General features: G+C 45.3%; 1 protein-coding gene across 3 annotated transcripts; it reads left to right on the top strand.

The window, feature by feature from the left end:
• The first annotated feature begins 25,591 nt into the window (after positions 1–25,591).
• RNF19B (ring finger protein 19B) lies at positions 25,592–49,592 on the top strand. Of its 3 annotated transcripts, none has more exons than XM_068539438.1 (9): positions 25,592–26,380; positions 38,341–38,546; positions 40,118–40,259; positions 41,626–41,788; positions 42,239–42,353; positions 43,335–43,475; positions 44,420–44,627; positions 47,404–47,535; positions 48,522–48,743. In XM_068539438.1, exons 1-9 carry the CDS (start codon positions 25,749–25,751, stop codon positions 48,541–48,543), a joined length of 1,761 nt encoding a protein of 586 aa, XP_068395539.1. In that variant the 5' UTR covers positions 25,592–25,748; the 3' UTR covers positions 48,544–48,743. The 3 variants fall into 3 exon arrangements, with proteins under 3 accessions (XP_068395539.1, XP_068395537.1, XP_068395538.1); XM_068539436.1 differs by having other exon boundaries at positions 25,593–26,380; positions 40,115–40,259; positions 48,572–49,592; XM_068539437.1 differs by having other exon boundaries at positions 25,594–26,380; positions 48,572–49,589.
• Positions 49,593–62,728: the final 13,136 nt, after the last annotated feature.

Genomic DNA, 62,728 nt, shown 5'->3' with positions numbered 1-62,728 from the left:
GATCACTCTGTATGCGCCCCATTCTAATTACCTCATACAAGTCAACTGATTTAATTCTCCAAGGACCCTATTTTAAAGATCAAAAAACTGAGGCATAAAAGTTAAGTACCTTGCTTTACTTGGTAAGTGGTGAAGCCTGGATTTGCACCCTGGCTGGCACACTTCAGGGCCCGTGCTTTTAGTTTCTGTGCTATATGGGTTCTCACTATCATCATAGTAATAATAACAATGCTATGCTAACGAGTGTTTGTTGAGTGCATATTCAGTGCCAGGCTCTGCTCTGTGCACTTTGGACTCTTACCTCGGGTTTAATCAAGTTCTAATCAGGTTGGCAAGGAGGACACTGTCCAGCTGGAAGGCCATCCCCAGAGCCCATAGTCCAGGCCTTGCTGTGACTGAGCCACTCGGAGGACCTGGCCACCTCCCCAAATTGCTGACAGCGACCTTTGGCAGAGGCATCCAGAGCCTCGTGCTGCAGTTGGCTGAGAGCCCAGCCAGAAGGGCTGAGCCAGTGTGGGGTGGGCAGCTGCAGGGCCTGGGCCCCAGGGGCCTCCAGGAGCCCTGGCTTAAAGCCAGGACACTGTGCAAGGCTGCTACAGCCCATAACTGGGGACCAGGCATCAGGACCACTGGGTTTGGGCCCAGCTTGGCCACTGATGTGTTATGGGATCTTGGGCAAATCCCTACCCCTCCATGGGCCTCAGTTTCCTGGAGGGTGAATGAATAAGATTGCCCCTGTCCTTGACCTTCCTTCCTTATATGGCCTGTGATGGGCAGGGCACTGGGAGTACCACAAAGTCGTCTCTCCTGCCAGGAAAGCCAGGCCCCAGGTTATTTAGGATCTCTCCTTGGTGCCAGGCCCTGTGCTGTGTACCTAGGCCACAGAGCAGGGCTGAGCTGATCCCTGCCTCCAAGTAGTTCCCAGTCAGTTGTGGGGTTGGGGCACAGACAGGAAAACCAATCACAGCCCACTGTGGTAGGTACTGCACTGCATAGAGAGAAGGGTACCCAAGGAGGGGTCTGTGGGGCTCCAAGGAGGAAGCAACTGACTCTGCCTGCAATGACCTGGAAGGCCTCCAAACAGGAAGTCCACGGAGCTGGACTGTGTCTTGCATCTTCCAGGTGGAGAAGCGGGGGAGGTGCGTTCCTGTTGAGGGCACAACCTATGCAAAGACCTGGAGGCAGAAAAGCCTGGGTCTGTTGAGGAAAGGGTGAGAGCCATGTGGCAGGCAGTGGAGAGGGCAGTGTGTATGTGTTCGAGCAATGGGGCTGAACGGGCAGGTGGGAGGCAGCAAGGGGCTGCACTGAGCACCAAATTGCCAAGGCACAGCTGAAGCCTCCTCGGCCAGAAAGAGCAGGGCCCACACACAGGCTTCGTGGGCAGCTGGGAGGGCCAGGAGCCTCTGGAGTCCCAGGTGGCCCATACCACCTCCTCCCTTCCCGAGGCCAAAGGCCATCCTGCCTTGCTGTTCAGGGCACTCCATCCCCTCCAACCTGAGATAAAGCCCTTCACAGAGCTGCCCATTCATCCCAAACACCTCACCCTTGTGCGCTTCATCCTCTAGCTTCTGGGTTTCTCCAGTAGTCCAGTGAGGTAGCGGAGGCTCAAAGAAGCCGCCAGGTGATGCAGAAACAGTTACTGAGCACCTGTGGGTCAGTCACCATGCTGACCTCTGGAGAGCAGGCCAGACAGGATGCCTGCAAGGAGCCTACAGTCTGGCTGGGAGGACAAATGCTAAACAGGTGAGCATGCCAATAATTAATGATTTACCGTTGTTTGGATTGTTTAGAAAAATATACATAGCTGGAGAACTTTATAATAGGGAGCTGACCTCTCTGGGAGACAGAGAAGGCATTCCTGAGGAAGTGATGTTGCAGTCCGAGCCTGAGGATGCAGAGTTGCTGGCTTACTCAGTGAAGCATCAGGGGGAAGAATGTTACCAAGTCCCAGATGACTTGTCCCAGGTCATCTGGCCACAAGGGGGATCTGATTCCAGGCCCACTGCCTCACAGTCCCCTCCCGTCAGTATTTTTCTCACATTATTCAAATGTCAACAGCAAAGAATTTCCATATCTTTGATCTTGCTGGATCCTCCCTGAGGTAGGGCCCACCTGCCCATTTAGGGGCAAACTGAAACCTAGGCAGTCCAAATGACTCACCCACTTCCACACAGCGAGTCAGAGCTAGGACAAGAACCCACATGTCTGGGCTCTGAGATACCCAGTGAGATCATGGAGGAAAATCGCCGCTGTCTTTCCCAGCATTGCCTTGGACCAGACCATCCCTGGGATGACAGACACCCAAGGGACTTTCCTGGGAAACAACTTCCTTGAGGGACATGAGAGCTGCCCAAGAGGGTGCCCAGGAACCCGCTACTGGTAGCCCAGAGCTCAGAGCAAACACTCGGACCATGGTTCTTTCTGCCCTTGATGTTGCAAGCAGACTGCTTTTGAATGAAATGGAGCGTAAGCAAGGGCTGGACAGACCTCTAGGGGATGTGGGCACCACCCTCAGAAAGACCTGTGAACCGTAGATAGCTCTAAGCCCTTGAGCACTGGGCCCTCAAGCCCTGAAGTGGGATGGGTATCTTTGGACCCCAAGGGGGTCTCATTCCCATTCAGGGAACTCTGGGTCCCAGTGCGAAGACCTGTAGGCCATTACAGAGAACATCTTTTGGGGGTTCTAATGAGGGGTCTTTGGATACTGTGGACCCTGGGGAGGGGGTTCAAACAATAACAGATCACTTGTCAGAAACATGGGAACAGTTGAGGGTTTGAATATATTTGCTGTGTATCTATGGAGTTGCTTCAGTCCCTTTCATTCCCAGAGCACTCATTCGTTGATTATCTTCTGTGTTCCACATTGGCCCTAAGAGCTTCATCTTATGGAGCAAAAGAGATTGAAGATGGAGAAATAAAGAGAGCTGACCAAATCCCCACAGAGAGGGACACATCGAGAATCAGACCTGACCCTCTCCTGTGGCCCCCATCTGCCCTTGCACCCTCTGCCCATCCTCCGCCCACCCTCCCCCAACCCAGCTGGCCTTGCCTTTCCAGCCTCTGCTGAGCTGCAGGCCTTAGAAGCCAAAGAACCAATCCCCACTCCCCACCTGAGTTCTCCTTTCTGAAAAAGCCTTGTCTGGGGAGGTAGGATGAACCGGAGACCTTAATCCTGGCTCTGCCTCCTTCCCTGCATTGCGGTGAGTTTAAGGGAAATCATGGATCTGAAAGTGCTTCGTAAACTGAAAAACGTTGAACCAACACAAAGAAGGGGAAAGCACCACTCTGCTCCGTACAGAGATGGGTGGTTTGGAGTCGTGCCTTTGAGGGGCTCACGGTCTGGCTAGACAGACACACAGACCCACAACCTCAATATGGCATGACCAGTGTGCCGGCCAAGAGATGTGCCGGGCACTGTGAGGGCACGGACAACTCCTAAGGAAGAAGGGGAAGGCCCTGAGCGGAGGACACCTTGGAGATGGGCCCTGAGGGATGTGTGAGAGTTTACCAAGTAGACAAAAGACATGTATTTCAAAGGCAGGAACAGCTGGTGCAAAGGCAGGGGGGCCTGGAGAGGGAACGGTGTCCAGCTAGAGCAGGAGAGTCCAGTCAGCGATGGGGCAAACGAGCCTTGGCAAGGCAGGCCAGGGCGGGGCAAAGAAGAGCGCCGAAGTGCTTACCAAGAAGATTTGGAGTCCTTTTCAGTAAATAATGGGACTTCTAAAGCAGGCAAGTGGTACTTATGCAAGAAACAGTTACTCGGTTTTTTTTTACAAATTTCAAAATAGAGGCTCAGAGTGAGCAAGCAAATTGCCCAAAGCCTCTGTGTTTGTCAGGAAAACAGAACTAATAGGAGATACGTATATCTCCATACTTATATGTATGTATGCACTTGTATTTATATTTTATATATATTTATATTATACCTACAAAAGATTTATTATACATATATGTATAATAAATATACATATATATATATATATATATACACACATATATATAAAAGAGACTTTTTTATAGATTGGCTTATGCGATTATGGAGGCCAGCGAGCCCCAGGATCTGCAGGGCGAGTCGGCAAACTGGAGGCCCAGGAGAGTGGATGGTTTAGTTCCAGTCCAAGTCTGAAGCTATCTGGACACCCTGTGAGCAGTCAATTTGACGCATAGAATTATCACAGCCTCACAGCTAAATAGTGGTAGAGCTGGGGTTCCATCCCAGGACTATCTGACTCGAGAACCCGTTGCTGCGGCAGCCTCTGGGCAGAGATCCAGGGCTCTCCTTCCCCAGCCTGGTCTCCAGCCCCATGCCAGCTGGAAAGAAGCAGCCAGTCACCAGCCAGGTTAGGCCGTGGGCCAGTCAGATAACCCAGCAGGACTTGGGGAAGGAAGGACTAAACAACAGCCTCTCTGTCTCAGGCAAGGCTTTACAAAGGGTTTTACACCCTCTTGGGAGGCAAGGTGAGGACAAGGGGGTTGGGGCTTCAGAGAAACTGCCCAGCAGGAGCAGGACCTGCTCCGCCCTAGTCAGGCATCTGAGCAGCTACGCCTCTGTCTCCCATCTCCCCCTGCTCCCTGGCCTGGAGAGCCATTGTTTTCAAGATTGCTAGAACTGGAAAAACCCCCAAACTTCCCTTCTTCAAATCAATTCCACACCATTATGCAGATGGCAAAACAGAGGTCCAAAGGGCTTTCCCACTCAGCGAATCCAGTTCTTGTCAACCCATGTTTCTAGGTCTCACTGTGTTCCATTGTGTAGGGGCTTAAATGGTAAAGGGATTGGATAGGCAAGTCCAGGAGTGTGCTTAAGTGACCCTTTCCCCCACCAGCCTGGAGCCCCTAAGGAATAAAAATGGACCCACCTCTGGGCCTCCAGTGTGAGTACAGGGCCTAGCGTAGAGAAGGTGTGGGGCTATTCAGTAGTGTCCCCACATGTTCCACAAGGTCCTGAGGTACCTGTGAGAGACACAGAGAACAGAATCTACATGGGGCTACTATAAAGGTGGGTGGTAAGAGACAAGGAGTTGAGGATAATACATCCCAGGTTCCAGGCTTCAGCTTCTGGGTACATGGGGGTATCCTTCTCTAATTTTAAGGACAGTTGGAAGAAGTGCAGATCTAGAGGGAAGATGACAAGAACAGTTGGGACCTTGAACTCATGAGTAAAGGTCTGGAGAAGGAAAAGTAAGAGGCTTGTTTGGGGAAGGCTGTTGGTGTGTCTTGGAGAGCAGGAAGAATTAGGTATGAGTGGTAGACGGTTTTGACTGGAGGATGAGGTTAGTCCTTGATTCCCTCGGGGCAGTGGAGGGCCACTGAAGGTCTGTAAGCAGATCCTCGGAGAGATGATTCCAAAGGGCACTTCCAGCAAGCACCATGGGACTAGCACCCTCAGATTCCTCAGAGAGTAGGGGGAGATGAAGCCGGGCTGTGCCCACATCAGTGTCCACTTTCTTCCCCGTTCACCTCATTTGAGCTCAGCAACCCTGAGAGTGGGGAGGGGTAAATGCCCATTGGGCAGATGAGAAACTAAGACGTAGAGAGGTGAAGTGTGTGCCCAGGGTCACAGCTGGGAAGAGAATCACTTGGAGCCCATCCCCCTCCTACTTTACAGAGAAAGAACGAGAGGCCCAGAGGGGAATATCCCTATTTTGCCCATGAGGAAGTAGAAACACAGGAAGGTTGGGTCTTCTCCAAGCTGTTCAGTAAATAGTGGTCAAGCCCTCCAACTGTCCTAGGTATTTTTTCATCTCTCCACAGAACTGGGCCTTTCTACAGTCCCCAAGCCCAGAGTTTACAAAATATTTGCCTTGGCCACTGTATCTTCGGTTCTAGATAATGCCACTGCGGAGCCAGGTGCAAACTTACCCTCCGTACTGAGATCCAGGGAGGGGAAACAACCTCCCACGTCACCCAGAAAATCAGGATCTGACTCCAACTATTTCTCTTGGACTGGCAGAATAGAGGCTCAACTGGTGGTGGGACCAGCCTCTGGGTGACCATGGGAAACCTCTCTGTGGAGAGGAAGGTTCTGAGGCCCAGAGATGGCAAGGGGCTGGCCTGAGGCCCCACGAGCTAAGACCTGTTGCTGCCCTATCACACCACTTGGCGAACACCAGGTACTTTCTGGCAGTGATGGAGGATGGGCTGGGCCCCAGTGCCTGCCCCACATCCCACCATGAAAGCACACCAGGAGCGAGGGGCTTTCCACCCAGATCTCTGAGAGAAGTTGCCCCATCACCCTGTCTCACCACAACCATTTCCTTCTCTAAAAACTCCCTTCGCCACAGGCTCTGAGGCCAGCCAGGCTGTCAACATGGAGGACCTAGACTAGCTTCTCTAGCTGTAGCCACACCAGGCTCAGGAATGTCCCAGGAGGCCTCTTGCCTCTGCTACTGCCACAGCTGAGGGTGTGTGCAGGGTTGGCCTCAGAGTAACACGCTCCCATTGTTGCAAAGCCATCACACATCACACACAACAGCTCACTTAATCCTCACAGCCAGCCCGTGGGGGTGGGAACACTTATTATCAATGGCCCTTTTACAGGTAAGGAAACTGAAAGCAGGAAAGAGCTCCGAGTAACGACTTTTCCCTCTGACTGAGCAATCTCCTCTTCCTAAGGGTCTGCTCAGTAGTGTCGAGTATCACGTTCTGAGTTCTGTTTAGCTTTCGGAGGTTATTTTGGAAGTTGCCTGGGAAAGAGTTAAGCTTCGCAATGCGCCAAAGAGGAAGGGTCCCCCGGGGTTGGGGAAACTGGAGCGGGAAAGGAGACCTGACTTAGGGAAGGTCACACGGCAAGCGAACTGACTAACTGGCTGGGGTCAAACTTGGCGGCGGGAAGCACCTGACAGGCTTGCACCCTGACACCAGGGCTGCTGCCTCCCATCCCTAAGGCCTCAGCTTCTCAGCTCTCTAGGCGGGGAGCCCTTCCAGAGCTCATGCCTCCGGTGGCGCCGCAGACTATGGGAGCTGCGTCTGCGGAAACCGGTTTATCTGCGTGGGTGCAGAGATTCTGGCCCCAACCCCCTTTGGCGCGGGCAGTTCCTTCAGCCCCCTCTAGCTTCCCGGACCCCTCCAGCCCTGCCCCAGCCCCGCCCCAGCCCCGCCCCCTGTACCCCAAGCACCAGAGGACTTGAAAGGCTCCGCCCCCAGAGATGCGCCAGGTGTAAGGGGCGGAGCCTCTCGTCCCAGCGGGGCCAGGCGGGAGCCATGCACCTCTGCCGGAGGAGTCCCACCTTGGGAGGTGAAAGGTTCGCTCCCCATAGGAGAAAGAGGGTCTGGCTGGTGGGCGACGCCTGCTGCTACTGACTCATTTATACACTCATCCATTCATGCATTCAACCTCCCTGATGTTCATTCGTGCACTCCATCAGCAAATTCTTATCCCAGAACCTTCTAATTCTCTCACTAGACTCCTCCGGACAGCCACACTGGGTCACGCCTTTTGCTGGACTCTGGGGACACAGAAATGAACAAGGTGGACATGGTCTCTGCTCTGGAGGAGTTTAAGAGTGTAAGGAGGGACTTCCCTGATGGTGCAGTGGTTAAGAATCCACCTGCCAATGCAGGGGTCATGGGTTTGATCCCTGGTACGGGAAGATCCCACATGCCTCAGAGCAACTGGGCCCCTGCGCCACAACTACTGAGGCCCGCCTGCCTAGAGCCCGTGCTCCGCAACAAGAGAAGCCACCGCAATGAGAAGTCCGCGCACCGCAACGAAGAGTAGGCGCCGCTGACCACAACTAGAGAAAGCCCTCACACAGCATGAAGACCCAAGACAGCCAAAAATAAATAAATTAATTTAAAAAAAAAAAGAGTATAAGGGGCACAGCAGCGTGCATCTGATGCTATAACAGAAGGATGGGCGCAGGACAGCAACAAGACGGGGAGGGAGCCTCAAGTGTGAGAGCAGCCAGGCAAGGCTACAAAGGGGAGTGGCATCTGACCTGGATCAGGAAGGGAGCAACAGATGGCCAGGTGAAGTTAATAATAGTAACAACCCAAATATAAGCTCTTTGCAGGCTCTTACTGTCTGCTTTATTTCCATTACTTTTCATCTTTACTACAATCCTGGGAAGTAGATATTATCACCTTCATTTTACACATGAGGAAACTGAGGCTTCAAGAGTTTACATAAATTGTCCAAAGTGATACAACCAATAAATTTTTAAAAAGCCAGAATCTGAACCAGGTCTATCTCCAAGTTTAGACCTAGATTTAAGTTTAAAAATACCAAATGTTAACTATAAAGGCCTGGAGGCTATACCCAAAATATTAGCAATGGTAGTCTCTGGGAGATGAGTTTACATTGTTATGCATTTGAATTATGTATGAGACGAGATATCTGTATATGTTAGAATTCAAAATTTCCCTATGGCAGATTAGTTTTGTTTTCTCCTATTCTTTTTCTTCCCCCAGAAACAGAAATTGCTTGACTGTGGGGGTTTTTTTCTTCCTTGACTACAAAAATATAGTATCATTTTTTGAAAATCAGTCCTTTTAAAAATAACCATTTTCAGTGATTAGTTTCCCTCTGTGTTTTCCTAACTTACTGCATCAAGCATGAATTACCTTTGTAATTCGAAAGTAAATGCTATTTTTAAGAAATGAATTGCACACGTCAAGGACTCAATGACCTGAACCACCAGAGCTCAGGCAGTTCCTGAAAGAAAGGCTTGGGGGTATTGGTTGACCTCAGACAAGAGTGAGTCATCTCAGTGAAGTAGTTGCCAAACACTGGGCAGACAAGTAGAAACGCGGGCCCCAGATTGGAGAAGGAGACCTCCCCTGCGCCTCAGGGCTGGTCAGACCTCATCTGAGACTCAGGCAAGCTGGAGAGCTGCCCTGCAGCTGGGGAGAGACCTAAGCACAGTTGAGGGACCTTGGAGAAGAGGCACCTGGGGAGAGGTCTTCACAATACACACACAATTGGCGTGCAGGTATGAGCAGGGCGACCAGGGGGCTTAACTTGTCTGGAGAAATAGCAAGCAAGGAGAGGCTGGAAGACCACCTCATTAAAGGGTAGCTGTGTGGGTGATAGATCGCATTAGGAGACCTCCCTAATATGTACAATGTTAGTCAGATATGAAGGGAGAGAGATACATCCCCAACTCAACATCTCAGAGGGAGTATGCTGGAACTATCAATAGTAAACAATAGTGATAACAATAAAGAGAATTGTTTGTTGAGTGCCTATTGTGTGCCAGGCTCTTTATGCCTAGCACATTATATGTAATATATATTGTAATACATGTAATTATATACAATATATAATATAAATTATGTCAATTATTATATATGGTGTGTTTTATAATATAATTATATAATATAAAATATAATGTTTATAATATAACTATATATATATACAGAGAGAGAGAGAGAGTTAGGCATAAAGAGCCTGGTGATATATATATCAGTGACTTTCAAATTTGAGCTACACTAGAATCCTCTGGAAGGCCTCTTGCCACACAGATTGCTGGGTCCCACCCCAAGAGTTTCTGATTCAGTATGTCAAGGGTGGGGCTAATTCACAGGTGATTAAACGCGGCTGGTCTGGGAACCACACTTTGAGAACCACAGTATACATTATCTTATTTATTTGTCACAACCGCCTTACAATAGAGGTTCTGTTATCAGCCCCATTTTACAGATCAAAAAACAAACAAAACAAGACACATCCGATGTTCCTCACGGAGGTAAAATTACTGTTTATAGCTAGTAAGTGGCAGAGCCTAGATTTGAATCCAGGTTTTTCTGACTCCAAATTTCAGACTTAACCAAAACAATCAGTTCTTTTTTTCAGTTAACTAAGAAATAGAAATCAAGATTCTAGTGTTTGAAATTAACATAACATTGTAAATCAACTATACTTCAATAACATTTTTTTAAAAAGATTTTCTTATTTGGTAACAAACCTGTAAATTTTTCCTTCAAGTTATTAAAGAAATAAAAATTTTGATCCTGGAAGAGGCTGGGCAGGAGTTACCAGTATTCCAGAGATGGAGAAAAAGCAAATCCTTGCGGGGGAGGTGGGAGTGATGATTCAGTCCCTCCCTCCATGTGGGAGGGGCTTTGGATTATACCTTGCCCAGCATTTCTCAGTTCTTACAGCTTCTGGATCTCACGTTGGGGGCTCTCTGCTGGGGCAGTCGTTCTTCCCTTTCTTAGGATGCAACTGACCAAACACGTATTGAGCATCTTGTTCGATAGAGCAGGGTAGGCTGAATAATGGCCACCCAATGATACCAGGTCCTAATCCCCAGAACCTGTGAATGTTACCTTATATGGCAAAAGGGATTTCGCAGATGTGTTTACATCAAGAAACTTAAAATGGGGAGATCATCCTGGGTTATCAGGTGGGCCCAGTATAGTCACAAGGGTCCTTATAAGAGAGAGAGAGAGTGGAAGATGCTTCGCTGCTAGCTTTGAAGATGGAGGAAGGGCCACAAGCCAAGGGATGCAGCTTTAGAAGCTGAAAAAGCAAGGAAACAGATTCTTTCCTAAAGCCTCCAGAAGAAATGCAAGCCCTGTCAACACCTTGATTTTAATCCCTACAAGACCCATTTTAGCCCCGCAAGACCCATTTTGGACTTCTGACCTCCAACTATAAGATAATAAAATCGTCTAGTTTTAAGCCACTAAATTTATTGTAATTTGTTACAGAAGCTATAGGAAACTGGTATGAATATGTGCCAAAAATAGAAAACTGCCTCTAGTTGTTCCATAAATGTGTGAGCCAATAAATACGCACACATCCACATTCTCACTCACACTGCTTCTGCCTTGTGCATGCAGGGGAGCAGGTGCATACAGTGGCCTCAGTGGCATCCAGCCTCAAAGAGTGAGAGTACCTGGAGCCACCTAGACCCACACAGACCACTTCTGGGCTTACTTCCACAAGTAAGCAAAGGTGATTCATTTCCTCAATAAACATTTACTGAGTACCTGCTCTGGGCCCAGCTTGGTGCCAGATATGGATATGAAAGATGAGCCAAACGGATCCTCATGGGGCTTCTGGTCAGGGGGTGGGGCACAGAAATTCACTGCTCTTTCACATTCATAATTATAGTGTGAGTGTCTCAGAAGGGGGTTCAGTTCTAAAGTCAGCACCCAGGAGGAAAGGGTGTATCATTCAAAATTACATTTGAAAGCTCTTAAATTACCTATAATGCACAATAATTCTTTTGCATGCCTGGGTCTGAGAACTCGGCTGAAGGGAATAACTAAAGGAAAGGCTGTCTTGAGATATCTGTACATTGAAGCTGCTCTGCCTTTAAGAAAAAGACCCCATCTCTAGGGATGAATTGGGGTTGGGCAGAGAATTTGGGAGTGCTCCTGGCACCTGCAGGGTGATTCCAGTCTGCTTTTATATTACGCATGTATCATCTTAGTGCACGTTAAAAGATTAGTTGTTGTTTTTTTTTTAATACTTTATTTATTTATTTATTTATTTATGGCTGTGTTGGGTCTCTTAGTTTTCGTGTGAGGGCTTTCTCTAGTTGCGGCAAGCGGGGGCCACTCTTCATCGCGGTGCGCGGGCCTTTCACTATCGCGGCCCCTCCCGTTGCGGGGCACAGGCTCCAGACGCGCAGGCTCAGTAGTTGTGGCTCACGGGCCCAGTTGCTCTGCGGCATGTGGGATCTTCCCAGACCAGGGCTCGAACCCGTGTCCCCTGCATTAGCAGGCAGATTCTCAACCACTGCGCCACCAGGGAAGCCCGATTAGTTTGTTTTTATGAGGATAATACAAATTCTGGAGCTGCATCTTTGGAGGTCAGTGGTTGGAGGATAAGTTCGTATTATTTAAATATGCCTCGGATATGAATCCACAGGGCAAACTGTGGGCAGTATTATTATGGAAAAGAGCTGAACCCATGAGAAGCTATGGTTGGAAGAACACGGGGTCCCACAGAGGTTTTCCCAGAGGAAGTGACATTGAACTGACACCTGCAGGACAGGGGGACAGGTGAACATTAACCAGGAAAGACGGCTGACCGGGAGAATATTCCAGGCATGCAAACTACCTCAGTAAGTGGCTAGAGTTGAGACCTCCTCTGTAGACCCAAGAGAGTGACACCCACAGTCCCCTTGCTGCCCAAAGATACCCTGGGACTCTCTGCCCTAACCCTGAGACCTTTAAGAGATCCTTGTCTGTGAACCCTAGGCACAATTCTACTTCCTGGAAAATGCTGGGGATTTCTTAAGATTTGGGATTTCTTGTTCATGCCTGGGGCACTTTTTGTTTTCTGGAACAGTGTGGTGAGGCTTTGCAGGGAGTGGTCCTAGAATCTGTTCTGACATCAACTTGCTGTGTGACCTTGGACAAGTCAGGTCTCTCTGGGCCTTGATCTGTCCATCTGTAAAGTGGGTTGAGCCCTTCCAGCCCTGACACAGTCCCTCTGGGACTGTGGAGAAATAGCGCCCTACAGTGGTTTGAAACCCCAGACTGTGGCACCAGCTCTGAGTGGGAGTCCTGACTCCACAGTTTACTGGGACCTGGGGCAAGTCATTTCACCTCTCTGAGGCTCCATTTCCTCATCTGTTTTACAGATGATGCCTTTGTTCCCGTCCCTCTGGATTGTACGAGGATTAAATGAGATCAGGGACATAAAGCATTTGTTGCTGTTGCAGCTGTGGTCATTTTTTGTTATGGCTGTGAAATGGAACGAGTTAACTCTGCTGATTTCTGCAGAATGCACCACCCTCAGGGTTTACCACCAGTGCAATCTCGGCAAACAGCGTCAGAAGTTCCTCTGATGGGTGTTCAGGGAAACACCCAGAACTGGGTAGCTGCATTTGGCAGGAACTGAGGAAACTCCCCACAGGGAGTTATGACGGGTGGGCGGTGGCTGTACTAACTTGTGAGTACGAAGATGATTCCCAGACTGAGCTGCAGGAGTAGGCCTGGGATGGAGTCTGGGTAGCCTGAAATTGTTCAGGGTGGGAAGGGAAATGTCCTTTGCCCTCAGCTGGTAACCAGGGTCAGGACAGGCTGGAACAGGATGGACAGGAGGAGGACTGAGTCTTCCCTCACCTATGACCAGCCCCTGAGCCTCTGGCCCTGCCCCACTTTGATTCTGACCACCTGGTGTCTATTCATATTGCAGCTTACACAGTCTGACTGCTCTTGATACAAGGGATAGGAAACTGAGTCCCAGGAAGGGGTAGGGACTTGCCCAAGATCACAGCAAATCAGAACCAGAATTGAAGTCTCCAGGTCTCAGATCCAAGAATCTCTGACAGCATCCAAGAATCTCTAAGGCTATGTGACCTTAGTCAGGTCACTCCACCTCTCTGAGTTGGTTCCCTCATCTGTAAAATGGGGCTCATCATATCTACCTCTCAGGTCTAGATAAGGAGCAAATGAAAAAATGACTCAGATCCAAGACTTGGTCAAGTGAGGGAGTAGCTGGTTGTTGCCTGGCCACTGCAGCAGCCCCAGATGTTTTCTATCTCCAGACTTCCCTGGGAATCAGGCCACCCAGTGACAACTGGGCTCAGACCTCAGAGAGAAAAGTCTCTGGCTTATGGGGCAGTAGGGAGGAAGGCTTCTCCTTCTGAAGCACTGACCCAGGCGAGGCAGAGTCAGTTCCCTTCCAGGTCCTAGAGGTCCTCCCAGGCAGCCCAAACTTGTCTATCTTTCTAGCTTAGGGACAGATTTACATGAGTCCTTCTCTCTAGGCAGAGCTGAGCTGTGGGCTGTCAGCACACACAGCAGCAAGTGCTGGAGGAGAAAAGCCTGCCGGGGCCTTTTCATCACCACTGAGAGGCACCTTAAGAGAGTAATCTGGAGACACACCTGGGCCCAAACCCTGGCTCTGCCACTCATTGGCTATGTGACCTTAGGTCACTCCACCTCTCTGAGTTGGTTGCCTCATCTGTAAAGTGGGATTCATCATTTCTACCTCTCAGGTCTGGATAAGGAGCAAATGAAAAAATGAATGTAAAGTACCAGGCCTAGAAGTGGGCACTCAGTATCAGCACTGGATCAGTTAGCTTTCTCAATTGCAAACAAGTCCACTCTAGGTCATCTTGCAGAAAAGGGCCAGAGAATCAGGCTGAGAGGCTATACAGCGAAAAACAACAAGCCCAGAATGCAAGTACACGGCACGGATAGGGCAGCATGTACCAGGGATGCTCTGCAGGCTCACTTCCCCGACACCACTGCTTAACGTTGCATCCTCCTCCTCCTCCTCCACCCCATCAGCACTCCCTGACCTCCTTACTCTGCTTAGCCCTTATCACCTTCTGACATAACTTACTTATTATGTTTACAAGTTGTCTGCTTTCCCTTGTAAGCATCATGAGAGCGCGGATCTTTGCCCTGTTCACTGAACAAAGTATGGCACATCGTAGGTGCTCAAAAATATTCATTGAATGAATGTACATAATGTCCCTGAGGTCACACAGCTGGGAAGCAGCATGGCTGTGATTAGAATTCAATTTTATTTGGTTCCAAAGCTATAGCATCTTCTTCCTAGGCCTGTTAACGAGGCTCAAATGAGTTCACATGTGTTAGCCACTTAGCACAGTGCCTGGTACAAAGGTTATTGTACCATAAATGTGGGCTGCCATCATCATCATCACTCTTACTATTATTATTATTGAAGGGTCCCCCCTTCTCTCCTCATGGGCTCATTTTTCTAAATTCCATAATACTTCCGTCAGCTATCTGGGGTGTGACTTCAAGCCTGGGCAGACACACTGACATGAACCTCAGGAAGGAAAAATACAGGTGTCTCCAGACAGCCCAGGTCGCAGGGAGCCCTGCCTGCCACCCCCACCCCAGGACCCAATCCTCTATGTGGCCTATATTGTAACTGACCTGAAATTATTCTCTCACAATGGCAAACAACACAGACTTCCTGTGTTTTGAGAAAGGGGAAGTCCAGCCAGCAATTTACCTTGAGTCATTTGTTTCACGAAGGAAGTCCCTGCAGTAGGCAGAAGGTAGCAGAAGAGAGAAAGGAGGATTCTAGGAGTGCTACCACTTCTCGGCTCCATGCTGAGCAAATCTCCTCTCTGGTCTTAATCTTCTCATTTTGGAAAATGGGACAACGATCTTTATCTCACCTGCCCCTCTGCATTGTACTAGTATCAATGACTGTGTGAGGAGCTGGGAATACGTAAGCACTGTGCAGCCGGGAGGCCTTGGAATGGCCCCTAAGTCCATAAGTTAAAAATACACAGATCTGGGCTTCCCTGGTGGCGCAGTGGTTGAGAATCTGCCTGCCAATGCAGGGGACACAGGTTCGAGCCCTGGTCTGGGAAGATCCCACATGCCGCGGAGCAACTAGGCCCGTGAGCCACAACTACTGAGCCTGCGCGTCTGGAGCCTGTGCCCTGCAACAAGAGAGGCCGCGATAGTGAAAGGCCCGCGCACCGCGATGAAGAGTGGCCCCCGCTTGCCGCAACTAGAGAAAGGCCTCGCATGACACGAAGACCCAGCACAGCCAAAAATAAATAAATAAATAAATAAATAATCCTTCCCTCTACTAAAAAAAAATACACAGATCTGGATTCAAATCCTGCCTCCATCACTTTCTAGCTGTGTGTTCCTAGGCACGTAATGGACCCTCTCTGAGTCTTGGTTTCTTTTTCTATAAAATGGGCCCTTGGTTTCTTCAGCTGTGAAATAATAGCTTATCTCCTAAACTGGTTTTGAGGGTTAACCGAGAAATGCACATCAAGGCCAGGAAGGACCGAGGCTCAGAGCAAGCCTTCAGGAATGGTGGCTCTTGTTTTTAATCCTCGATGACCTCTCACTTCCTCACCTCTCCCCTGTGTGCTGCCTTGTCCAGTCCCTGCTGTGCTCAGGACAAAGCCCCTTCTGAGACTGCTTCTCATAGACCTTCTCCCACATCTATGAGGCCACAAATAACTGTTAAAATAGTTTTACTGATTACAAAAGTAATAAATCCATGCTAGAAAAAAATTTTTAAGCAAATAAGTAAAAAGAAGAAAATAGAGATTACACATAACTTCACCATCCAGAGATAATCACTATTGATTGGGTGACTTTCCTCCCTGATTTCTTTCTAATGAATGTGTAACAGGATGTCCCTGTTGTTTTGGCAGAGGTAACAAATGCCATGAACCATGGACCACCCAGGCAGAGCATGCCGAAGGATGGAGAAACCAGTTCTACCAGCATTACCCCATCACCCACCTCCGGTCATCACGGAGTGTGTGTGTGTCTGTGAGAGAAACAGAGACAGAGGTGAAGAGAGAGGAGAGGCTGGTTGGGAGGGATTTCTTATGGAGAGGACTGTTGGTTATTGTTTGGTCCCCACTGCAAAACCCCCTCCACCCCAGAGAGGTGGACTTGAAGGGAACCACTTGGCAAGTTTGAGATGTACCTGGGGTCCACAGACCAAAGAGAAAGGCAAGTCTAAGGCAATGGCACACTCTCCTATCACCCACACTTCACCCAGCACAGAGCTTATCACGCTGAATTGGAAATGTCTGCTGAGTTGTCTGCCTCGCCAGCTTGACCTAGAAATGGCTTTCAGACAGTCTGGGCCTTGTATCCCCTACCCCTGCAGAAGGCCTAGCACTTAGTTGATGCTTGATAAATGTTCTGGTGAATTGAGTGAAGACTGAAGAAGCTGTGGAATCGAAGGCAGAAAGATCAAGGATTTTAGAACCACACAGATCTAGGTTCAAATCCCGCCTCTGCCGCTTTGTCGCTGTGTTCCCCTTGAGGAGGTCACGTCATATATCTTACCTCATTTTTTTCACTTGAAAAATGAGGATAATTGAGTTTCTGTTCTGCAGAGTTTTGAATGATCAAGCGGTGGCACATAGTAGGTGTTCCAGCAATGATGAATGAATGAAGACACAGTAGTCTTGGAAACGCTGCACACTGGCTGGGCCTCCCTGTTTGAACTGATACAGTTCTGGAATTTCTGGATCCTGGTTTCTTTCCCCTGCTCCTTTCTCAGTCATCATCATGTCATTGTCGTCGTCATCATCATCATCTTTATAGCAGCAACAACAGCTGCTGGTTGAATGGAAATTTACAGAAATTCCATGACCTGGTCTCATTTAAACCTCACAATAATCCTGTGAGATCTATAATTCCCATTCCACAGACAAGAAAACTGAGGCCTAGAGAGAGTGAATGACTTGTCCAAGGGCACAAAGACCTGAGACTTGAGGTGCTGCTTTTGGCCTTCCTTAAACTAATTGATTTAACATGTACTCAGCACCCACTGTGTGCCAGGCACTTGAAATTAGCAGCTTGGCTCCTGTCCCCTTACAGATGAGTGGGAAGGACAGACATGCAAGTTAAAACAATAATTATAACTCTGCATAGTAAGTGCTGTCCAGGAAAACTCCAGAGAAGATGATTATTTCTTCTGTTGGGGGCAATCAGCTGGAGAGCGAGTCCAGTCCACTATTTTCTATCTCTGTGGCTTTGGGCAAGTTACTGCACCTCTCTGGGCTTTAATTTCTTCACCTGTAAAATGGGGATTATGATAATAATATCTCTCTCATACAATCACTGTGGGGATAACAGAGATAATGTATGTATTTGCACAATGTCTGGCACAAGTAAGCACTTAGTAAATTATAGCTGGTTCTTTATTACTGTAACCTAGATGTCAGCCAGGGCCCTCCTGACCCCTTGAGATCATGGGATGAGCCTAAGCACTCATTCCAAAACCCTCTCCAAAATTACTGCGAATTCTTGGGAGATTTGATATCTCGTGGTCCAGCTCCTGATTCAGCCTGTACTGTCTTTGATTAGCACTATGCCAAAACAGATGTAAAACTTGGCCCCTTCAGCCATTTTCACAAACACCCCAGTCGGGGCAGCCTCAGTGAGTATAGAAGACTTTTTTGAAGATTTCCAGGAATGGGAGACAGAGGAAGAGACCACATCACAGTTACAAAAGACCTCAGGGTGAACTAAAAATACACTGGTTCTTGGACTTCCCTGGTGGCGCAGTGGTTAAGAATCTGCCTGCCAATGCAGGGGACACGGGTTCGATCCCTGGTCCGGGAAGATCCCACATGCCGCGGAGCAACTGGACCTGTGAGCCACAACTACTGAGCCTGCGCTCTAGAGTCCGCGTGCCACAACTACTGAAGCCCGCACGCCTAGAGCCCGTGCTCCACAACAAGAGAAGCCACCGCAATGAGAAGCCTGCGAACCACAATGAAGAGCAGCCCCCGCTCACCGCAACTAGAGAAAGCCCACGGGCAGCAATGAAGACCCAACGCAGCCAAAAATAAATTAATAAATAAATTAATTAATTAATTAAAAAAAAAATACACTGGTTCCCAAGACAGCATCAGCGGCTCTTCTGCTTCCCTCCACACTGTTCCTACCCCCTCAGCTGTGGCCAGCTCCTGTCTCCTGGCCATGGATATCTGCCATTTGGCTATTGTCTCTACTCTCTCTTCCTAAGGAGCTCTCCAATTTCCCTTCCAGGCGTTATCCCACAGTGTGAAGCCTTAGGGGTTGGGGGGCTGGCTTCCCCTCCTGTCTCCAGTCACCCCCTCACGCTCTCCCTCACCCCCTGCAAGTCCAAGCACAACAGGGCCCCTCCCTGGCCTTCATGTAGACCCCATGAATGAGGAAATGTTTGCCATCATTCACAGCAGTTGATGCTGATGGGTAGGTGTCCTGGCTGGCTTTCTGCTGCCTCTGCCCTCCCCCCGCCTCGGTTCCTACCCATTTCCCAAACCCAGTCCTCCAGTTTCTGGTAGATTCTCAGAGTCCTCAGTAGCTTAAAACGTCTAGAGTCATTTTAAGAACAAATTCAAATCCAATTCCTCTTCTTTGTTGCCTCCACAACAGCTGCCTCTGGGAGTTTCAAGACCACACCTTCACCTTAAACAGTTTTTCAAAGTATTTTCCCAGTGAAAGCCATCCTCTTTCCTAAAGAGAAGAGGTCACACACTGAGGGTCTGTGAGTTGCACCTGGTCCACAGGATGTTTAAAAAATCAAATCAATATTTAAAAAGTGAGCGATTACACATAAAAATCTGGATTTGTAGCTTTTCCTGTACACTCATAATATCTGGCGTCATAGGACCCAGAGTCCCTGCAAGAAGCATGTTGGCCTCAATGGAGAGCAGCGTCCCTGCCCTCTAGCCAAGTTCTTCTTATGCCCCTGCCCACTGGCCCTATTTATTTCTCCTGTTTGACCCCTGTAATCTTTCAAATTTGTGACCTTTGCTAAGAAGCATTTCAGCAGCAGTTCCCACCCCCCATCTAATTATTATAATAAAGTTGGGTCTATGAATGTGCTAGGTTCGCAAAGGGCACCCTAGGCGAAAAGTACAGCAAGAATAGTCACTTGAGTATGAAAGTGATGGCTGTTCCTGGAGGGGCAAGAGGTCCAGAGGGACTGGGTCTCTGGTGCAAGAGAGCAGTGGGACTGGAAAGGGTTAAGCTGGGGCTTGGTTATGAAGGGCCTTAATGCTCTCCTATAGGGCTATTGGGAGCCAGTGTGGGGTTTAAAGCAGGGCGACACATCATGAGGTGTGCCGTAAGAGAAAAGTGGCTGGGAAGCTCGTGGGGCAGGCTAGATTGAAACTCTCCTGTCCCCCGCTGTCCCTGCAGGAAGCCCAGCGACAGGCTGGGGCAGTGGTCCAGGAGGGCCAGGGATGCTGTGGCCTGACTGCGTGGCAGCGGCAGTAGTAATGGCTGGGAGGGATTCCGGAGGCAGCCTTGCCCCGGAGTGGGTATGCTTGACCTTGGCGGAAAACATTGCGTGCGCTGCGGCTGCAGCTCACTCGCCTCCCCGCCCCTCCCCCGCACCGCAGCGGACTGCGGCGGAATCCCGGCCCCTCGGCGGAGCGCACTCCCGCGCGGCTGCGGCACGCGAGGGGCGGGGGCGGGAGAGCGGGGCTGGCAGGAAGGCGGGGATGCCAGTCTCCCCCGGAAGGCGAGGAGGGGAGGAGATGGGGAGGCTGGTCACGTGGTGCCGCCACTAGGCACAGTCCGATTGGCAGGTCCCGCAGCGGAGCCACCCGGGCTGCTTGGGTTTCCAGGCGCGGAGCAGCCGCCTCCCCTCGTTCGAGGGCTCCGGGGTGCGCTGGTCTCTTGCGGAGGAGGGTGGGGTGGGGACGCTGCTCCCTCCGCAGGGTGTAGCGCAGCCTGCTGCCTGGCTGCTCGCCACGGTCCTCACTGCATCTCGGGAGGTCTGATCATTGTCTCCGTGAGCACATCCCTTCTTTGCTTCTCTCCCGCCTTCCCACGTCTGCCCCTCTTACTACCATGCTAGCTGGAGGCCAGCTTTGTTTAGGCTGGCTGAAGCAGGTTTCTGTTACTGGCCGCAATGTTGCAATTTGGGGTAAATCAATTAACCTGGCTGGAGGCGGCGAAGATTAAAACAGAAATCCCACAGACACTTCCAGCCCCTACACATCCAAACCGACATTTTTCTCTCTCCAAACTGCGCCTTCTTTTTGTCTTCATCTCTGTTTCAGGCAAGAAGCCCCAAAGCCATCTCTGTCTCACTGTCCTCCATCAAATCTATGACAAAAACCTATTAAATTTACCTCCAAAATCGTTCTTAAAACTCAGTCCCCAGCATTTTTCCCTAGTATTTATCCTGATTTGTAACTATGTTTATCTGTGATTGTTTTTGTACAGTTTTTCCCACGGGACTGTAAGCAAGCTCCACGAGAACAGGGACCTTATCTATTCTGCTCATTGCTGTATCACCAGCACTGTACCAGGCACATAGAAGGTGCTTAATAAGTGTTAACTGAATGAACAGATGCACAGCAAGTACTGTACTAGGTGTGGAAAAGGGGCTCAGATTTTAAGATGAAACACAGCTCTAGCCTCAAGAAGTCATCTATCCAACAAACCCACCCTGAGACCTTCTCCACACCAGGTGCTGGGGGGACCAGTGCACAAGATGAGTAAGACTGCATTTCTACCTTCCCCCTACATCTGGGGAGGGGGGACCACACATGACTAACCTAGACAGTAAGACGCTGTGGTACTGGGGAGTCAGGGGTGGTGGCCCATACCAACCTCAAGAGTCAGAAGAGTTCAGGATTTGAAATCTGATGATTGACCTCCCCGGCCAGCTTTGCTGCCTTCTGGCTGTGTGACCACAAGTCTCTTCTCTCTCTGAGGCTTCACCTCCTCATCTTAAAAATGGGGATAACAATATCATCTCAAAGGGCCGAGAGATATGAAAGCACCACGTGCCAGGTTTTATGACAATGTTGGGTGTAGGTGGATGACCGCACCTTCTAGTTTGCCCGGAACAGACTGATTGACACCTGTTGAACCAGGGCAATTGATAATAGCATCCTCTTTCATTCTCAAAAGTGTCCTGGGTTTGGACAGTAAATCATGTGGTCATCCTAGTAATAGGTGTGACACTGGTGTTATCTACATCATGCCCTGGGGACACAAGAGAGGGAGGGAAGTGAGTCTGAAAGTAGAAAGGGAGGTGGTGACCATGAAATTTGAACCTGGAATTATGCATGGGATTATAAGCAGAGGGACTAGTATTTGCAAAGAAGCAAGATGCATGGAAGGAGATGAGGCTGGCAGTGGGAACTGTAGAAAGTTTTTTCTTTTTTTTTTTAAAGACACCAATTGTACTTGAACATTTGTTACTTTTTTTAAATTAATTAATTAATTAATTAATTTTTATTTATTTATTTTTGGCTGTGTTGGGTCTTCGTTTCTGTGCGAGGGCTTTCTCTAGTTGTGGCAAGCGGGGGCCACTCTTCATCGCGGTGCGCGGGCCTCTCACTATCGCGGCCCCTCCCGTTGCGGGGCACAGGCTCCAGATGCGCAGGCTCAGTAGCTGTGGCTCCCGGGCCTAGTTGCTCCGCGGCATGTGGGATCTTCCCAGACCAGGGCTTGAACCCGTGTCCCCTGCATTAGCAGGCAGATTCTCAACCACTGCGCCACCAGGGAAGCCCTAGAGAGTTTTTTGAGGAGAGGTTGACATGAGCAGATGATTTCACAAAAGACACCAATTGAGGAGCTGGGGCCAAAGTCCAGGCAAGAGAGGTGATGAGGCCTGAACCAGGGTGAGGTTCCATAAGCACTTTGGAGTAAATAAGACTTGGATATGGGGGTCGGAGGACAGGTCAGAGGCAGGAGGACTTCCAGGTGGATGGGGAGGCCATTCACTGAGGCAGGTAGGGAGGGGGAAGGGCCAGGAAACCTAGGAGATAGGAGGCCACCCAGATCAGACTGACTAGGCCGGTGGCATTCACCATTCCTGATCCAGAGGGAATAATTAGGGGTAACAACAGGTAGATCACTCCTGAGGCCAGAGGAAGGAGCTGGGGCCCAGCAGTATTCAGGTGACATCTGATTAAAATTAGCTTTCAAAGCAACCTGGAAAGGCAAGAGAAATCTCAAAAGTAGAGCCTCAAGAAAGAGCAGGTTTTACAGGCCACCTTCATTGTACATATGGCTCTCCTTGATCAGAATGTTCCCACAGTGCCCTACTACTTAACAGAATAAAGGCTGAAGTTCTCAGGCTGGCATTCAAGGCTCCTGGTGACCTGGCCCCAACCTATCTCTGGTGAACATTTCATATTTTACCTGCTCATGTTTGACCCCCTCCCTTCTTGTGAAAACGTAAGAATTGTCCTTTCCCCTGGTCCTACCATACGTTCCAGGTGGGGACTTTCAATCATGGCATCCCATCCCCCATGACCAAGGGCCCAGTAGCTGTAGTACTTGTCTCAAAGGGTTACATGAGCCCCAAATCACTTTTTTGGCCTAGGCTAGTTTATGTTGTGCTTCTTTTCCTTGCATCCAATGGAGTCATAATACAGAAACTTTCCATTTTTTCTTCTCTTACACATGCTTTCAAACATTCTCTATTCCTGTCACACCCTGTTGCTCACACTTCCTCAGGCTGATCCAGCCTTTGTACCCCTATGCCTTTCTTTCAGGCTCCCTCAGTTCGGAATGTCCTTTCTCTTTCTTACAACTTGTCAACTCTAACTCATCCTTTGAGACCCAATCCAAAGGGCTCTTCTTCAGGACAGCCATCCCTCACCACTGTCAGCAAGGCTTATCATGCCCTCCTCTGGCCTGTCACAGCTTTTTGTACATGACCTTATCACTTAGTATCCCAATGACCTGCTTTCTTGTCTGCAACCCCTATTGGACTGTGCTTCATCTCTGTGACCATAGTGCCTGGCAAAGAGCCTTCCACAAAGTAAGTATAAATGTTTACTGAATGAGTGAATAGATAAGTGAGAATCCTTCTCTCTCATGTCATCTCCCTGAGTCACTGCTCAGCTTGTATCAAGTGGAGACACAGAGGAAAAAGTGGGAGGAATTGCTTTAGTCCCTTGATTCACGGGTGATGGATTCAGGAGACAAAACCCAGTAGAAATGGGGCCATAGCAAAGTCCAGTGGCATTTATGAGAGGTCAGTTTTCTGCCAAAGCACTGATGGTGGCAGCTTTGAGCTGAGGCAGAGTTTGTTTGGGAACCAGAGCCAAGAAAAGCAAACATTCGGTGCATTGAGGTTTTCAGCAAGCTAGGATTCTGACAGCTGTTTCTGTCAGCTGCACAGGAGGAAGCATCTCAAACCCAGCTGGGTCTGCCTGGAATCAGGGGTCCGCATCTCCTTCAGCACAACCTGACCCAAGGAACAAGGCAGCCTTCTCCCCCATCTTCCATCCCTACCGCAGGCACACACCTCCTCGAAGGGGGGCTCTGCAACCGCTCAGGACATTGGGCACCGAGAACAAAGTCAACAGTGATTATAGGGAACTGTGGCTGAGATAACATCACTTACTAAATAGTCCATGCCTCCCCCCCTACATTTCCCAGCCTCCTTTGCAATTAATTGGGCCTGTATGACATTTTCTGCCTAATAGTCTGTGAGTGGAAGTAACACATGTCATTTCCAGGCTGAAGTATTGAATTGATGGTGCACAACCCTCCAGCTCTCTTTCCCCTATTGAAGCAATCCTGAAAGCCTTGGATTGAGGTGGTAGAGCCCAGACTTCTGAGTGACCCAGAGACTGCCTTGCCTCATAGCAGGCTTTGTATGAGTGGGGAAAATATATCAATGTGTTAAGGCATTGAGATATGAGCTGTTACCACAGCAAAGCCTAGCCTACTCTGACCAATATACAGCAATTAATTGTTGTTTAGCCATCCAGCATCAAATCTCCTTCCTCCTTGAGGAGAAACATTTCTCCTCCTTATAGGACTCTTTGGTATTGCCCAATCCAGCGGTCATTTCTCTGTTCTGATCTTTCTTCATTTCTCAGCGGGATTTGTCACAATTGACCACTCCCCCCCGGAAACATTTTATTTAGGTGTCTGTGACATCACGCCGGCTTGAGTTTTCTCCTGTCTCACAACCCCTGCTTCTCAGTTTCCTTTGCTGGCTCCTCTTCCACTGTTTTACCTCATGAGTCTGAAGTTTCTCAGGGTTTGTTCCTGGGGACTTTTCTCATGGTTTTAAATACCACCCATGAAAAAGACAGCTGGTTACCTTCCAGTACTCATTCCACCATTCTTTATTAATAATAGAGCACCTATTTCTAGGGGCACCTTGTGCCCAATCAGAAAACTACATGTCCCAGTATGGCCATGTGACGATGCTTTGGCAAATGAGATGTAAGCACAAACGTGCCAGACTTTCCAGGCAGTCTTCTTAAAAGGAAAATAGTGTACCTTTCTTCCCTTTTCCCTCCCCACTGTCTGGAATGTGGACCATAATGAGGTGATCTTAAGATTAGAAACCAAGTGCTGAGGACGGCACAGCAGCCTTGAACTGCCTACTTTGCGACTTAGTTTTCACGAAGAGAGAAATAAATTTCTATCGTAAGTCATTTTTTTTCTTTTGTTATTTGCAACTGAGTATAATCCTAACTGATACATTCCCATTGCTGTTAAAGTGGCTTGCCTGCCTCGCATTTGTAAGTCTGAATCCAGATCTTCCCCCGGTCAAAGCAGTGGGGAACCAGCAAAAGAAAGGCACTTTCAGGCAAAAAAAAATGCTGGGCCTCCTTCCACAAATTGTAAGTAACGAAGCTACCAGGAGGTAAGAATGGGAGGTGGGCCTAGGAATAGTTTATTAGCTCACAGAGACCACTGAATGTTAGATTAAGGGATTTGGACTTTGTTCTATAATTCTCTTGCAGATAGAGGGACCCCGTCTGTCTTATCTAATAATGCCTCCACTTAACAGATGCTCAATGAATATATTCTTTATTAATTAAAGCTTAATAAACAACAGCAAAATAAGTGTTGGAAGGTGGACCAGCTCGGAGTCACCATCTGATTTACCCTTATCTGCTTTTTACAGATGGAGTAACTGAAGTATCATTTGCTGCAAGTGGCAATCGGCCCATCCTTGAGGAAAGGCAAACCGAAAACTCCACCTTGCGGATGATGAGGGTCGGGGCGAAGGTACTGTAGGAGGAGGCCTAAAAAGCACTCGGGTTACCGTCTCCTCAAGATGGAGGTCCTGGAATCACCTGACCCCGAGGAGGCGGAGCTCCGCTCTAGCACGCCCAGCACGCCCCACCCCGCTCGGCCCCGCCCAGCGACCCCCTCCGGGCGGGGCGGCGCGGGTTGTGCGGTGTCTTCGCGAGGCGCCTGCGCAGTGGGCAGCGGCGCGCGGGGCGGAGGCTTTATAACCACTTCGTCGCTGACCCTCGGTTTCTATCTCTGGGAGGGCGGCTGAGGCGGCGGCAGCGGTCGGGACGCCGGCTGAGGGGGCGCTGAGGCGTGAGCTGTGGCGGCGCTGGGCGCCCCTCGCTCCTCGGCCTCTGGGGGCCATGGGCTCCGAGAAAGACTCCGAGTCGCCGCGGTCTACATCCCTGCACGCGGCTGCGCCCGACCCCAAGTGCCGCAGCGGCGGCCGGCGCCGGCGCCTCACCTTCCACAGTGTCTTCTCCGCCTCGGCCCGCGGCCGCCACGCCCGGGCCAAGCCGCAGGCCGAGCCGCCACCCCCGGCCGCGCCGCCGCCGATCGCCCCGGCCCCTGCCGCGGCCCAGGCCCCGCCGCCTGAGGCGCTGCCCGCCGAGCCGGCCGCCGAGGCCGAGGCGGAGGCCGCGGCGACGGCGGGGCCCGGGTTAGACGATGAGGAGGCGGCGGAGGGCGGCGGCTCGGGCCCGGAGGAGGTGGAGTGTCCGCTGTGCCTGGTGCGGCTGCCGCCCGAGCGGGCCCCGCGCCTCCTCAGTTGTCCGCACCGCTCGTGCCGGGACTGCCTCCGCCACTACCTGCGCCTGGAGATCAGCGAGAGCCGGGTCCCCATCAGCTGCCCCGAGTGCAGCGAGCGACTCAACCCGCACGACATCCGCCTGCTGCTCGCCGACCCACCGCTCATGCACAAGTACGAGGAGTTCATGCTGCGCCGCTACCTGGCCTCGGACCCCGACTGCCGCTGGTGCCCGGCCCCGGACTGCGGGTGAGAGCGGGGGCGTGGCCCGGGGGCGGTGGCCGCGGCGGAGGGGACCTGGGGCCTGGGGCTGGTCACCGCGTGTGACCGGCCCCAGGGGAGGTCCTCTGCGCACCGTCTGTGTGTGTGTGTGTGTGTGTCCCAGCGTGGAGGGAGAGGTGAGGGATGACCAGGGGGAGGGAGGGCCAGGCGGCAACTGCGGCGAGCCGGTAACCGCTAACCATCCGCATGCCCAGAGAGTAGGGTAAACGCACCCAACACCCCACCCCTGCCCGAGGGCTTGAAGTGGGGGCTGAGCAGTCGGAGAGAAGGGAGCTGTCCATCAAGTCAGGAGGCAGGGAGAGGCCGTGTTTGGTCGGATGCATGCCCCTCTGTCCAGAGGTAGGGGGTATGTCTTAATGAGGATGGGGAGGGGATATCTGGCAAAGGATGGAATGAGAATATCATTCTGAGGGGGCAGCGCTTTGGAGGGGTGTGTCCACTTGGCTAGGGGCATACTTTGCAGCGTTTCAGGAGAAAGGGTGTTCTTTCTGCCCACCACCGCTGAAAGTTGGAATGCAGGTGACTGAAATGGCACTAACGGCAAAGGACAGCTCCCAGGCAGCGCTCTGGGGGCACCCTGGGCATTGTGGTGTGTCTTCTGTGCCAAGCTATTGGGGGGCCCCCTGTGGTTCTTACAGTGCCGTCTGGGCAGGGTGCGGAGTAGACAGACCCTTTCTTTGTCCAGAGAAGCAACGGGGCACTGAAAAGGATGCCCAGAGGTTGACATGGTAGGAGAAAATGTGTTTGCCAGCTCCTCTGATCTTGAGTTCTTGACGATGCACCATGTATGCCGACTTTTTAAGGTCAGTGAGAAAATAGGCAGTAGATGCAGAGACATAATACTACCAGATTTCACCATCTGGAGCATTCAGTGGAGACCGTCCCCCACCCCCCCGACCCTTACCTTTTAAAATCTGATTGTGTGTTACTGTCAGTACATCCCATGAACGATTGCATGCAGCAAAGAGGGGCGTCAGACTGTGCCATTACCTGCTCTGCGACCTAGGACAGATCATTTTATTCTTGTGTGTCATGTTTTGAGGACAAAAAGATGCTAGGGACTCCTAGTGAAAAGCTGAGTGTTCGTTTCTTTCAAAGGAGTTAAGAAAGGCTCTTAATTGTAGCCTGTATATCAAGGCTGTTTTAAGATTTCCATGATTCTGCTTTTTGTCTCCTTCAAAGGAAGCTGACTTAGAGTGTCTAGGGGAGTAAGATGAGTTATTTTCTTCTATTTTTCTGTTCTGACAAACTTGTTTAGAGATGGATGTGTTATTTAAGCTCACTGAGTTGGGGTTTCTAAATTACTTTGAAGTGTTGTGGTCAAAGGTTGGGGCATTTAACTATAGTAGGTCACTTTCACTTTCAGTTAATAAGTATCAGAAAGAACCTCCTAGGCTCTTGGAAAAGTTTGCTTATATCTGGAGATCTGGTGATCTTCCTAGACTTAGAGGTTAATTTACGTGGTATTGACGTTTTACAGACACTATTGATCTATTTTCTGAACCAAAGGAATATTTACTTAAGAGAACACTGCTTGATTAACTTTGGAATAGTATATTAACTCCTTTTTCAGATGTGAATTTCCTTGAATTTTAACTGAGAAATGTGACATCACTGATTATATTTCTGGAAAAGTTCTCTTTTTGTTTTTATTTCTCTGAAGTCAATCTCTGTCTTTGCTCTCACATCAATAAAAATGGACAGGAATTAATTTACAATCTTGATGATGACAACTCTAAACCATTACTGATTTGGAAGTTAGTAAAAAATTAGGTCATTTCTTATATTAGTCAAGTATTGGATTACTACCATCCAGAGGTTTTTTTTAATTAGGTAAAAAACTGTAACAATTTTAATATAATCTTTAAATGTCTTATCTATGGGTTTAAAGAAGGTGAAGTCTGGGAAAAGCAAGCAAGCTAGCATCTGAGTATCTATGTGTCAGGCATACATAATTTAATTTGATCCCTGCAACATTGTAAAATAGATTTGATCTTGTTTTACAGATAAGGAAACTGAAGTTTAAATGAATTGAGTGACTTGTTTAGGGTCATATAACTAGTGGGTGGTGGAATCAGGCTTGGAACACTGGTCTTAACTCCAACCAAGGCCAGTATTCTTTTCTCTCAAAGAATAAAAAGCTTTAAAAAAGCATAGGCTTATCAGCATTATTGGGGATGCTACTGTTTGGGTCATTTCATCAAGTGTGGCCTAAGGACAGTGTTGAGAGAGCCAAAAATGCTAGAATCTGGTTTGTCTTCTGATTCTTGTTGTTAACAGCCTATTACCTACTTTATTTTTCTTACCTGAAATAGGCCTAATCCTTTCCTTACTTGAGAGGCCTAATTGATATTTTCAGAGTGTTTTGAGAATTCAGTTGAATGTGTTAGATAAACAGGGAGTAACTTTAAATTTCTGTCACTTCCCAAATAAGTGGGGATGTGGCCAGTGGTTTTGCCACCTCTTTTTAATGTCATGAGAAAAATAGCTTGTTTTGTTTTGTTTTCTTTTAATCAAACTGTTCTATTCTTCTGGGTCAGGTAAAAATCATGGATGAGAACTAGAAGAGAAGCCTCAGACCCCAGTTGTCTCTTCTCATACCTGACCATCTTTACTGCCTGCAGATTAAGTTCCTGCCAGCCAAATTTATCAAGTTCTTTTTTGCTCTCTGTGTGTATATGTGTGTATTTGGCAGGGTGAGGGGAGCATATAAGTGATCTGATCATTAGTTTTACTGTGATTACTCATGATAATAAGAACACTATATGTTAAACAATTCATTATTTGTTTATAAAATATTTGTGGAACAGAGAAAAGAATCTTGAATTTTTCTTTTTTCATACTTAAATACAATTTTATTTTATTCATAAATAAGGGAACTGATTTCTATGGGAAAACATTCACATTATTATTAATATTATTAAGTACAATATTGCCAAGTGCATTTTTTTTTTTTTTTTGCTGTACGAGACTGTGGGATCTTAGTTCCCAGACCAGGGACGGAACCCAGGCCCACGGCAGTGAAAGCGCCGAGTCTTAATCACTGGATTCCCAGGGAATTCCCACCAAGTGTAATCTTTAAAACATACTTTCAAATGAGATAAAATTAACTCAGAATACAGATAACTGACATTTTTATAGTCCTTTATAATCTTCAGACTATAACTTCATTCAGAAATAATTTCATTTTAGTTCCATACAGGTAGATGGTGGTAAACTCATTTTATAAAAGAGAAGCCAGTTCAGAAAAGTTTAAGTGTGGGACCCAGTGTCTCACAGCTGATAAATGGTACAGTTGATATGCTACCCCTTAGAGTCTCTACTTAAGCACAAGGTCTTTTCAGAAACCTCCAAATCATGTAAACATGTAATGTTTTCCTCTCAAGTGCCCTGTTGCCTATCTTTAAACCCCTTCAGAATCTCTAGAAGACTGAGGGGTGAGCAAAGGAGACGACAGAATATTTCCTGGCATACAGGGGGCAGATCTTCTATACAGATGAATAGGAGATAAGGCTGTCTTGACCTAAATTCTTTGTGCAGGTCCACCACTCCAGCCTGTCATTGCTGCCTCTGTCTCCTGCAGAGTCCCCCGTCCCATCTGACTCCAGAAGGTAGTATCACTTATTGGCCTTCCTAGATAACTGAGCTGGATTATCCCATAAACAGGACGCTTCTGTTTGTCTCTTAACACTTTTATGAGGGAAGAGCAAGCTCCCTGAGCAAGACAGATTTCTCAGTCAGTGAGGGAGGATTTTTCCTTTCTGAAGCCTTCCTGAACCTCTTCTCTCTCTCTCTTTTTTTTTAAAAAATATAATTAATTAATTTATTTTTTAAAGGTGGAGATGGGGAGCTTTTTTTAAAAATGTTTATTTATTTAGGCTGCTCCTGGTCTTAGTTGCAGCACGTGGGATCTTCGTTGCAGCATGCAGGCTTCTTAGTTGCGACATGTGGACTTCTTAGTTGCGGCATGCAGACTCTTAGTTGTGGCATGCAAACTCTTAGTTACGGCATGCATGCGGGATCTAGTTCCCCAACCAGGGATCAAACCCGGGCCCCCTGCATTGGGAGCACGGAGTCTTACCCACTGGACCACCAGGGGAGTCCCCTGGACCTCTTTTCTTAATTTAGCTCTGTACCTTCATTTTCATAACTCTTTATTCCCCCTACAACGCTTCTCGCCATTTACATCATCCTACAGCCCAATATGTCTTTCTCATGTTTGCCAGAGTACTCATTCTAAAGTGGAACATTTTATATCATTCCCCTGCTTAAAACTGCTCATACCTGACCTACAAGATGACTTCTTATGTTTTTAAGAACTTATTCTTTATATGATCTATCCTTATGATTTAAGACCCTTTATGGTCCCCAACCATCTTTTGATCTTATTTTCTATTTTTCACCAACATCAGTATTTCCCGAGGTATAGGCATTACTAATGAAAAGAAAAATGTTTTATGATTGAATAAGCTTGGGAAATGTTGGATTGAACAAAATAAAGCAACTCTATTTCTGAGCTCCTTAGACCCTTTAAAAAATACTAATATACACTGTAAATCTTGTTAATGCTAATATGCAAATCTTCAGTCTGGTGTAATTTCAATAAACTGAGATCACCAGGAAACATGTTTTGTTTTGTTTTGTTTCGATGACATCTTTAAAGCATACCTGAAACTTTCCCTATTTGCAGTTTTCTAAACTTGAATAGTTATTCTGTCCTGCCTTCTGTTACTGTCCTTATTTAACACTAAATCTTGTGCTCTGAGTAAATTGAGAGCTCCTCTAGACTAGGATATCTATATTCCAACTTTTTCTACAACTCTGAACAAAATCTTTCAATTAGGTCCCAGAAGAATGGGATGAATAGTTAAATTTTTGATACGGGAGATAAAGAATACAAACACGACAGTTTTGAGAGGAGAAACAGAAAAGAGGAGGGTGTGCAAGAAGAGGACAGACAAGTAATCATTAAACAGACACTTTTCAGAATCATATGGTGTTGAAACTTAGGTGAGGTCTGGGTATTACACAAAAGACTTAGACATGGGCCTCTTGACAGGGAGTTTGGCCTGGTAGAGGAGACAGATAGATAAGTAGGAAGATAATTATAAATGCAATGTAATATATACTAAAGAAAATACAAGTGTTCTTATAAGATGGATGGAAGGTTTTGCATGATGGTGTCAATAAAGACTTCGTGGAGGAGGTGATATTTGATCAGGGCTTGAAGAATATGAGTAGAAATTTATACCAGACAAAACAAAGATGAGGGTAGAGAAAAAGGTGTCTTAAACCAGAATGTTATGAGCAAATGCATGGAGGTATAAAAATCCAAGACTAAGTCTGGAGTCTTGTTTGGTTAGCCTCTAGATGTACAATATGGGGAACATGATCTGGGAAGTGACTTGAGATCCATCTGAAAAGGTAGATTGGATTCAGATTTGTAGGTCTATCTATGCCATGCAAAGAAGTGTAAGTTTGAAGGACTTTTTTCTTTTTTGTTGAAGGATTTTAAGCAAAAGAGTAACATCATGATAGATAAACTTCTGGAACTGGAATTTGGATTGGAGTAGGGCATAAAGAGACTGCAGTCTCTTGCAGTTGTCTGGTCAAGAGATGACAGGGGTTTCAACTAGCGCAGTAAACAGGAAGATAGTAAGAGTATGGCTCATTGTGACAACTTGGCCCATGTTTTCCACCCTTATATACACTCAGGGTCTGTTTGTAAGTGATTATATGGCCTGGAACAGTGAAGTACAGACATAATATAGGAACACATTTCTTTAACTCCCAGGGTTTGTTGGAGCATAATCAAATTCATACTATTGGGAATTTTTCCCCCAGGGCTGGAGTAAGGTAATGCTGTGGTCTAGCTTGTCACACATTATAATGTTTCTCAAGGTAGGAAATTAACAAAATTAATAAAAGTTGTATGAACTTAAGGGGGGGAGGAAAGGATGCTTCTGTGTTCTTAGCATCATGCAATTTCCTACACCTTCCATTTAGCTTCTAATTAGCAGACCTGAATGCTCTGTTCAGCTAAGAAGGCAGAGTAGGAGAGAGGCTCCAGTGTAGGACATGGAAGAGAGGGAACAAGATAGTCAAGGCAGTTTTGGTCTCAAGGATGAAGGGTTTTTTTTGACTGCCTGGGGTAGAAGATTGCCCTATTCAGAATTTAGGAGTTTGCTCCGCAAAGGGGCTTAAACAGAATTTTAGGATTAAGTTATACTACTTGACATAAAGAAAGCCAATAGATACATGGATAAGTTTAAAAGATTGCTTTAGGGAAAAGTAATGGCCCAGGAGAAGAGCTAAATGACCTGGGGAAAGTAAAAAACCCAAACAGGAGAGGGTCTCTATCATTCATTCCACACAGGTATTTTAAGCATGAATCAGTGTGCTAGACCCTGGAGATTAAAAGATGGTTGATACTTTTCCTTGTCTAGTCTGGTTGGGGAAGCATACATATAAACAGATAATTACAATATAATGTGTTAAGTATTGTAAAGTAATTATGCACAGACACAGAGTGGGCAACCAACTGCCTGGAGAGGTTAAGTGGATTTTATAGAGAGGATGACATTTGAGCTGGTTCTTAAATGGATAAGTATTTGCCAGGACAAGAAGTAAGGAGAGGACGTTTCGAGGCTGAAAGGAATAGAATATGCAAAGGCCAAGAAGTAGGACAAAACGCGCTGTTTATCTATACCATAGCTTTTGGGGCAAGATCTCAAATGCAGTTTGTTTTTTTAAAATATTTATTTATTTATTTATTTATTTATGGCTGTGTTGGGTCTTCGTTGCTGCACACAGGCTCTCTCCAGCTGCAGCGAGCGGGGGATACTCTTTGTTGCAGTGCGTGGGCTTCTCATTGCGGTGTCTTCTCTTGTTGTGGAGCACAGGCTCTAGGCGTGCGGGCTTCAGTAGTTGTGGTGTGCAGGCTCAGTAGTTGTGGCTCGCAGGCTCAGTAGTTGTGGCGCACGGGCTCAGTTGCTCCACGGCATGAGGGATCTTCCCAGACCAGGGCTCGAACCTGTGTCTCCTGCACTGGCAGGCAGATTCTTAACCACTGCACCACCAGGGAAGTCCTCAACTGCAGTTTTAAAACATGTTTAGTTTAGTTTTTTTTTAATAGAAATTATTTATTTATTTATTTATTTATTTTATTCATTTACTTTTGGCTGCGTTGGGTCTTCATTGCTGCGCATGGGCTTTCTCTAGTTGCGGCGAGCGGCGGCTACTCTTTGTTGCGGTGCACAGGCTTCTCATAGCGGTAGCTTCTCTTACTGTGGAGCACGGGCTCTAGGCGCGTGGGCTTCAGTAGTTGCGGCACTCGGGCTCAGTAGTTGTGGCTCACGGGCTCTAGAGCACAGGCTCAGTAGTTGTGGCACACGGGCTTAGTTGCTCTGCGGCATGTGGGATCTTCCCGGACCAGGGCTCAAACCCGTGTCCCCTGCATTGGCAGGCGGATTCTTAACCACTGCGCCACCAGGGAAGTCCCAAAACATGTTTAGTTTTAAAACATGTTTAGTTTTAAAACATGTTTAGTTTTAAAACTCGAAGGCTGCAAGCACCTATACTTCCATTTTAGGGATAGAATCTAAGGTTTGGAGATTTTAATTAGCTCAGTGTCATGCAGTATGAGTCAGGGGCAAGGAGCCCAGACCAGGCACCCAAAAACAGGAATGCCAAGTCTCGTGCCCTGAGTAATTCTGTGTCATGGGAATAGGTTGCTGGGGGTTCTTGAGTATTTGGGGTTATTTTACTTCCTTGGAACCAAATTCCACACCCAAAATTGACATTGTCAATACTATCAAATGTTCTTTGAAAAAAAAGAAAAATCTGTTAATAAATATTTACTTCCACCATGTGAGGTAGGAATGGATCATGAAATGCTCAAGGCTTCCTGACTGGCAGTCTATCTAATATGTATTGTCAGAAGTTGACTTAATAATTTTCTGAGATCATCCAGTACCTTTCTCATTTAACACAAAGTAGCAAGCAAGTCACTTTCTTCAGGAGAAACGTTGTTTATCTTTAGTAGTTATATTACAACTAGGTGGGATAAATTTGCTCAGAACTCCTACAGGATATGAATCATTTGCATTCATACATTGACCTCTTCTCACTTTGCTCTTTCTGAGAAGAGTTTTAATACAGCCTGTATTATGTAACATAGATGATACCTTGTCATCGGTAATTTCAGTGTCATTCTCAAATCAGCTTGCAGAATCTATGATGAACCTGAGAACTTAAGTTGCTATCGTGAACATCTAATGTACAATCAAATAAGCAAACAAACCATAGAATAAATCTAAGAAAATGTTATTAGTCTTTTGTTTAAGCTGTTTGAGGTCTTTGACTATTGGAGTAGAACATGGAATAGGTGACAAAGCCCCGATGGCAACACCTAAGCCTGAAATCATTGACCTAAAAACTGTTTGAACTTTCACAGCTGCTGTCTTCCATTCTTCATTTGTTTGTTTAAATTACTTTTTTTAAAAAAAGAATTATTTTAAACAAGTGTCTACTTGTTAGTCTGTGCATTTAGTTGACATTTTTAGAATTAGTCAGAAAGGCTAATAGTTTGTAAATATATTGGATTGTTTGTAGGAAAGTATTCTTGGTAAATAAACATGAATTATAAGAAGCAGTTGATACTGGTGCTGATAGATTCTGAATTGTCCATCTTTACTAAGAGTATGTGTCAGAAGGGATTGCGGGGAGATATGGCCATATTCTATGTTAATTCATAAGATAGATGAGTGGTATTCTTGGATTCTGGAACCTGTCAAGAAAGAAGAGATTTCAAGGTATACATTCAAATTGGGGAAAAAATTTTTTTGGAAAGATAAAATGAGCTTTCAATAGAAGTTGATCACGAACCCATCTATGTTCATTGTCTCTCAGTCTGTCGTCAGACCAGCTTCACTATGAAACTTAAAAATGAAAAAGTATTGAAATCATAAAACTCCTAAAAGAAAACATACGCAGAACACTCTTTGACATAAATCATAGCAATATTTTTTTGATCTGTCTCCTAAAGCAGAGGAAATAAAAGCAAAACTAAATGGGACCTAATTAAACGTAAATGCTTTTGCACAGCAAAGGAAACCATTGACAAAGCAAAAAGACAAACTACTGAATGGGGGAAAATATTTGCTAATGATATGACTGATAAGGGGTTAATGTCCAGAATATATAAGCAGGGAGAGGGTGTGGAGAAAAGGGAACCCTCTTGCACTGTTGGTGGGAATGTAAATTGATACAGCCACTATGGAGAACAGTATGGAGCTTCCTTAAAAAACTAAAAATAGGGCTTCCCTGGTGGCACAGTGGTTAAGAGTCCGCCTGCCAATGCAGGGGACGTGGGTGCGAGCCCTGGTCCCGGAAGATCCCACATGCCGCGGAGCAACTAAGCCCACGCGCCACAACTAGTGAGCCTGCGCTCTAGAGGCTGCAAGCCACAACTGCTGAGCCCACATGCCACAACTACTGAAGCCCGCGTGCTTCTCTGCAACAAGAGAAGCCACCGCAGTAAGCCCGCGCACTGCAACGAAGAGTAGTACCCACTCGCCGCAACTAGAGAAAGCTCGCACGCAGCAATGACGACCCAATGCAGCCAAAAAAAAAAAAAAAAAAAACAACTAAAAATAGAGCTACGATATGACCTAGTAATCCCACTACTGGGCATATACCCTGAGAAAACCATAATTCAAAAAGAGACATGTACCACAATGTTCACTGCAGCACTATTTACAATAGCCAGGACATGGAAGCAACCTAAGTGTCCATTGACAGATGAGTGGATAAAGAAGATGTGGCACATATATACAATGGAATATTACTCGGCCATAAAAAGAAACGAAACTGAGTCATTTGTAGTGAGGTGGATGGACCTAGAGTCTGTCATACAGAGTGAAGTAAGTCAGAAAGAGAAAAACAAATACCGTACGCTAACACATATATGTGGAATCTAAAAAAAAAACCAATGGTTCTGAAGAACCTAGGGGAAGGACAGGAATAAAGATGCAGACGTAGAGAATGAACTTGAGAACACAGGGAGGGAGAAGGGTAAGCTGGGACGAAGTGAGAGAGTGGCATGGACTTATATATACTACCAAATGTAAAATAGATAGCTAATGGGAAGCAGCCACATAGCACAGGGAGATCAGCTGGGTGCTCTGTGACCACCTAGAGGAGTGGGATAGGGAGGGTGGGAGGGAGACGCAAGAGGGAAGAGATATGGGGATATATGTATACATATAACTGATTTACTTTGTTATACAGCAGAAACTAACAACATTGTAAAGCAATTATACTCCAATAAAGATGTTAAAATTTTTTTTAAATAAAAAATAAAACAAAAACAAAATATATAAGCAGCTCATACAAATCAACATCAAAAAAATTTTAAAAATGATCCAATTGAAAAATGGGCAGAAGACCTGAATAGACATTTCTCCAAAGAAGACATACAGATGGCCAACAGGCACATGAAAAGATGCTCAACATCATTAATCATCAGAGAAATGCAAATTAAAACCAAAGTGAGACATCACCTCACACCTATCAGAATGGCTATCATCAAAAAGTCCACAAATAACAAATGTTGGCAAGGATGTGGAGAAAAGGGAGCCCTCATACACCATTGGTGGCAATGTAAATTGGTATAGCCATTATGAAAAACAGTATGGAGGTTTCTCAAAAAATTAAAAATAGAACTACCCTATGACCCAGCAATTCCATTCCTGGGTATTTATCTGAAAAAAGAAAAAAAAGACCAACACAAATTGGAAAAGATACATGCACCCCAATGGCAGCATTATTTACAATTGCCAAGATATGGAAACAACCTTAAATGTCCATCAACAGATGAATGGATTAAAAAGACATGGTATATATACACAATGGAATACTACTCAGCCATAAAAAAAATGATATTTTGCCATTTGCAACAACATGGATGAACCTGGAGGGTATTATGCTCAGTGAGATAAGTCAGACAGAGAAAAAAAAATACTGGATGATATCACTTATATGTGGAATCTAAAAAATAAAACAAACTAGTGAATATAATAAAAAAGAAACAGACACACAGAAATAGAGTACAAGTTAGTGGTTACCATTGGGGAGAGGGAAGGAGTAAGGGACAGGATAGGGGTAGGGGATTAAGAGGTACAAACTACTATGTATAAAACAAATGAGTTACAAGGATATATAGTACAACAGAGGGAATATAGCCAATATTTTATAAGTATAAATGGAATATAACCGTTAAAAATTGTGAATCACTGTGTTGTACACCTGAAACTTGTATAATGTTGTACATCAACTAAACTGCAATTTTAAAAAAGTATACTTGCTTTAGTTTTTGCTATTGTACTTTATTTTATAAATGTTCTATCCTTTAAACAAATTCTAATTTCTCTAAATATATCAAATCATCAAAAGGAAATAGTTTTGTACCCTTATTTATGAAACTTGCTGGGACAAATTGCTCCTAAAGCAGCTTAAACTATGACTGAATACATGCTAGAAATTCAGGCTGGACTCCCCTGGAAGTCCAGTGGTTAAGACTCCACACTTCCACTGCAGGGGGCACAGGTTCGAACCCTGATCGGGGAACTAAGATCCTGCATGCCATGCACTGCGGCCAAAAAAAAAAAAAAAATTCAGGCTAAGTATGATATTTTCCCCTACTTTTTCAGGAGGTAAATATGTGTTTTTAGAATCTCAAGAAACAATTTACTTTCTCACACAGAATATTTTACAGTTTGTTAGGTGTGCTCGTGCATGTGTTATTTGTTATATGTGTGTTCTTTCCTCTGCATCGTATGAAGTGGTGGGGATACCACACAGTGTTACCCCACTGGGACTGATGCATGTCTTAACTTACTTATATCTCTTCCTGTTTCCTTACCCAGGTATGCTGTTATTGCCTATGGCTGTGCCAGCTGCCCAAAGCTGACCTGTGAGAGGGAAGGCTGCCAGACTGAGTTCTGTTACCACTGCAAGCAAATATGGCATCCAAATCAGACATGCGATATGGCCCGGCAGCAGAGGGCGCAGACATTGCGAGTTCGGACCAAGCACACTTCAGGTCTCAGTTATGGGCAAGAATCTGGACCAGGTATGAGTTGGCATTGTCTCATTTGTCTCTTTATTGATATTTCATAATGTGAGCCCAAAGCTGGGAGAGATTACCTTACTCAAGGATTAGAGAACAGAGACTATTTGTGTTTTGTTTGTTTGTTTTTATAAATTTATTTTTATTTATATTATTTATTTTTGGCTGCATTGTATCTTCGTTGCTGCACTCGGGCTTTCTCTAGTTGCGGCGAGCGGGGGCTACTCTTCGTTGCAGTGCACGGCCTTCTCATTTCGGTGGCTTCTCTTGTTGTGGAGCACAGGCTCTAGGCACGTGGGCTTCAGTAGTTATGGCACACGGGCTCAGTAGTTGTGGCTCACGGGTTCTAGAGCGCAGGCTCAGTAGTTGTGGCGCACGGGCTTAGTTGCTCTGCGGCATGTGGGATCTTCCCGGACCAGGGCTCGAACCTGTATCCCCTGCACTGGCAGGCGGATTCTTAACCACTGCAACACCAGGGAAATCCCAAGTGCAGAAACTATTTGGTAATACTTTCAACACTGTATTTGGTATGTAGCGTCTCTCTCTGACCATTTATAGGTTGTCCAACCCAGGTGAAATTGGAATAAAGCAAAACTGAATTCTGTAGTTTCTACCTTCTTAGTAATATGTCTCAGATTGGAGAGCAGTTGGGTCCTTTAGCTAGGGGCTTTTTCAGAACTTTCACTGTGAGCAGAAAGACGTTTAGTATTAGAACTGTACTGTTTTCCTACCAGCTTTAAGTACATCACTGGTTTTGGAAATAGGGTACAGATTTAAGGAAAGGAAATAATATTAGTATGGATTAATGATTAACCTTAAAAGGAGGAATATCACACATTCAGTTCCAACCTTGACATGTCAGAGTGAACCTCTTTTAAAATATCAGTGGGTTTATTGCCTTTTATAAGTGTGCTTTATTTCACTGATGTCATTTGAGAGAAGCTAGTAGGAAAGATTTTACCATTCACTTTTTCCTGGCACAGTATAATCTCCTAAATTTTCTTTGTAATAGGAGAGTTCCTAGCTTGCTGTGAAAATTACCAGGTGTATGCTACATAGCATACTCAACTGTTTGTAGGATTTGAATTTTAAAGTATCATGAGAAGGAACTGTGGATTATGTTAACAGCAAATCACAGTGATACTTGTACCTGAGAAATGAGTTTCCTGAGCTAAAATTTTTCAAGACTTAAAGCCAAATGCAGGCTGCAGACTGTTCTTCCTGTAGGACTGTGCTTTTAATTCTGCCAGCCTATTGGCTGCTGAAATTCCATTTTTCTTGGAACCATCTTTCTCTCTAGGGAAGTCTCCTTGCTCAGAGTGTGGCTCTAGTGCTGTGTAAGATGCCAGATTGGGGGATAGGCAGCTCAGTATGAGACAGGATCCATTTTATGAAATTTCCTGAGGTCTAGACATAGCCAGCCTTCCAGTGAAGTGGGTTGCACAATTTGGAATCCTCAGTCAAGAATTCTTGACTGCCTCTTCATTTCTTGTGCATACTCCTAGGAATAATAAAATCAAACGAGGTTTAACTAGGGATATTTTTCTACCTATTCTTCCTCCCCCACTTAGCAGATGACATCAAGCCATGCCCACGATGCAGTGCTTACATTATCAAGATGAATGATGGAAGCTGTAATCATATGACCTGTGCAGTGTGTGGCTGTGAATTCTGTTGGCTTTGTATGAAGGAGATCTCAGACTTGCATTACCTCAGGTGAGATGAGAAAGTGTCTATTGTTTTTATAGTCTTGTTCTCTTACTGATTTAGGGAAAAGGATGTCAAAGAAACATCATTGTCTGTCCTCTCATTACAGCATAAGGAAGCTGTAAAAAGTTCCTCTGAAACACCCTTCCAATCATGTTTTTCTCCAGCTCAGCAACTTCCAGTGACTGTTTTCCATTACCTTCCAGATAGAGTTCAGTTTCCCTAGCATGGCTTTTAAGGTTTTCTGCAGTCTGGCCCCAATATACCTTTTTCCATTTTGCTTTCATAAATGCTATGTCCCAGATTATCTGTGTCTCTTCTGTGTTATCTTACCTCCATACTTCTTCATGTTCTTTCCTTCACCTAGAATGCTTTCTAATCACTTCACCCCCCAGCAACCCCCTTTTATCTCAACTGTTCAGTTCTTATTCAGCCTTCAAGGGCCACTTTAAATGCCATTCCATCTCTGATGCCTTCCCCCAGTTTTTTCTGCCTCATTCTTCTTTACTGACATTCTTTAAATGTTCTATAAACATCATCATGACTTTTACTTCATTTACGTGTCTAATTTTGTTAAACTCTATTAAGAGTCTTCAGGCCAGTATTACCTTTTTACAGTTCCTTGGATGTAGTAGTCATTAAAATATTGTCCTGAAGGAGTTAATATTTACAAACTTAACATTCATTGTGTAGATGAAACATCTTCATTTCCAATTTAGCAAACATTTGATTACTTACAGTATACCAATTATTGGGGACACAGGGGTGCGTAAGACATGATCCCTACTTTCAAAATTACTTACTCTATCTAGTAGAGAAGACAGTACAAAGGCAGTGGACAAAAGTGGTTGGACTCAGAAGGGCTGAGTGTAAAAGTAGCCAAACTCAGAGTATGAAACTGTCATAAAGGGTATGATGAAGTCTTTTTATATCCTATCCCAGGAAGATGGTTTGCAGTATCTACATATGCCAAGAAAACTATGCAAATCAGAGAGAGTTCATTAACTGCAGGACACACTCTGTCTGGATGAGATGTCAAGTGCATAGACTATGCAGGATCCCACGTAGTATCACTCAAAGAAGTAGGTTCAGTTTGGTGGGTTAGAGAGGACAGAGTGCAGCAGAAAAGAATGGAAAAGAGGTTTCAAGTCTGGAGGCCTGCCTTTACGAAAAAAGAAAAAAAAGTAAAGAGCCAGAACTCTAATAGTCTGGCCTTGTCCTTTGCTCCGCCTTATGTAATAAATTCATTTCTTGTAACCTCTTGTAACTGTTAGTCACTCCTATAGAAAAGGAGGCTCTTGCTCTTATCAAGCTCTCTGATGACAATAGCTGCATTTGTAATATTGACATTAACTTCAGCATGTTTCCTCTGTAGCCCCTCTGGCTGTACATTCTGGGGCAAGAAACCATGGAGCCGTAAGAAGAAAATTCTTTGGCAGCTGGGCACATTGATTGGCGCTCCGGTGGGGATATCCCTCATTGCTGGCATTGCCATTCCTGCCATGGTCATTGGCATTCCTGTTTATGTTGGCAGGAAGGTAAGATATGTTGAGCTCTGTGCATGTTCCATCTTCAGGTTTGTTGGTAAAGGTTTGAAGGAAATGGAGAGGAGCTTATGTTTCAGAGCTGCCTGAAAACCAGCTGGTTCTTAAATAAAAATAATTTCTTAAATGGATTTTCATAAATCCCCAAGAGATCTGAAAGTTCTTATTAACATCCTGGGCCCGGTTTGTCTCAGTGACTTAAAGGTAAAATGCTTACTTCACTCCCCTGAGTTACTTTGTCTCTTCTTATATTAACTTTTTCTGTATTAGTTTATATCATCCTGGTCTGAGTTAGATTAAAATGTGAGAAAGATGTCTCTTTGACATGGGGGAATATGTTTTAATATAGATAACTTATAAGGGAATATTCACTTATCCTTTTTCTCCCTAGCAAAAAGATTGATGTCCTAACCTGCTGACCTGGATTTTCTTTCTTATTCTTAGATTCATAGCAGGTATGAGGGAAGGAAAACCTCCAAACATAAGAGGAATTTGGCTATCACAGGAGGAGTGACTTTGTCGGTCATTGCATCCCCAGTTATTGCTGCAGTTAGTGTTGGTAAGAAGCTAGCCAGGACCATGACTCTCCTCCCCTTACACGACCCACTCCCATCAGCTTTCTGGCCTTGCAGTTTAGCCAGCTGGCCAGATGTTTCACCCTGGATGCTCCTGCATTTTATGTCAGACCCACCTTGGGAGTTTATTAGGCACTATTATTATTATCAGCCACACTAAAGTATCAGAGTTTGGGATCTTTCATTCGTAAGTTAGTGCCTAGAACGCCATCTGGCACGTAAAAAAGATTGAATTAAAAAATATTACTTTAAGGCCTAGTTTTTCACCTTTCCTCTTCCTTCTCCACTTGCCATGGAACCCACAAAACAAAATTACTTTTGATTTGCTTAATGCCTCACAGTATTTTGGGAGGCATGAAGGTCTGTTTTAGAATAATAATAATATAATATTTTCTGAGACTCTCCATGTGCCAGGAGCAGGTCTGAGTGTTTTGCCTGTATTAATTTATTTAATCCTCACAGTAGCCCAGTTGTAACAGAAGGGTGCAGTAATTTGCCCAAGGTCGCTTAGCTGGGACATGAATTAAGGCAGTCTGACTTCAGAGTCTGGGCTTTTAACAACTAAGCCATTCTGCCTTCCACAGCAGCAAGATTTTGGAATTAACACTCTGGGGGGATCCTAAACCTTAGGAGTCACTTATTTAATGTTTGATTATTGATTGGTTCTTGGATTAGCACTGCAGCAGTGAATGGAAGGGGGGAAATGAAAGCAACATATATTTACTGTGCTGAGCACTGTGCATACATTGATCATTGGCAACTCTAGGAAGATATGTCCAAGGTTATAACAGCTGGTGAATTGGAGACAGGATTCTAATCCAGGCCTCTCTGATTCCAAGTCCAGTCATCATTCTGTCTTTCCTTGGCCCTTTATAAAGTGGTTTGTCTATGTTCAGCCCTGGGAAGGAGAATTCAGGGCAGCTGCAACCTGATGGCCTGCTGACATGTTTCCTTATCTTCCCCAGGTATTGGTGTCCCTATTATGCTGGCTTATGTTTATGGGGTTGTGCCCATTTCTCTCTGTCGTGGAGGTGGCTGTGGAGTTAGTACGGCCAATGGAAAGGGAGTGAAAATTGAGTTTGATGAAGATGATGGCCCAATCACAGGTAAAAGGAGAATTTTAATTTCCCTTTGAATTTATGGAACACAAGATAAAAGTCAGTAAAATTCAGCACATTTTACAGGGAGATTGACATTGGATTATGTTGGCTAATGAGCTTTATAGGAGGTAAAGTATTTTTAGCTTTTCATTTCTTTGTTCCAGAGTTATTAGGTTAATTCCCCTGGTACTTGCCTCTGTGTGGCAGGTACAAACTAGTAGGACTCCAAGTAACTCTAAGTATGCTGGTAATAGTAAATTACATAATTATAATTATAATAAAGTCTTATATCTGCATGGTACTTTATAATTTTCAGAAGACTTACACAGTTATTATTTTCACTTGGCTTTTACAACAGCTCTGAAGAGAGAGGGCCAGGGCTGTTAGTATCCCCAATTAATGGAACCTATTTAAGCCTTTGTCTCAACATCTGTTAAACGGGTTTAAGAGCTTCTGCAGAGCTGGAACTATAGCAAGTCTTCTGACTTATACTTTGATGTTGTTTCCACTTTACCATATTAACTAACCTGGGACACAGAGATCCCCAGAGGTCTTTCAAACTTCCTACTAGAGTCAGCACACAACCTAAGTGTACTTTGAAATTTTCATGTTTAATTAGATGACATCTATAGTGTAATGGAAAGAATAGGAGACTTAGAATCAGATTGTAGTTTTGTGTGACTAGCCACAGACAAGGCATTTAGTTCTAAGCTTTCGTTTCCTCACCTAAAATTGGGGCTATTAGTTCCTAGTTATTGGGAAGATTACGTGTGAGCATATGTTAAAACACCGGATATGTGGTGGCTGCCTGTAGTAGCTATTCATTAAGTGAATAAATGAGTATTTTTCTACATGAATATTCTCTACTCTGAAGAGTCATTGCAGGAAAATGCCAGACTCTGTTTTGATGCTGTGCTATCATCAATTGAGATGTTTGGTTCCATCCCCAGTGGCAGATGCCTGGCGAGCCCTCAAGAATCCCAGCATTGGGGAAAGTAGCATTGAAGGTCTAACTAGCGTATTGAGCACCAGTGGAAGCCCTACAGATGGACTCAGTGTTGTGCAAGGTCCATACAGCGAAACAGCCAGCTTTGCAGCCCTCTCAGGGGGCACACTGAGTGGTGGCATTCTTTCCAGTGGCAAGGGAAAATACAGCAGGTAAGCAATTTCTGACAGAACCAGCTGGAATTATAAGAGGTAACATATCATATTGAGCCATTTCTCTGTGCCAGGCATGTCTCATATAGCATCTCATTTTGATTTAATCATCAATGGTGTTTTTTTGTTTTGTTTTAACTTTTACAATTAGAAAATAGGCTAGAAAGGTTAAGCGACTTAAAAGTTCTGTGTTTCTTCCCACTGCACCATAGTGGCTCCATATAAAGAATAATTTTTTTTTTTTTCAACACAATAATCCTGTGTTCCTGGCCAATCTCTCTCTCTGGGTTTTTTGTTTTTTTTTTTTTAATATTTATTTATTTATTTTGGCTGCGCCAGGTCTTAGCTGCAGCACATGGGATCTTTAGTTGCAGCATGTGAACTCTTAGTTGCAGCATGCATGTGGGATCTAGTTCCCTGACCAGGGATCGAACCTGGGCCCCCTGCATTGGGAGCACAGAGTCTTAGCCACTAGACCACTAGGGAAGTCCCAATAAAGGATAATCTTGACTTCAGATCCTCCCTCTACTACATTAGGCTGCCTCCATCAGGAAGGGGAAGCATGCATTTTTGTAGAATTCCCAAGACTGTGTCCTCCATTAGACTTATCACTGGCTTTTAGTTGAACAGCGTTTATACTGTATCTTGTTGGCTTATTGGTGCTGTGATCCTTAAAACCTTCCTATTCTGATTCCCATTTGATAGATAAGGTAAATCAATTCTATAAACTTGTGTTGAGAATATGCAAAGCTTTATGACTAAAAAGGTTATGACTTGGTTGGTCGTTTTACCAGTTAGGAAGAACAGAACATATTCAGAGGAGCATAGCAGATGTTACATGAGAAGCAGTTATTTGAACGCACTGGAGAAGAGAGCCCTAGGGAGGGGTAAAGGTGGTACAAAACAAAGTAGGGAGGTAGGGGAGATGCTTGCCTTCAGATATCTGAAGGGCCTTGAACTGGAAAAAAGGATTAAGAGTTCTGCCTCATGCCAAGAGATAGATTAAGACGATTTGGCAGAAGCTAGAGGGAAACTAATTTTGTTTCATTATAGAGACTATAGGAAAAATCTATATAAAGTCCAAAGAAGGGATGGATTACATTAGTAGATAACTGACCTGCCTGTCCCTGGAAGTGTTTAAAGTGAGACCAGAGGGCCATTTAGCTATTAGAAGGAGTCAAGCAACAGATGGCAGATGGACTGGATCCCACACCTGAGTGCTTGTCAGTTACTTGGGAGCCTTTTAAAAATAGATGTCAGCACCCTATCCCAGAATTAATAAATTAAAATCTCCCAGATTCTCTCCTAATCTCCTAGGGATCTGTGTTTTGAATAGGTTCCCCAGGTGATTTTAGCATAGCCATTGCACAGACTAGCATCTGCAAACCACCTAAGGTGATAGATGGCCTTTGTGAAAGGCCTCTTCCAATTCTAACTGTGACTCTATGGCAGAGCTGAAACTAGGACCCAGGTCTCTGACTCAATGTACTTTCCATTGCACTGCCTCATCTTCCTGAGCCATGGCACATTTTTGAAGGGCATCTAAGACTGGAGCAGCAGAGCAAAGACTCAGGCAGCAGGATGGAGGTTGATTGAATGTGCAGCTGCAGGCTGCTGCTGACCTGTCTGCGTTTCATGACTCTGGTTGTCTCTTGTTAGGGGATCCCGCCTGCACATGCTGGAGAATTCACTGCTGTGCTTTCTTAAAACCAACACCCCTGTAAATAAGCAGACATAATTGGAGACTGACTTGCTGAAACTGCAACTTAGCCAGTCCAGCTGTTCCAGTTCTGTGAAAGCCTTTTATAGGAAGTGAATGAGTCAGATGGGTTTGACTGTGAAACCCATTATGAGGAAATACTTAAGTGTGCAACCAAATGATACTGGAGTCAAGAAAGGAAAAGCTATGGGTCCTCTGAGACACCATTGGGAAAGTTTGCTGCTCTTGTCGGAGGTTGACTCTTATTATGTCCTTTAAGCTCGTAGGCTGGGGGTAATTTGATTGCTAAATGTTTAAGTTCCTAGTATGTGCAAGACATGGAGGGTAAAGTGTGAATGAGGTGTGGTCTCTCCTTTTTTGGAGTTCACAGATGAGTGGGAAAGAGGTACATAAATTGATTTAATAAATAGGTAGGTGCTGTGGGAGCACTTAGCAGGAAGTGACTGGTTTGATAGAAGAATGAAGGGACATGATACTTCCTTTGTTGTTAAGGACTGAGTATGAGTTTGTCACATAGAGAAAGGAAACTTTCAGAGAGAGGGACTAGCATATGCAAAGCCATAGAGGTATAAAATGTGTATAGGTGCGTAAGGAAAGAAAAAAATTCAGTGTGATTATGATTTAGGACCTATGGTGAGAGATGGAACTGGAGAGAGAGCTTGGAGGCATATCAGTAGACCTTAAATGCCTGTTGGCAAGAGGGAGCCAAGAGAGGGCTGTTAGAGTGATCAGGTTTTTGTCCACGTTGGCACTGATCTGGAAGTTGTTTGACTTGGACTTAGGGCTACTGGAAAGAACCCAATTGCAGTTACCCACTCGGGAGCTGTTGAGGGCCTGAAGTTAAACAGTAGCAGTGGGGATGGAAAGGAGGGGACGATTTCAATAGATAAATTTAAGAGAGAAGATGTGTGGGCATCTGTCTGAGCTCTTTGACATTTGGAGAAGATCAGATCAACTCAATTTGCAAGAGAATAATGGAAGAGGCATGTGCCAGGAAGCAGACTGTCTCAGAATACCCAGGTCTCGCATTAACTTAAACGTCCCCTCTTTACACAGGTTAGAAGTCCAAGCCGATGTCCAAAAGGAAATTTTCCCCAAAGACACAGCCAGTCTTGGTGCAATTAGTGACAACGCAAGCACTCGTGCTATGGCCGGTTCCATAATCAGTTCCTACAACCCACAGGACAGGTATGTGAACAGTCAGAAGCCTAGGAGAGGTTGCATTTTTTTGGTTGGGTTTTGGCCTTAGAAGCTCAATGCCTCATGTTAGGGCTCTGTGTACCATCTAGTGTGATACATAGTGTGTATACCCTGTGAATTCATCAAGCAAGTTCTTGGTATGGGAGTATTTGGCATCTCTTGATTGATTTTTCTTGTTAGCACTTGATTTTTAGAGGTTGTTTCTTTCTTCCTTTTCTTTTTCCTTTTTTTTTCCTTTTCTTTTCTTGGCTATTGCAACAGTGTAATTATTCACATGGAACTGAAGAGCTAGATTGGTGTCCACTGATGTATGTATGTGGCTCTATGGTTTCTGCTCTCATGTTGCTCTTTGCTTGATGTGGCTCCTGTAGCCTATTTCTCTTTATATTTGAGAAGCTAGTGTATCTGGCTGGTATGGTGTGACTGCAGCACTCCCTACTGGAGAGATTCTGGTTTCTTCTAATTGTGGCAGAGAAGTAAAAAGCTGTGACTCTTCTTTCACTTTCATATTTTGAGTAAGATAGTGTGAGGCTCTGAACCTTAGTTGAATTTTGGAAGCTCATTTTTAGTTGTTTAAAGAAATTGGCGGAATAACTATTAAGGACCTACTGTATAGCACAGGGAACTCTTCTCAGTACTCTGTAATGACCTATATGGGAAAAGAATCTAAAAAAGAGTGGATATATGTATACATATGTATAACTGATTCATTTTGCTGTACAGCAGAAACTGATACAACATTGTAAATCAACTATACTCCAGTGAAAATTAAAAAATAAAGAAATACAGAAATTGGCAGAGATGTTTGTGTTTGTGTGCGTATTTTAAATCAACGAAAAGCTCTAATTGTTCTTCTCCATCTTATTTGAGTGTTAGGTTAAATTTTATTTTCTCTAAAAGTGAGCTCTATTCTACTATTTACCTATATTTTCGGACTTTCTAATCCTGAACCCACAAACTGCTTTTACCAACAGGTATAGCATGACCCATGCATGATTCAGCAAAGTGGATTTTGTCTCCACAGAGACTGCAACAATATGGAAATCCAAGTGGACATTGAAGCCAAACCAAGCCACTATCAGCTGGTGAGTGGAAGCAGCACGGAGGACTCACTCCATGTTCACGCACAGATGGTGGAGAATGAAGAAGAAGGTGGTGGTGGCGGTGGCAGCAATGAAGAGGATCCCCCCTGCAAACACCAAAGCTGTGAACAGAAAGACTGCCCGGCCAGCAGACCTTGGGACATCAGCCTGGCCCAGCCCGAGAGCATCCGCAGTGACCTGGAGAGCTCTGATACGCAGTCCGACGATGTGCCAGACATCACCTCGGATGAGTGTGGCTCCCCTCACTCCCAAGCTGCAGCCTGCCCCTCAACACCCAGAGCCCCAGGTGCACCAAGCCCAAGTGCCCATATGAACCTCTCTGCCCCAGCTGAGGGGACGACTGTCTTGAAGCCGTAAGATGCAGAAGCCAGAGTATGAAGTGGAATAAATGCTCCTGTTCTGAGAAGCACACTTGTAACTGCATCTTTTGGAATCTTTTTGTGGGGGCAGGGATTTATGTATTTTATTTCAAAGATTCTCTGGTCACAGGTTTTCCCCAGGGAAATTCTGAGAAATTTGCAATTTCTTACCAGAGGAAACGTGGAAACTTTGCCCTTAGTTCCATCCCCCGTCCCCTTTGCCCCCCCACCCTTTTTTAGTTTTAATTTATTGGTTAAACTGATGGTGGCAATCTGTGAGGTGTGTCAAAGAGTGTACAGATGTATGTGTGTATATTGTATGTATGCTAACATATTACTGAAGGACACATTTTAATAAAGATTTCTGTCGTAATTCAACTCCTCTCATTTTCCTTGGCTTGGATAGTTCTCCAGAGCCAAGTGTTTGAAACAGACCACTACATCTTTAACAGTCTCTAGATCTAAGCTTTCCTAATCCCAGGGAAGAAGGATGGTATTCTAACCAGACTGCAGTGGAGTCATCTGTAAACCAATGACTCCTAGTATGACAGGAAGCAAAGCCAAGCTTAATTTGGACTGTGTAGTCAGACTGAAGAATTAGCTGAGTCAGCCAGATAGAGAAGCTGGAGATTAAAATGAGCCTTGTTTGCCCTCTAGAGGCAGCTGTGCAGTTTTCCTATTAAAGCTTTATTTACCCCTTTCTGCATTATAGTCACTATTAGAAACGTGCTTCAGAGGAGGGAAGGGGTATCAGTTCCAGTGGCTCTTCAGAAATCCCAGTGAATGTTGCATGGTCATAAGTTGGGGAACAGAGTATTCTTACTGGATAAAGAAATGTACCTATTCTGCATGATCACCAAGCAATATCCTAGGTGTTTATTATGCTCCCGGGTACACATTCCCTGTTCCAAAAAACTCTCTAGTTTTGCCAATCTAGTTTAAGTAAGAGGGACTAAGGAATCTGACTAGGATTTGTAATGAAAGGAGAGAGGAGGCATGCCATCAAAATCACAACATATTTAATTTTATCTGATCTTATAATTTTGTCAGAATTGAGCTAAGTTAGTGCTATTTGGGGTTTTGGCTGTGTCTAGAATAATGGCCTTAGAAATCAAAGCTCATACATAGTATAGCAGAAAAATTAAAAGATTCATGAAACCTGATCTGAGATTCCAAATCTGGCAGTAATTTACTCTGTGACTGTGTGAGTCAGTTACTCTCTCATGCCGCTAATATCCCCAACTCTCAGACAGTATTTAAGGAGCTTCCAATGCCAAACTTCTCTGTCACTTTAGGCCTGGGCCCAGAGGAAGAATTGAAAACATCCTTTCCCTGAGGACCAGATGGCTTTCTGTTTCCTTTCACAGATGCACCTGCTCTTTGTCTTCCTGGCCTGTGCTTTACTACGATGAGGATGATGAGTCTGGACAACAGCCATCTTGGAAGATTCTTATATCTTGGGCACTGCAACCAGACTTAGCACATTGCCCTGCACCTGGGACAGGAGGTGCTGTTAGTGGACTTTGAAGAATGACCTTTGAAGTGGTCTCGAGAAGAATGACCAAGAGGGTGTCTTTGTGTGAAAAAGGGAACTTGTTGGGAAAAGGGGCAGACTGTATGGAAATCTCTGAAATGCAAATTATCAACTCAAGACTTGTATTTCTCTTGAAGCAGCATGAAGAGAGCAATTAACTTGGATAAAATCAAGGAAGTCTTTTGGAGGGGCAGGAGTTTGCAGCCAAACCTGTATTTTTATCTAGGCTCCAGTTCTTACTGCTGCGAGAGTTGGGCTACTTACTCTGAGTGTGTTTACACTTAGCCAAAGTGGGGATCATAATCCTAATTGTGGAGTTGTAAGGATTAAGTGAGATGGCGTACTGAAAATGCTTTTGTTAAAGGCCCATATTTTTTTTTCTCCTGCAGGAATAAGAAGAAATAAGGGAGATTATGGGTGCCATCTAAAAAAAGCCCAGAGCTCTAGACCAGAGGCTATGAAAAACTAAACTGCTTCCAATCCTTTGCAACACTGTTGTATCTCCTAGACATTAGATGAAAAGGCCCGTCAGCACCACCTGGAGGAGAACATGAGTAATGCGTGGGAAAAGTTGATTCTCAGTTTAGAAAATGGGGAAAGTTTAATTTCTTACTTGTACAGCGTTCATTCATTCTGAAATACCTGCTACGTTTCAGGTATAGGACGCAGCAATAAGGAAAACACAAAATTCCTGTTCCTGTGAAAGTCACACTCTAGTGGGAAAAGACGGTCAGATGTATAATCTGGATGAGGATAAGTGCGATGAAGAAAAGCAGGGAAAGTGGAAAAGAGAGCTGCTTTAGGTGGGTACTATGGGCCTCTCTGATAAAGGTAACATTTTATTAGAGTCTTGATGGAGTGAGAGAGAGCCATGTGGATTTCTAGGGCAAGAACATACCAGACATGAAAAATAAAGTACGAAGGCCCTTTGGTGGAGCATCCTTAGTCTGTTTAAACACACACACACAGCATAGAGGCCTAAATGGCTGGAACAGAGTGGACCAAGGAGGAGAGTAGTAGATCAGGTTGAAGAGGTGGCTGAGGACAAGATTGTGTAGATTATCAAAACAACTCTGAAGACAATGACATTTTAGGTTACTCTTGAGACCAGGAAGAGAGGTAATCTTCAAAGCCAGACAGATGGGGTGTTGTGGTCAACTTTAAAAGTGGCTAAAACTGGGAGAGGGCATGTCTGGTCACCAGTCCTACTTAGATGGGCCAATGGAAAGAAATTTCTGGAAGTGCTAAATGGATACTTATTCATTCTGACCTCTTTCTAATGTACTGTCTTATACTCTAGAGGCTGGAAAGTTAAAACTACATGTCTCACACTTCCTTGCAACCAAGGTTCTGAATGTAATTTATTTTGCCAGATGCACAAACAAGGATATGGAAGGAGGAAGTGATTCAGGGGTCATCTTCAGCAACTTTGTTGTTCCTGCAAAAGTATAGAGCCCTTAGGTTTCCCTCCAGTGGTATTCCAGTATCCATCAATAGTTGTGTGGATGTTGAAGGGACTCCTGATCCATAAATAACCGTTAGTGATACATGTTCTAGTAGTCAGCCTATGCTGGCCTCCTGGTTCCTCATCTTCCTGATGGTGGCAGAGGTAGTGGCTCCCATAGTGGACCGATCTGGGAGTCTTTCCTGGAGGTCCAGCCTAGAGCCCATTTGCCCAGCTTTCCAACTCCTTTGTAAGCACCTAATTTACATGTACTGAATTCTTTTCTACTTAAAATAGGTGGAAGGGTTTTGTTTCCTGCAGTTACTGAACCCTAACTGATATGGTATTTGGTTCCAAATTTGGTTATAGACAATATGCCCTCAAAGATGGGATTTTTTTTTTTTTTTTTTTTAAATTTATCTTTGACTTCGTTGGGTCTTCGCTGCTGCGCGCGGGCTTTCTCTAGTTGCGGCGAGCAGGGGCTACTCTTCATTGCAGTGCGCGGGGTTCTCATTGTGGTGGCTTCTCTTGTTGCAGGCTCTAGACGCACAGGCTTCAGTAGGTGTACCACGCAGGCTCAGTAGTTGTGGCTCGCAGGCTCTAGAGCGCAGGCTCAGTAGTTGTGGCGCACGGGCTTAGTTGCTCCGCGGCATGTGGGATCTTCCCGGACCAGGGCTCAAACCTGTGTCCCCTGCATTGGCAGGCGGGTTCTTAACCACTGCGCCACAGGGAAGCCCAAAGATGGGATTCTTAATTAGTTATGACTAAGTTGGATTTGAAGGAAATGAGAATCTAGTTGCCATTGAAAATGGTAAGGTAGTAGGCAAAGATGACTTACATCTGTGGTCACATTAAATGAATTGTCTTTTGGATAAAAGACTTTGATAGACCAAGTGGCTGCCACAACAGTCCATCGTGTAAGAAATGAAGACTTAAATGGTGGTGGCTTATGCTAGAGAGATTAAAGAAAGAAAATGAAAGGCTCAAGAGTTTAAAATTTTCAGCTCAAAGCTGTCTCTTGTAGCCACAAGGCTGATGTACATGAAAATCAAGGAGAGATTCTGGGTTAAATTCTTAGCTTACCAGGTCTCTTATATGAAAATTAGGACGTTGTTTGGGAAAGAGTAAGATGTGAAATGGGGACATGTGAGTAGATTTGGGTAAATCCTAGTGTTCTGAACCCACAGACTACAGTTAGCTTCTCTTACCAGCAGAAGCAGCCCTCCTCCCTCCTTCCCCCGTTGATAGGGCTGGTCCTGTCTTCCCCCGTTGATAGGGCAACTTACCTGCGGTAGTTGCCTTGAAAGGGAAGGCTTTTGTGTCCCTTCTCATGTACTTCTCATGTCCCACCCACTACCCCTTATTGCTACCAAATCTGTGACTAGAGTCAGATCCCAGTATGCTTCAGAAAGGCAACCACAAAATCTGACCTGAGAGAAAGAAAGGTTACAGAATTGTGAGATTTTGCTAATTTGAATCAGCAGCAACCTGGGGAATGTATGTGGACTGGATTCTAAAGGTATTAGACCAGGAAGAAAAGAACATAATTTTATTTTCATTTGGGTTGAACTTATTAATATGGGCATTCTAGAGATTCTGGAATCAGTATACTGACTTTAGCAGCTAAGAGTAGCTCTTAGCTGGTTGGTTGGATGAAACCTGGACTTAACAGTGGTCTACACTCAAATTGAAATGCTAGAAATTCCTTAGTATAGCGTTAGAAGATGAATCCAGAAACATATGAAGATAGAAGTGTTGGTGTAGATTTATCATATGTGTGACCTACTCGTCTCCTAATTTTGCCCTCTAAAATTGCTCAGAGGACATTCCTTTCACAAAGGAATTGGAAAGTACATAGATAAAGGGAACACCATACCTTGAAAGTGCTGTAATGTATGTCCTCTATAGTCGGAAGTGAAGCTAAGAGGTGCTGCCATTGAAATGGAATCCCTGATATCAGTAGGTATGACGGAGATCCTGGAGTGGCAGGGGCCAAGGGGCAGTACCAAGGCAACAGAGCAGGAATACTTGGTTTGTATACACAAAGCAAAACTCCAGGTCTGGCAAAGAGAGGCCTGTTTTAAGTCACCAAAATGGAGACTTATGGACACTCACTAAATTCTCAGACCCAAAGCCCTTGAATAAAGGAATGCTGAGTACCCTGGAGAAAGCACCCAGCAATATTACCATAACTAAATTGTAAATTTTCTAATCTTCCCCAAAGGAATCTTAAGTCAATTAACTATGTTCCTGTGCTTAGGGAAATGGAAATACCCAGGCCTTTAGGGAATACTTGGAAACTGACCCTAAGCCAGTACTAATCTCAAGGGACCTAAAAGGTCTTTGTGGACCACTAGTTAAAAATAGAAGCCTTTGGGGTGTTATGGGTTGAAAATTCATATGTTGGAGTCCTAATCCCCAATACCTCAGAATGTTACCTTATTTGGAAATTGGGTTGTTGCAGATGTAATTAAGATGAGGTTATACCAGAGTAGGGTGGGCCCCTAATCCAATATGATTGGTGCCATATAAAAAGGGGAAATTTGGACAAAGAGTCACTCATACAGGGAGAATGCCATGTGAAGATGAAGGCAGAGATCGGGATGATGCAACAGAAGCCAATGAATGCCAAAGATTGCCAGCAAACCATCAGAAGCTAGGGGAGAGGCATGGAACAGATTCTCCCTTACAGCCCTCAACAGGAACCAACCCTGTCAACACGTTGATCTTGGACTTCTAGTCTCCAGAACTGTGAGACAATAAATTTGTAATGCTTAAGCCAGCCAATTTGTGGTACTTTGTTATGGCATACCTAGCAAACTAATACACAGGGATCATGTAACTTAATAGGAATCTTGGCCTGTATCTATCTCACATATTCATCCTGTGGTTATTTCCCAGTTCCTGTAAGCACAGTTGTAATAGATGTATTTGGCACCTGGCAGAATCTTCACATTGACCGGTAGAGTGAAAGCTATTGTGGTAAGCAGAGCAGAGGAAAGCCCCTTGCACAGTCCTCCACCAGAATCATAAGCCAGAAGAAATAGTGCATCCTGAGGGCATGATAAATATTACCGCCACCATCCAAGACTGAGAAATTCCACAGTGGTGATCCCTATCATATCTACATTTAAATTATTTGCCCGGTAGAAGACTTGACATGTAGCTGTTATTTCAAATATAATCACTTTGAAGCAAGTCAACACCTGCCCCAGCACCTGCAGCCATGCAACTACTGACCTGGAATACGCTTTTTTTCTCTAACCCAAATAGCAGAAAACATGAAAAGTAGATTACTTTTACCTGTCGAGGTCAACAGTACCACTTACTGTCCTACCTCTGGGCGGTATCACCTCTCCAGCTCTGCTGAAATCTAATGTGCAGGCACTTCAGTCATTTCCTATTTCCCAGAACATCACTCTGTATGTGATGGCATGTTTTTGGACATAATAAGCAAGAAGTAGCAGGTATCTAAATGCCTTGGTAAAACACAGGTGTTCTGGAGGATAGGGGATAGTCCCTGCGGAAGCTTAAAGGAACTTTCAGCTCCATGAAATTTTTCGGGATCCAGAGCAGGAGTCTGGAGGATGGCAGTTTATCTAAAGTGATCGATGAGCTGTACACCCCCCACCACTAAGAAAAATCCTGAGCATTTGGTGGATTTCTTGATTTTGAAGGTAGCATACCCCATTTGATTATGCTGCACTGACCCGTTTTCCAAGTAACCCACAAGGGCTACTAGCTTTGATGGGCCCAGAGAAAGAGAATGGTCACCAGTTGGTACAGGCTGCAATGTAAGCAGTTGGAATTTTATGACCTAGCAGATCCAGTGGTGTGCAAAGTCCCTTGGCAAATGAGGCTACTGTACACACACTGTGGCAAACATCCATAAGAGAAAAACAGCACAGGGCCATCAGATTTCGGAGTCAAGCCAGGCTATTTTTGGCATTGGCAATTCTTTTGAGAAGCTGATGTTGGCTTACAGCTGAGCCCTGCTCCATGTTCTGGAGGGACCAGCTGGGCACTTAATATCAGATCAGATCCCTCCCACCACAGAGAAGACAGGGATTTGTCCTCACTGGAAAAGACGCTCAAGATATGAATTGTTTCCATGTATGCCAAGCCTAAAATATTCATAAAGAATAAACTTTAAATGAGAAAAATAACAATTATCAAGCCAAAGACATCCATCCCCCCATTATTCTAAATTTGACTATATGTTCACTTTGAGAAGCATAGTGGTTAAGAGGGCAGACAACAGAACCAGAATGCCTGAGTAGGAATTCTAACTCCACCATTTATCTAAGTAGCTATGACCTTGGGCAAATTATTTAACCTTTCTGTCTCCGTTTCTTCATTTGGGACTATGAGGATTAAATGAACACATATGACAGTGCCTGGCCTGTAGTAAGAGCTATATGGATTAGCTAGTGTCATCCTTTTCATTTATTATTATCATGCTCATCATCATCATCATTGTTACTATCCATGAACTTACTGAATGTCTATTCATCTTGTAGTATTCCACACAACACTGCCTCTCATCAAGTGAGGCAATGGGCTAAGACCCATGGGATCATCCAAAGCAGCTGGCCTCACACAACAGTCAAGTGGCACTATTGGAAGACAGCATCTCATGCAGTGGAAGTTCTGTCCTAAAGGATGAGGTGTATGTTCTGAAACAGTGACCTATATATAGCCCATTCACAAAAGTTTTGCTTCTTGCCCCTGTGACTTTGGTCTTTGTTAGTTTAGAAGTCTCAATACCCAAAGGAGAAGTACTTCCACCAGGGCACATAACAATGAGTCCATTGAACTGGAAGTTTTTGGCCACTTGGGGCTCCTCATCCACTGAACCAATAGCCTAAAAGGGGGCAATTGTGTTAGATGGAGAGATTGATCCTGATTATCAAGGGAGATAGGTTTGTTGTTACTCAATGGGGGCAGGAATGAGTGTGCCTGGAACTTAAAGGGTGCTCTGGGCTACTTCTAGTACTGCTGTATGCAGGAGTCAAGGTTAAAAGGCTATTCCAGGGGCTTCCCTGGTGGCGCAGTGGTTGAGAGTCTGCCTGCCAGTGCAGGGCACACGGGTTCGAGCCCTGGTCTGGGAGGATCCCACATGCCGCGGAGCGACTGGGCCCGTGGGCCACAATTACTGAGCCTGCGCGTCTGGAGCCTGTGCTCCGCAACAGGAGAGGCCGCGATAGTGGGAGGCCCGCGCACCGCGATGAAGAGCGGCCCCCGCTTGCCGCAACTTGAGAAAGCCCTCGCACAGAAGCGAAGACCCAACACAGCCAAAAATAAATTAATTAATTTTAAAAAAATATGAAAAAAAAAAAAGGCTATTCCAGGGAAGGCTTAATTCCTTTAGGAATGAAGATTTGGGTCACCACACCAGGTAAAGAGCCTCATCCGGCTGAGATACTGGCTGTGAAAATGAACTTCATAAGTAGTAGAGAAAGACATTTATGAATATAAGTAATTCCTGAAAGGTGGAGAGATGAGAACTATATTAGCATTTCATATTTTTCCCTTGCTCTGGTATGTATATATTTATAGATATCATCCCATTTCTTCCCCTCCCACATTTTCCCTAGTATCATAAGGTGTGTTGGTAAGCTGATCAGTTAATCATTAGGTTGCAGGTTGTTGAGACAGGATCGTAACTGAACTGGAATAAATATCACCCAGAGCTGGATACATGACTAATGAGATTTTGGATCTCTCCTTTTAGGGAGGGTGAAATTGTGTAGATGTGGTGAATTGCTTGTCAGCATCCATTCCAATCTCTTTCTCATAGTGCCAAGGCCAGAGTTAAATGCTACACTTCCCAGAATCCCTTGCAGTTAACATTCTGCATGCAAATTAGGGTCTATAAATTGCATCCATTTATATAAGAGTTGGGAGGAGAAAGTAAGGCAAAGGCCATCTCCCAGCTGTGTGGTTGTTGCTTCATGTTTGTGGCAACCTTGAGTTACTTCAGCAGCATTCCAATGTCCAAGCACTAGTTTCATGAGGTTGAAAAGCAGTGGTGGCAGCAGCAGAGGTAGATTTCTGATCCCTGGTCCTTAGATTGCAGCCACATGGTGTGTGTGTGTTTTAACCATCTTCTTTCTTTATGGAGATATAAGTCACATAACATGAAATTCACCATTTTACTTTTTTTTTTGGCCGCACCGTGCGGCATGCAGGATCTTACTTCCCTGACCAGGGATCGAACCTGTACCCCCATGCGGTGGAAGCGCGGAGTCTTAACCACTGGACTGCTAGGGAAGTCCTGAAATTCACCATTTTAAAGTGTGCAACTCAGTAGATTTTAGATATATTCACAAAGTTGTGCAACTATCACTACTGTCTAATTCCAGATGATTGCCATCACCCCCCGAAAGAAACCTATTATCAGTCAGTCCCATTTCCCCCCTCCCTCCAGCCCTGACAACCACTAATCTACTTTCTCTATGGAATTTGCCTATTCTGGACATTTTGTATAATCATACAAAATGACTTTTGTATATGACCTCTTTCACTCGGCGTAAGGTTCTCAAGGTTCATCCACGTTGTAGCATGTATCAGTACTTCATTCCTTTTTTCTTGGATGAATAATATTCCATTGGATATTGTAAGGATTTTGTATGGATATACTACATTTTGTTTATCCATTTGTCAGTTGATAGATATTTAGATTGTTTCCACTTTTTGGCTATTGTGAATAATGCTGCTATGAATATTGATATACAGATATCTTCAAGTCCCTGGTTTCAGTTCTTTTGGGTATATACCCCAGAAGTGGGGTTTCTGGATCATATGGAAATTTTATGTTTAATTTTTTGAGGAACTACCATCCTCCTTCCATAGAGGCTATACCATTTTACCTACCAGCAATACACAAGGGTACCAATTTCTCCACATCCTTGTCGACACTTGCTATTGTGTCTTTTTCATTATAGTTATCCTACTGTGCATGAAGTGGTACCTCATTGTGGCTTTGATTTACATTTCTCTAATGACTAATGATGTTGAGCATCTTTTCATGTACTCTTTGGCTATTTGTATATCTTCTTTGAAGAAATATCTAGTCAAATCCTTTGCTCATTTTTAAATTGGGTTGTCTTTTTTATGGTTGAGTTGTAAAGACTTCTTATATATTCTGGTTATAAGTCCCTTTACAGATATATGATTTGCAAATACTTTCTCGCATTCTGTGGGTTGTCTTTTTACTTGGTGTGTTCTTTAATGCAAGAATTCTAGTAGCAGCCTCCTAACTCATCACCTTCATGATTGTGCCAATTAGCAGCTATTCTGGGGTCTTGTTCTGGAAGTCATTCCTGGAGCACACTCCTCCAGCCCTTCCAACTATTTTCTTTAAACCTCTGATTCCCTGTATCAAATCCTTTTCTGCTTAAAATAGAGTGGTTTCTGTTTCCTGCAACTGATCCCTGACTAGTAAACAGCACAACTTGAAAACTTCCAGCAAGGATGTGACGTGTCATTTTGCTAGAGCTGATGTGCAGCCAAACTATAATAATAATAAATTCCTGGAAAGTCAAATTTGGACACACCTTTGCCAATCCCTTCATTTGTCAAATGAAGGAAGGAAATGGAGACACAGTGAGGAAGACACAAAAACCATGAAGCTGAGGACCTGCACCTCCCTCTCCCATCTCCCAAGGCCAGCAGACCTGAGCTGATCTTGCTTCATGAAATCAGCGGGATCTAGGTCACGTAAATCCAATGAGGCCAGCCCTGCCAACCTTACTGCAGCTGATTGGACACAGGTTTTGGGCCCAAGCCAAATGCTGCTGTGAACAACATGGATGTGACGGAGGCCACACACCCGTGTGAGGCCGTCTGGTATGAGAGACGTAAGTGCTAGGAGCACATCCAGAGCACGTTGCCAGATCATTGTTCCTGTTCTCCAGGGACCTGCTTGGGGCCCCTGAGATGGCTTCCCCTGATACCTCACATCCTCTGAGTCCGTACCATGGCCCCCATTCCTGAAAGTCATCTGAACACCTGAAGAAGCTAGGAGCGTACCCAGCCATGGCCACTGATTTTCTGGAGATCGAAGCCTGTTCGAAAAAGAAGCAGGCCGCAAATCCAGATCTGGAATTCATGCTCTTCCCACTCCAATATGGCTGTACCTCATGCAGACATGAGGGAGAGGGCTTCATGAGTGGAGGGTGACAAAGAGAGAAGACTGCTGGTTCTTTGTGGCTGAATTATCAGGCCTGAGTTGTCATCACAAGGATCCAGCAAGGGCGGGATAACCACCCCTCCTCTTACTTTTGTGCGTCTGCCTTTGTGAGTGGCTTGGGATATAGTTCCAGCTCTGGATACTGCTTTGTCATTCCTTAGGCACCAGCCTTTGAGGAAATCCACTCATTGCTCACCATATGTGGACAGCTGCTCTGTTCAGGCTCTGTGTCAGGGCACAGAAACCGACACCCGGAGACAGACCCAGGCCCTGGAGATGGAAAATCACCAATGAAAAAACGCTTCTTGAAATCATAGATATGAATGAAAGGGAAATTGGCCTTCTCTTTTCATAAACCTTTAACCAGTGAGTGCAGGAACGGAGCAGCCAGGAAAGGGAAGAGGAGAACCGGGAATGAAGGAAATGATGGGGTGAGGATTTCAGGAAGGAAAACAGGGTTAGCTGACGTGTGAAACAGGTCAAGCTGGCCAAGGGCTGGATTTGTCACAGGGGAAGTAACTGGTAACTTTGGAGACAGCAGTTTCAAAAGATGGCAACAATAGAAAACTGATTTCGTTTAGTTGAGGTGTGAGTGAAAAGTAAGGAGGTACTGCTAAGAAGAGGAGTTTGTCTTTTTTTAAGTACAAGAGATTCAAGCATGTTTGGAGGCTCAGGAGAAAATAGGGTAGAAATGGAGAGAGTGACAATATAAGAGAAAGGAAGCTATTAGATGGTGCTTTGTCTTTAGGAAGATAGAGGGATGGGATCAAGGGCACAGGCAGAGGGGCTGGCTGTGGACATGAGAAGGACCCCCTCTGCTCTCAGCTTGGAGGGAGGTGGAGACCACCATGAGATCTAGTCTCCTTCCCCAAAAGGGATAATCCTCACCATGAGAAGATATAAAATGCCTGCCACAGAACAGATGGTCGATAAACATCAAGCCTTTCCTCCCTTCCCTGGCGGTGCAGTTTCAATCCCCTGAGGCCACATGTGACGTCACTCTGGGATGTTTCAAGGCTAAAGAACACAGCTCCAGCTGGAGAAATTAAACACAATCCCAAGCTTTTCTGGAATTCTAGGGGAGTAGAGGCTGCTTTCTCCTGAGGTTCCAAAGCTGGGAAGTTGTAAGCATGGCTCTTCCTCTACATGGACAGAGACTGCCTGATACTGAAACCAGCACAGACGAAGGCAGAGCTGAGAAATGGAGAGAAGACAAGAGACAGAGCACCTTTGAACATACCAGATGACATTGGGGTTTTTTTGTTATTGTTCTTGTTGTAGTTTGGCCACGCCACGTGGCTGGCGGGATCTCAGTTACCCGACCAGGGATTGAACCAGGGCCACAGCAGTGAAAGCATCGAATCCTAACCACTAGACCACCAGGGAACTCCCTATGTGACATTAATGCCAGGATCTAACCACACCTAAGGCCCCCAAACTTTCCCAGAACGTCATCCAACAAATTCCTTCCCGCTACCCAAAGCCCATTTCTGTTAGGATTCTGTCACCTGCAACTGAAGTTCTGACTACTATGAGAAGTGGGGTGTTGCCAGTGATGCCCCTAACATGTGGAAATGGCTGAGTTGAGGTGGGGTACAGAACAGTGAGGATTTTCCAACTGTTGGGAGAATCCTGGGATTTTTCCATTCCCAGGAGGCTAGGAGGTCAGCATTCCCTGAGATGCAGCTTCAAGGCCAGGGTCTCCTGAAGCTCAGACCATGTACCTGACATAGGTGGGATGCTTAGGGGACTTGATAAAAGTTCGTCAGGGGGTTGTGTGCATTGGCTATTTTCCCAAGCCTTGAGTTCAGAGTCAAAGGGATAAATTTTGCAGAAAGAATAATGAAGAATAAAAGCTAACATTTCTGAGGCACTCATCATGTCCCAGGCTCTCAGGGCTTTACACATATTAACTCATTTAATCTTCACAATAACACAAAGAAATGGGTACCATTGTTATTCCCCATTTTACATTTGAGGAACTGAGGCGCGAAAGAATTTGCCCAAGATCACAAAGCTAGACAGGGATAGAGCTTGAATCCAGGCAACATGACCTCTGAGCTTATGTACCTACAGCTTTGCTAAGAGAGATAGCCTGTAGCCAGCAATCCAAGCTGATGCAGAGTCTGACGGTCACATGCTTTGCAAGATTGAAAAAGCTCATCTATTCACATCAAAGCTAAAGTGAGTGGGAATAAAGGCAGGGAGGTAGGAAGCACAACCCCTCCCAAACCCTTCCTACCTGTTCCCACTAAGAGGACAGTGACCCTATGTAAAGAGCCTTCCACTGGGATGCAGCCTAGTGGTCAGGGACAGCCAGCTGTGCCTTCCCCCCATGCCTGGTGTTCACAATTGCCTCAAGGCAGAGGTGAAGCTGGAGGCCCTGAGCTGAGGACTGGGAGGTCCTGTTGCTAAGACCCTGCATACCAAGATCAAGGTCTAGATTTAGGGACCATAATTCATCATTCTTCTGACTTGGTTATTAACTCATGGAGTTATCCAAATGTGAATAGCCAGAAAACTTACACAGCTTTTAAGGGAGTGGTT

This window comes from Eschrichtius robustus, chromosome 3, assembly GCF_028021215.1.
Source record: "Eschrichtius robustus isolate mEscRob2 chromosome 3, mEscRob2.pri, whole genome shotgun sequence".
NCBI lineage: Eukaryota > Metazoa > Chordata > Mammalia > Artiodactyla > Eschrichtiidae > Eschrichtius > Eschrichtius robustus.
This window is presented reverse-complemented; position numbering and strand designations above follow the sequence as displayed.

What these genes read in the sequence shown, in the direction of transcription:
- RNF19B (XM_068539436.1), top strand. Translation starts at nt 25,749, where the DNA reads ATGGGCTCCGAGAAAGACTCCGAGTCGCCGCGGTCTACATCCCTGCAC. An exon ending in TATTGCTGCAGTTAGTGTTG is followed by an intron (nt 42,354 to 43,334) that starts GTAAGAAGCTAG and finishes TATCTTCCCCAG; the next exon opens with GTATTGGTGTCCCTATTATG. An exon ending in GGCAAGGGAAAATACAGCAG is followed by an intron (nt 44,628 to 47,403) that starts GTAAGCAATTTC and finishes CTCTTTACACAG; the next exon opens with GTTAGAAGTCCAAGCCGATG.